Here is a 72,089-nt window from a genome sequence, read left to right on the forward strand (position 1 = left end):
GCTTATTAAGCCAGCAGGCTTAGGAGGGTGCAAGTGAAGAAAATACATTTTGGAGTCTGGTTTGTTGCTGCTGAAAGGTTGTGTGGTTACCACAACACTTTCTGCTGGAGGGAGCCGCATTAGGGCCGGAGGGCAGGCAGGTGTCCAGGGAGGCTGAGCTGGTGCGGAGCTCCGGGCTGCCGAGGAGGAGATCTGCTTACAGCGCGCTGGGATTGACAAGCCCCAGGCAGCGGGTTGCTGAGTGTTGACGTGCAGGGTCAGAAAAGTTTAATCTTTTGTGCTCTGACCCCGGCTTCACTGCAGACATAGGCTGAATCACAACAGTTTTTGGATTGAAATATTGGCTGCTATGGAACACGAGTCTTGACTGCTGCTGCTGCTGCTGCGGTGCTTGCTCCTTATGCTGGAAATGTCAGCATTTTAGTCTCCAGGACACTTCAGTGTAAATCTTTCTACCAGCATGAAAGTCTCACAGAGTTGTAAAAAAAAAAAAAAAAAAGAAAGCCACAAGCCCTTCACATTTAGTTTTGCTGGACAGTGAATCGCGCTAATTTGAAAATAGAACCGGCTCAACCTATGTTTATAAATTGAGAGTTTTGTTCTTTTTTATTTCTCCTGTATTTTAATGTCATCATGATTGCCATGCTTGTGACTTTCTTAACCAAAAAAAAAAAAAAAAAAAAAAAGAGAGAGACAGATATTTTGTATTTTGCACCAGGATATAAAATTTTGCAAGTCTTGATAATGTTGGCAATATGATACTCTTACAAAAGGCCAGTTTTGCTGACTTTGAATTATACTTCCTATCCACAAAACCACTGCGTTATCGACCTATCCTGGTCCAAATGACTGGATTAAAAAGTTCAAAAGAGATTAGTCATTTTGATGTTCCTGACTCTATAGTATGTAGCTTTATGACAGTTCTTCTCATTTGAAATGGTGGTGTTTAGTCAGGCTCTTACTGCAATGAAATGCATTTCCATGTGATGTTATTGGGTTTGCAGCTCCATTCCTTTCTTGCCTGCCGCCTTGATTTTGCTTTACTAACAGCTTCTCTTATTGGTTTTTGGCAAGTTGCTGAGGGCATATGTTTTGGACATCTCTTGTCTGATTTGTGAAATTCTGCTGACATCCTGGAAAGTGCTGCAAAAACCTGTTGCTCATATCCAAGCTTGTGTGTTTCATGGCAAATCCACTAGCACTTAGCTCAAGTTTCTTGACAAGTCTTATTTATGGAGAAACAAACGCAGGCACTATTTTATTGAACCATGCTGTTCTCTTCCTGGGAGGAACATTTAACATATCTACGCAAAAGGACAAATCGTTTTTAATCATCTCATATTTTATGGATGTGACAGAGGAAGTGACGCTGTTGCTGCTGGCAGTGACAGCCACTATTTACTGATAGTGCTATCTGCATCGACTTGTCACCAGAAAAGTGCAAGGGAAATACTATTGTACCCATTTTGCAGATGAAGAAACTTAGGTTAAGCAACTTTTCCTGAGTCTTATGGAGTATTAAAGCTAAATATAAACTTTGGTTTTTCTGTCTCTAATGTTCATGTTTATTCCCCCTAAAGAAATCTGAGAGAAAAATACTGCCCTTAAGTTTATGAAGAAAAAGAGTTTGTTATTTAATTTCCATTCTATTTTATAACAATTATTAAACTTATACTATTTAAAGTAGTTGGTGCCATGAGAGTGCAGTAATGACTAAGGCACTGTTCCCATTCTTTAAGGACCCATAGCTTGTTGACTGGGTGATTTTGCCCCTCTAGGCAACATTTCCCAAATTCTGGAGCCATTTTTTGACTGGCACAGTGGGTGAGTATGTGTGGAGTTATTGACATCTGGTAGGATACTGCTGAATATCCAACAATGCACAGACAAACCCTGCAACAAAGAATTACTTGACCTAATTAATGTGTCAATGGTGGTGAGGATGGGATACCATGGTTTACAAGAACCGAGACACTGAGAACATGGTTGGGTTTATGCTGTACCTTTAATGTTGGTGTGATAGATTGTATTATTTGTTCAAAATATTTGCAGACTTGCTTTATTAGGATCTTCAATGTGGAAGAATTATACTTCTTACCCCATTAATACCAGATATAGAATTTGACCTGCTTTAACTGACCTGTGTAGAAGCTTATGGAATCATTGCATAGTTTTGTGATCATTCTTTCCTTTGTGACTTCTTTCCAGTACTAGGTCTGTAATTTCTGTAGCCACCAGAGGTTGATAGTGGACTATCAGGTGAGCATTTCTCAGCCATGATGTCCCAGGATCCCAACATACTGAAGTGTGAAGCCCTAGAAAGAGAATCGGTGGTGTTCTGACTGACTTTTAGGAAAAGTAGCATATCACCAACTTATTTTATCTATTGAGCTGCATAAGCAAAACTTCCACACTGATGGGTGTCCCAGTGGTGAACCCTAGAGGGCTAGAAAAGGGCATGGACAAGAAATTCAGACTAAGCTATGCTTGTGAGCCTATGCTAGATTTCCCTGAGGTGTGGAAACTGAAAAGGCCAATTAATAGGTCATTATTTAATCATGAACATTTTTATTTCAATTATAATTAATCAATAAAAAAGTAGTAATTGCATTTCTGACTAGTAAGCATAGCAAAGACATAATAAATAAAGTTTAAAACTGTAAGATTTCAATTAAAAATTAAGAATTTTTTTAAATAAGTGCTACTCTTTTTCTGGTTTTCATTTTTACATTGAGAAAAATTTCAAACTTAGACTTTCATTTTGAGTATTTATACATTCCTGACCTTAGAGAGCTGTGTATGCTTTAAACAAATTTTTTTTTTACAGAGACAGAGAGAGAGTCAGAGAGAGGGATAGACAGGAACAGAGAGAGATGAGAAGCATCAATCATCAGTTTTTTGTTGTGACACCTTAGTTGTTCATTGATTGCTTTCTCATATGTGCCTTGACTGTGGGCCTTCAGCAGACAGAATAACCCCTTGCTTGAGCCAGGGACCTTGGGTCCAAGCTGGTGAGCTTTGCTCAAACCAGATGAGCCCGTGCTCAAGCTGGTAACCTTGGGGTCTTGAACCTGGGTCCTCTGCATCCCAGTCTGATGCTCTATCCACTGCGCCACCGCCTGGTAGATTGTACTACTTTTTTAAACCAAATCTTAACTGCTTCAGAATAATAACAAAGGCATTTAAGCAACTATTTGCAGTTAACCATGGAATGGGCATTAATTTGCCTCCTTATACTCTTAATTACCTCTGCAAGATCCAAACATAGCTCCTTACCAGAGGCAGATTTAACAGTGGGTGCAGTGGGCGCATGCCCTGGGCCCTGACTTCTGAAGGGACCTGATTTCTGAAGGGCCCCACAAAACCCCAACTTTACATTTTTTTCTAATGACACCAAGTTTGGTTTTATATGTGCAGTTTTAACATTAATAGTACATAATATTTTTTATTTATTTAAAAATATGGTTAACATGTATTTTTATTTTCCCTGTCTCTCTCTCTTTTTTTAAGGGACTAAATATTTTCTTTTGCGCCTGGTGCCTCAACTGACCTTAATCTGCCTCTGCTCCTTACCAGCCAGACATGGCAGTATTTTCCTTTTAAAAGACTATCATTTCTTCGATCAGGTTAATTTGTTATGTAAACTGCAACTTTTTTTCCTTAGGCTCACCTTCACTTCCAGCCACTATCACTGCAAAACATTGTTAAAATTTCACACTTATGCATTGTGTGCCGTAATATGTACATTAAGTGGGAAACAGTAGGATTCCCACTGTTTAGACCAGTGGCAGTCAACCTGGTCCCTACTGCCCACTAGTGGGCATTCCAGCTTTCATGGTGGATGGTAGTGGAGCAACCAAAGTATCAATATAAATAAAAAGATAGATTTAACTATAGTAAGTTGTTTTATGAAAATTTATTCTGCCAAACTTAGAGAAAATCCGACATAAAATACTTGGTAAGTAATTATTATTATATGCTTTAACTTGCTGTAACTCTGCTTTATAAATTTTATAAAGTTACTTCCCTACTTTATAAATCACCATTACTGTGGAACCGGTGGGCGGTTAGAAAATTTTACTATAAATACTAACAGAGATACAAAAGTGGGCAGTTGGTATAAAAAGGTTGACTACCCCTGGTTCAGACCCTCATACCCAACTACCTCTGAACATCTCTCACTGGACAGACCATCTTTATCCCAAGCTCAATGAACTTTGGAAGGAATTTATCATATCCATTCTAAAATATGTTCTATGTGACACTATTTTCCAAGATAATCACCCTCGAAATCTTGATATCTGTAAAGCCAGTAATCACGGCCACCATCACAGCTGCCTGGTCCAGGCAGGCTTGCATCGGATTCGAACAGTCGGTAAAGAAACAACAGAGCCAAGAACTGGTGGGCCATCATCTTTAATCCTAGCTTGCACCCAGTGGGCAAGTAAAAACATACACTGGGCTCAAAAACCCACTCATTCAGTGCTCACAAAGCTACTGACTTATCCAAGTTTCCTAGAATCACAGGTTTCTAGCTCACCAGACTTATTCACCTCTGTTCCCCATCTCCTTCCTTCTCCCTGCACAAACTCTGCACAAACTGGCTTCTCACTCAGCACTCCGCCATCTTGGCTGCTTCTCCTGGCTTCCTCCACGTGGCCTTTCTCTGCTCTCCTCTCTAATGTTAATCTCAGGAACCAAGAGAGCAAGCTCCCAGTCTGCCCCACTTTATAGTGCAGAAATCAAAACCTTTACTCCAATATATAAAATAGGGAAGTCTCTAATACAAAGTCACTTATCTGAGGCATAATGGGATTCCTCATGAGAGTGTACCACCCCACATCAAAAAGGGTGGGAAAAGCCCTGGCTGGTTGGCTCAGTGGTAGAGCATCAGCCTGGCATGCAGGAGTCCCAGGTTTGATTCCCAGCCAGGGCACACAGGAGAAGCGCCCATCTGCTTCTCCACCCCTCCCCCTCTCCTTCCTCTCCGTCTCTCTCTTCCCCTCCCACAGCCAAGGCTCCATTGGAGCAGGGTTGGCCCGGGCGCTGAGGATGGCTCCATAGCCTCTGCCTCAGACGCTAGAATGGCTCTGGATGCAACAGACCAATGCCCCAGTTGGGCAGAGCATTGCCCCCTGGTGGGCATGCTGGGTGGATCCTGGTCGGGCGCATGTGGGAGTCTGTCTGATTGCCTCCCCGTTTCCAACTTCAGAAAAAAAAATACAAAAAAAAAAAAAAGTTGGGAAAAGCTTAGTCCTAAAACCAAGCCCCAGGATACAAGAATCCTGCCTGCCCACAGCCCACCCCAACACACATTAGTACAATTACGCCCATCCCAAGCAATCATTTGGGTGACGGGCTTCCATGTGAGCAGCACCATCTTTAAAAAAATAAGCATAATATATTTTATCTAGCCAACAATATCATTTTTGAATCATCTTCTCATTGGTCCATATCAAGTAAATTTTTATGGTCAATGATTTTTTTCTTTTCTTTTCCAATCACTCTGGCATAAGCCTCCAACTTTTCACTGATAATGAACCCTGCCCATGTTCAGGCTCTTGATTCTCTCACTGGGACTATTATTATCATAGCCTAACTGATTTCCTGCCACCCCTTTCTGATCATCTTTCCCTGCTCTCAGAATTAATTATCTTTCTCACCCTTAGTAAACTTCTCACACATAAACTTAAAACCCACCCTTTGCCATCTGGCATACACCAGCCCCATCCAGCCTTTCTTCCAGGTTTTCCTCCTACCACAACCCCACTTCATCCTCATGAATAACCATATCGGTCTTAGCTGGCCTGGACTAAGTTACACTGTATTAACAATCTCAACATCTCATTGGCTTTAACAAAAGTTTATTTTTTGCTTATGATACCAATTCTTTGAGGGTAGACTGCACCTCTACTTCATGCGGTTTTCATTTGAAATCTCTGGTGAAACAGCCCATGCCTGAAACTAAGACTGCTCGATGAATAAAATAGGTTGGTGAAACACTACATTCCCTAAGAATAAGTCAGAATACCACATAGTTCTCTTTCTCAGGCTTCATACTTCAGTCTGTTGGAATCCTGGAATATCGTAACTGAGAAATGTTCATCTAATGGTCCACCACCAATCTGCTGGTGCCTTCAGGAATTACAGACAGACTGCTGGAAAGAAGTCACAAGGATTCATTAGTTTGCCTAGTGAGAGAAGGCATTACAGCATTTGGTGTTAACTATCATTCATCTCTGTGAATATAAAACGCTCTCCTCTTCTGAAAGCAACACTAACCTGAGTGATTTCATCTGGAATTATAATTTCCAGTCATTTCTCCACTTGACCAGTTTGTCAGTTTGCATTTACTGTAAATAAACAATTTACGGCCTTTCTAAAATGCTTTAGGACATGGTCCTCTTTCAGGCATCTATCAAATTTTTTTTTTATTAAATAAGGTCAGTTCTTTGGAGATCTTACAATTTATACCAGAAAAGACTGTCTAATCTTTTATTTTCTATACCTAAGCCATCCTGGAATTATCAGTAAAACATCCTCCCTGATTGCACAGTAATTGGAATCGAGGAGTTAAGTTACGGAGCCTTGTGTTCCTGGGCTTCAGGCCTGACCTCGCTTTCTTTACTGGGGGCTCAGCATCCTCCGGTGCCCTCTGCAGTAACCCATATTTGCTTCATGTTTCTGTCTTTTCCTTTCCGTCTCTTTGAAAGTTTTGTACACATCGTCACATACATGGAAGCTCATTGGCATTTGTGGTACAGTGCTAATTTGGTCAACTAATCACTGGAATATATTACTGGCAGTGGGCCACCTTAATGGGCTTCTCCTCCAGGTCCGCCATTTCCTTGCAGTGCAAGTCTTCTGAAAGCATAAAGCCTTAACCCAAATCACAGTCATTAACAGAGAAAGTTCAGGAAGATGGAGGAGATGTTTTTGAGACACCTTTACACTTCTTTTTAATTATATCATGTTGCTGCCTTTTCACTCTGTATGTGTGAAGAATAATAAACTGAATGCGGGCTAAGCAGAAAGTCATGGTTCAATATTAATATTGTTGCATTTTAATTAATGATTAAGAGTAAGCAGATGAGTTAGTTTTAAGCAGTTTTCTAGATTCAAAATCTTCCATTATAATTGACACTACAATAACTTTCTGAAAAAAATTTTGTATAATTTACCAGATTCACTTAAAACAGACGAGACATATCAAGGTATGTCCTGATGAAGAGGATGAAGTCTCTGAACTAGTGATTTTCTTAGTGAATGCCACTGTTTCTCTACACAGGAAACATAATAGGAATGAATCAGAAGTCCCTCTGGGAATGGTTGTGGAGTGATGTACCACTCATGCTCAGAACAAAACTGTGGAAAATGAAGGTGGGGAAATAAGGTAGAAAAAAATGAATGTGCAGACATCAGGGGGATTTACCCTACCTGAAACCATTCAGAAACTGATCTGGGGCTGGGAGAAAGATGAAGCCAGGGACTGGGGTAAGGGCTATGGTGACAGCATCCAACAATACAGGAGCAGGAGCTAGCCACAGGAGCCCTCGGGGCTCCCCAGGTCTGACAGCTCCTCTGTGGGATGGGAGCTGCGCTTTGCTTGTGCCTTGAGACCTCAAGACGTTCCTCCATGAGCATACCTTGCAGCACCCAGGCTATACGTATCTTTGGATAACTAATGGTCTAGATGAGGATCTCAAATTTCCACATTTTAGAGTCTAGAAATGACAGAAGGAAGTATTTCTATTATCTACAAAGGAAGAAATGGGATCACACAGGTTAACTTACCAAAATTCTCACATAAAAATAAAAAAAGAGTTTAACATTTGAGCAATGTATTTTTTAACTTCACAGGTTGGGCTTTCCATAGTCGCTCTATTTTGTTAAAATTGCACAAAATACCAATGCTGCAAACACGAAAATATACCTAGTAGTTTTCCGTATGCATTTTTACTTTTTTCGGCTGTACATATGTTCTGGGTCTCTCTTGTGGTGGCTGGGATAGATCAGGCAAGGGTGTTGCATCAAAGAATCTGCATAGAAGTATTGGGTCTTAGGCTAGCTGGACAAGTAAGGGATTTTCTGTGATGTTAACAACATTCAAGTCAAGAGAATTTGTGGTCTCGGGGTCAAGCTGCACTGTCTGAGGAAAACTGAAGTAATCAGAAGAAGACTTTCTTAGATTCCCACCACCCTGTCTATTAGTGAACAGGATGTGTACTGTCCTAGTTTGTCATTCTACTTTCTTCCATAGACAAACTCTGCACCCTCAATTTCAAGCAATCTCTCCATTTTTTTCACTATATCTCATCAGCTATCTACCAAAGGGCATAATTTTTGCAATTCTTTCTTCTCTCTCTGATCCAGTGTTGACTCTCTAAGGATCCCTAACAGCAACGACACCTTCTGTTAATGTACCTATCTAAAAATAGTCATTTGATTTCACTTTCTTTCTTTTTTTTGGTACTGTCTGTTTGGCGAAAACATTTAAAATTATTTTCTTTCTGTTCATTTCTCAACCCACTTGAGTTTGGCTTTGTCCCTGACCATAGTACTGAAACTGATCCTGCCAAAGTCACTAATCATGTCCCTCCATGCTACTAAAGCCAATGGTCAGTTCTCAGTTCTCATTTCACCTAACCTATCAGCTGAAGTTGATACAGTTGATTACATCCTTCTCTTTGCCTTTCTTCACTTGGATTCTAAGACACTGCACTCTCCTGGTGGTTTTTTGAGTAGACTCTCCTTTTCTGCTTTGCTGTTTCTTTCTCTTTTCCTTGACCTGCTACAGTCAGAAAGCCCCAGAGTTCAAACATAATTCTCTCTGTCACATTCACTTCCTTGATGCTATAATTCAGTTTCATGGCTTAAAATACTACCTACATTCCAAAGGCTTCCACATTTATTTCCATAGTCCAGATGTCTTATGTTAAATTTTCTACTTGTGTCCATTTGAAGATCTAATTGACATATCCAACTTTACATATCTAACACTCAACTTTTGATCTTCCTTCCAAAAGATAGTCTACCACCACCCTCAACCAAGTCACCTGATGGCAACTTCCTCCCTCAAGATGCTCACGCTGAAAATATTAATAGGTCTCAACTCTTCTCTTTGGTTCATAATCTCACATCTAAACATTCAGGAATTCTTGTTTGCTCTACTTTCTCACCGCCTATGATAGGTCGGCAAACGCATTAGTCAACAGAGCCAAATATCAACAGTACAACGATTGAAATTCCTTTTTAGAGCCAAATTTTTTAAACTTAAACTATATGGGTAGGTACATTACTTATAGAGGTAGCACCCGCACGTGGTATTTTGTGGAAGAGCCATACTCAAGGGGCCAAAGAGCTGCATGTGGCTCACGAGCCGCAGTTTGCCGACCAGGGGAGCCTATACCGTCAATATGCTGGTGTAAGCTTAATCTTTGTTCACCTCAATGTCTGCAATATCTCAGCTCCCATCTTGATCCTATAGTATCTATCCTTCACACAGTAACTAGAACAGTCCTTTAGAAGCATAAGTCAGATCATGTTGCTCCTCTGCTTGTAAACCTGTTTCAATAGAGTCCCACCTTAATTAGAATAAAAGCTGAAGTCTTTACCTGGCACTATTGCCTCTAGAGTTTATTTCTTGCTATCCTTCCTTTGTTACTCCTTTCCAAGCACACAGCCCTTTGGGCTCTTGCACTAGAATACCTTTCTTCCATATAACCATGTGGCTAATTCCTTCAAAATTTATTCAAATGCTATCTTCTCAGTGAAGCTTGCTCTAAAACACCACCTAAAATTATAGCTTTTTATCCTCTATCTCTGAATCCTTCTATACTATTCTATTACTTTCTATTTTTCCATAATATTTTTCAACTTTCAACATATCATATAATTTATTCATTTGTAATATTTATTGTTAATTGTCACTTTCTAGAATGTTAGCCCCACAGAGACATGGATTTTTGTCTGTTTTGTTCATTGATGCTTGAAATCCTTAGAAAGGTTGCCTGGTATATAGTAGATGGTCATTAAATGTTAAACAAATAAGTGATTTCCTTTACCAGGAGCACAGCTATTAAAAAGGCAGAAGCTAGGAAAAATAAAAAAATGGAGGAGAAAAATTGGAACAAATGGTCCAAGATGAGGACCATGTACTAGCACAGGTGATAGAGCTTTGCTTTAGGATGTGGAGGTAGGTTTCACAGATGTAAATTACTATGAAATACTGGAACCCTAGTTTCTGCACAATTTCGCGTACAGTGTGGTTTCCAGAATCTCTACTACTTTGGTAATCCCCTTTGCATACATTTTAGTTTGTTGAAATTCCTTTACAAATATATTCCTCAAAATTAAACACAATATTTCAGACACACTCAGACCAGCATCCCACTAATGCTGTGGGCCATCATCTTTCTTTGTCTGAACTTACATGTTTAGCAGTGTAGTTACAAAGGTCATTAACTTCCCAGTGTTTAATGACACATGACTCAGGTGAAACCTGCTGTCAACCCAAATCAGAAGGTAATTTTGTTTATTTTTTTTCACAAACCACACTTAAAATCTGCTCACTTCTATTCTTTTAACTTATGTGTATGACTTTTCTATTTTTTCCATTTTGTTTATCTTTTTAGTTCAGATCCATTATTCTAACCTGTCAAGATTTCAATCAAGCGTTTTAGCAAACCCTGATGACATTTTATTCTCTGTAAATCTGACAATTAAAAAAAATGATTGTGAATATTGATAAGATGTCCTGGACAATGTCCATGGCAAAACCTATGTCAAACTATTACAAACCTTTATTTCCATAATAACAAGATCCATTTAATAATCAGGTTATATGAGTATATTTATTCAAAATATATTGTTTTACTAAGAAATTTTTAAAGAGAGAGAGGGAGAGAAGCAGGAAGCATCAACTCATAGTAGTTGATTCTTGTATGTGCATTCACCAGGCAAGCCTGAGGTTTCAAACCGGCAACCTCAACATCCCAGGTCAACGCTTTATCCACTATGCCAGCACAGGTCAGGCTAAGGTATATGAGTTTAAACCCACTATTTTTAATCTTGCTCACAAAATTATTATTGAATAATTTCTCAAATGCTTTGCTAAAATCTAAATGTATTATGGCCCTAGGATTCTGCTAATTTTCTAGTATCGTATTTTACCCCAAAGTAAAAGAGGTTAATTTGGGATAGTTTTGTTAGAAAGCCTGTATTGTCTCTAGGTGAGTTTTTATTATGAGCTCACAAACCAGCTTTTATTAATTCTGTCTTGAGGTCAGAATTACTATGTGTATATGAAGATTTGGCTTTATTCATTGCAGTGACATCATATCTGTTTATTTTATGACTTATATTATACATATTTGGAAAGAACTATTCATATACAACTTTTGATGAGTGGTCCTTGTCATTTAAAAAATATGAACATTTTCAGCCCTGGCTGCTTGGCTCAGTGGTAGAGCGTCGGCCTGACATGTAGGAGTCCCGGGTTCGATTCCCGGCCAGGGCACACAGGAGAAGCACCCATCTGCTTCTCTACCCCTCCCCCTCTCCTTCCTCTCTGTCTCTCTCTTCCCCTCCCACAGCCGAGGCTTCATTGGAGCAAAGTTGGCCCGGGCACTGAGAATGGCTCTATGGCCTCTGCCTCAGGCGCTAGAATGGCTCTGGTCGCAACAGAACAACACTCCAAATGGGCAGAGCATCGCCCCCTGGTGGGCATGCTGGGTGGATCCCGGTCGGGTGCATGCAGGAGTCTGTTTGACTGCCACCTCATTTCCAACTTCAGAAAAATACAAAGGGAAAAAAAATATGAACATTTTTTATATATTATTTTATAGAAATGCATCTATAAAATCTTTTTTTTGACAGACACAAAGAGAGAGACAGAGAGAGGACAGATAAGGACAGACAGACAGGAAGAGAGAGAGATGAGAAGCATCAATTTGTCATTGTGGCACCTTAGTTGTTCATTAATTGCTTTCTCATATATACTTTGACAGGGGGGGGGGGGGAGGCTATAGCAGAGCGAGTGACCCCTTGTTCAAGCCAGCAACCTTGGTCTTCAAGCCAGCAACCTTTGGGCTCAAGTCTACAATCCCATGCTCAAGAGTCAGACAGTGACCCTGTGCTCAAGCTGATGAGCTCGTGCTCAAGTCCGCTACCTCGGGGGTTTTTTTTTTGTTTGTTTGTTTTTTTTGTATTTTTCTGAAGCTGGAAACGGGGAGAGACAGTCAGACAGACTCTCGCATGTGCCCGACCGGGATCCACCCGGCACGCCCACCAGGGGCGATGCTCTGCCCACCAGGGGGCGATGCTCTGCCCACCAGGGGGCGTCGCTCTGCCGTGACCAGAGCCACTCTAGCGCCTGGGGCAGAGGCCAAGGAGCCATCCTCAGCGCCCGGGGCCATCTTTGCTCCAATGGAGCCTTGGCTGCGGGAGGGGAAGAGAGAGACAGAGAGGAAGGAGGGGGGGGTGTGGAGAAGCAAATGGGCGCTTCTCCTATGTGCCCTGGCCGGAAATCAAACCCAGGTCCCCCGCACACCAGGCCGATGCTCTACCGCTGAGCCAACCGGCCAGGGCCGACCTCGGGGTTTTGAACCTGGATCCTCCATGTCCCAGTCCAATGCTCTATTGACTGCGCTACTGCCTGGTCAGGCACATCTATGAAATCTTATACAGATTTTTTCTTTCTTTGTATCCTTCTTTTCTTATTTTACTTGACTCTCATCTCTCTTTATGCCTCTTCCTCCACTCATATTGTTCACTTACTCTTGCCCCAGGTACTAGTGTGCATATTACATATTCCCATATATTTTGCACAGTCCTATAATTAAGATGACCTTTTTAATGAACTCTCATATAGCCTATTTTAAAGAGAATCAGTTTAATTATCCTTCCTTAAGAGATGATATTTCCCATAAAATGGATCTTGAAGCATGCATCTATGTTATACTTTAGACTTTAGAGCACAACCTAAAAACAATAGAATAATTCATGTGTCCTTTTATTTAATAAGATTCACCGAGCTTCTGCTGTGTGCTAGACACTGTGTTTAGCTATATAGTACTTCCAAACCTTGACAAAGTGTTGCATTTAATCTACCTCTATATTTTTTATTTTGTTTCTTAATTAAATAAAAGAAAATTTCTGTTGCTTTGAAGGCTTTTGTTGTGGACTGAATGTTTTCCTCCCAAAATTAATGTGCTGAAACCCTTACCCTCAATGTGGCTCCATTACAAGGCCTCTAAGAAAGTAGAGTCAAATGAGTCCATACGGGTAGGGCCCTGATATGATAGGATTAGTGTTTCCATAGAAGAGACACAGAGAGTTCTCCCCGGAGGTAGATAGAGCCTGCTGGCTGGCAGCCACAGTGTGGCACAGATTTTGAGCACAGATTTTTTTGTCTTTTGTAGGGGGAGGAGAGTAGGGTGGCGAACAAGAATATATCATGCATGAAATAAGGAAAAATATCTTGAGTTAATAACATCAATACAAATCATAATTATTCATTATCTGAATATTGTTATCTGTGTGGTTTACTTTCTCTCAAGACTCAGACATGAATATTTCTGCTATAATATTCAACAAGATTAAATATTAGTGTAAGTATTATAAGCTAAATTGTTTTTCCCTCTTCAATCTCCCTGCTCCCCCTAGTACCTCAGAATGTGACTGTAATGCTGGTAGAGGCCAGGCAGGTTTGCATTGGAATAGGCAGATGGTAGAAAAATTGTGGAGCTAGAAAGCATTGGGCTATTCCCATTTAATAGATTCCCCCAACGGCAGATGAGCAAACTAACGGGGAAACCACTTCTCAGGCAAAGAAACAACAAAATGGCCTCTCACAGTGGCGGGCAGGCAATCCACCATCTGCAATCCCCCTGAGCGCAAGCACCCGTAGCCTTCCATAGGCCATGCAGACTTGCCTCTGCCACGTGCTCACGCACTAATCAAGTAAAGTGCTTGCAGCTGCTATACCTACCAGTGAGCAAGCCTAACACTGCCGTTTTCCCAGTAGTGACTTTATTTAGAGATAGGGCATTAAAAAAGGTAATTAAGTTAAAGTTGTGTCCTTAGTGTGGGCCATGATCCGCCCTGATTGGTGTCTTTATAGGATGAGGAGATTGGGATACCAAAGGAGACACGAGGGATGTATGTGCAGAGGACAGACAAGTCTCTGATGTGCAGGGAGAAGCGGCCATCTGCACATCAGAGAGAGGCCTCAGGAGATACCCCTGCTGATACTTTGATCTTGGGTTTCTAGTCTCCACAACTGTAAGAAAATAAATATCTTTGCTTAAGCCTCTCAATCAGTGGTATTGTGTTATGGCAACCCTAGCAGACCAATCCAGACAGGACAAAAACTGCCATTTCTTTTTGTTTTTACTTCTCTAACCCTCCCTTTTTTCCTCACATCCTAAAATTATTGCAACAAGTCCCTTTGCTGTTTCAGAAAATTCTTCTGGTCTCCTCTCAGTTACCTCAAGCTCAGTATCATCTCTATAAATACTAAGTACTGGCATATCACACAAAGAACATGATTCTTCTCCATTAAGCAAAAAGCTGGTCATCACAGGGTTAACTAGCCATTTTGAAAAACATATAGAGTACAATATTACATCTATTAAAAATCTATTCTTCTAAAGCAATGCATAACCTTGCCGAGGACATACTCTGAAAGCACTTTTCACTTATGAAGTTTATTGTTCTATTTACTTGACTTTTCCTTCCAAGTTCTCCCTGTGACATTCTGCATTTCCTTTTTATAAGGACAAAACAGTGGTGTACTCATCCAGATGTTGGGAGGTTGGTAGAAACAGACCCCAGAATGAGCCGTAGCTATTTAGCCCACACTCAGTCTTCAACGCCAAGGCGACTCAATGTAGTATGCAGAAAGATGAAGCCAGGGTCCAGGATCAGGCCATGTGGTATTTAAAAAATAAATAAATAAAAGGATAGAGACGGGAAATAGCTGGACTGACTCAGATCTTATTCCCCGGAGCCCAAATCTCCTTGAGGTTCCTTAGCTAAATTCCCACACTCAGTGTATTTTATCGAGCCAGTTTCTAATCCATTCCCTGCTTTACCACGGAAGCCTTTGCCCTACAGCTGGGGCTCATTTGGTTTGGATTTTCATCTACAAATTGCTGTCAGCAGGAATCTTTAGGAGCTAATTGGCAAAAGTGATCTAAAAAGAGAACCCCAGAAGAGAACCAGAAACACTGAAGTTTCATCCTTTCTTTCTTCCCCCAAGAATCTGTGTAACACTTTGCCAAGGAACAGTTGGCTTTGAAGCTGGAGTAATCTCTTGTCTGTGAAAGCTAAAAACTACCTTAGATGAGACACCGTTGAATGCAAGTATGTTTCTCAGTCTTCTAGTGAGGAGTAAGGAGAGTCTAGTGTTTGTGATTCAAAGTCCCACTTGGGCACACATCAGAGGCAGACTCCAGGCAGGACTGCTCATAGCTCTGCTAGCACCAGCACATACAGATTTCTAGTCACGTGGTCTGGTGTTCAGTTCCTGGATCTGAGGAGGATTATACTTGTTTTCCTTTTAACTTTCTCTGCAGCCTATCAAAAGGAGGCCACTTCACAGCAGGACACAGAGGTTCACAATAAGAACAAGATTTATAATGACTGGATATCCTTTAAAATGTTTTCTGCAATGATACTGGAGCTTAATGCAAGTGTGAGAATTAAATTGGAATAAAGGAGTTCAGAAATAGTTCAGATGATAGGAAAGCATTTCTGGCATCACAGAATAGGTAATGTAGCAGGTAAAGTAAGTGTGAATGTCACCTTACAAACAAAGGTGCGCAAACATAATTATCTATTTTGATATAACAACTATTTTTTATCTCTAGATCCCATTTTTTGAAGGTGTTGTAACGTGATCTTCGTCTGTGTTCAAGATCTGCAGTGTCTTAATGGCTGCTCAAAGTCATCTCTATAAATTCTCCAGTAGGAAGTGTTGGCGTTACTATTATTCTTCTGGGACCGTCATTAGCCTACATGACTTGCCGTTTTGATTCCCTGTGTGTCTGTGCCTAATCCCATTGACTCCAGCAGCTGTTTACTATTGCCATGTAGAATTCGGGGCACAAGAGTTATGAGGTCACTTGACACAGTGCATGGGAGGCTCACCATGATCTGGACCAGCTATTTAGTCAGTACCTTCCCAAGGTCATGCCACTTCCTTGAGACTCTACGAGGAGAGAATTTGTTCTTCTGCTTTTGAAGTTTTCATACCTCTCTTGGGTTTAGCCACATTTCAGAGGCAGAGCCTCCCCCAGACTCACCAATGTTTATACCCTGAGGGTAATGTTTTCTACACCTGAGGGAGAGGCAAGGTTATGGTGAGGAACTACTTCCTCAACCTCCCTTGGTTAGGAAGCCCAACATTCCTCAAATCTATTGCTCTTAAACATCTGTCTGTGTCAAGAGTCATTTCTGCACCAAAGACTTTGTTTTTAGAAACAATATCTAGGAAGATATTTCTTTTTTTTTTTTTTTTTTTAATTTTTCTGAGGCTGTAAACGGGGAGAGACAGTCAGACAGACTCCCACATGCGCCCGACCGGGATCCACCCAGCACGCCCACCAGGGGCGACGCTCTGCCCACCAGGGGGCGTCGCTCTGCGTGACCAGAGCCACTCTAGCGCCTGGGGCAGAGGCCAAGGAGCCATCCCCAGCGCCCGGGCCATCTTTGCTCCAATGGAGCCTCGGCTGCGGGAGGGGAAGAGAGAGACAGAGAGGAAGGAGGGGGGAGGTGGAGAAGCAAATGGGCGCTTCTCCTGTGTGCCCTGGCCGGGAATCGAATCCAGGTGCCCCGCACACCAGGCCGACGCTCTACCGCTGAGCCAACCGGCCAGGGCCACGGGAAGGATATTTTATAACATTAATAACAACAACAAAAAAAGCAAAGATCAAGAAATATCTTCCTAAGGATGGGAAGGATATTTTATAACATTAATAACAACAACAAAAAAAGCAAAGATCAAGAAATATCTTCCTAAGGCCCTGGCTGGTTGGCTCAGCAGTAGAGCGTCGGCCTGGTGTGCGGGGCACCCGGATTCGATTCCCAGCCAGGGCACATAGGAGAAGCGCCCATTTGCTTCTCCACCCCCACCCCCTCCTTCCTCTCTGTCTCTCTTTTCCCCTCCCGCAGCCAAGGCTCCATTGGAGCAAAGATGGCCCGGGCGCTGGGGATGGCTCCTTGGCCTCTGCCCCAGGCGCTAGAGTGGCTCTGGTCACGCAGAGCGACGCCCCCTGGTGGGCAGAGCGCCGCCCCAGGTGGGGGTGCCGGGTGGATCCCGGTTGGGCGCATGCGGGAGTCTATCTGACTGTCTCTCCCCGTTTCCAGCCTCAGAAAAATACAAAAAAAAAAAAATATCCTTCCCGTAAGGCCAAGAGTGAAGACTTTGTAGGGATTGAGGTGAGATTTGAGGGAGGTTAGGAAACAGAGGAGGGGCAATGGGGACATTTTTAGGGAAAAATACTATTGATGAACATTTCAAAAATATAATTGAACCTTAGTAGCTTCCTGCTGTAATCTCAGAGCTAATAGGAGATGGCCCTGGGATCATGTCCAGCAACCATATTTCCTCTTCCAGTTGTAATTTAGAGAATTTCCTTATCTTTTCTCGTGCCCATGACTCTGAACATATGTGTGCCATACCAGCACTTTATTGATCTTAAGCAAGTCCTTGGCTGGACAACCAGTACCCAAAAAGGCATATGCTCTGACATGTTCTCTCCCCACCTGCATGCATTCCTGCCCCTCAAGCATTTTATAACCAATCCCCCAGAGACTAGGGAAGGCTCGTCCTGCTTTGTACTCTTTTGGTACTTTATAGTTCTTCTTTTATAGCATGTGTCACAGCAGTGGTTATTTAATTGTGCTATTATTTGCTATATATTTATATTGCCTACTGTGAAGATAGGAAAGAACTGTTCTTTCTTATTCACTGCTGTGCCCATAGTCTATAGTGCATATGTAATAAATATTTATTGAATAATGGGTTAAAGAATGATAAACCAGCTAGACACTGAGGGAGAAGTAAATAGATGCCCAGATTTGAGTTTCTACTACTCCAGGCACTTTCACAGATATCTCATCTGTATTCTCAAAAGCTTCATCATTCCTATTTTGTACAATCAGGACAATCAGGATCTAAGAGTTGAGGGAGATTCTTCCCAAAGTTATTCAGTTAATAAAGGACAGATGTTTCATCTATTCCCTACTTAAAAAGTATTCCTAACATACGGCTTACCTCTGAAAATAACTCCATAACTTTCATGAAAAACTGATATTTGCTTTTTTTTTGTGTGTGACAGAGACAGAGAGAGGGACAGATAGGAATAGATAGACAGGAAAGGAGAGAGATGAGAATCATCAATTCTTCATTGCGGCACCTTACTTGTTCATTGATTGCTTTCTCATATCTGCCTTGACCAGGGTGCTACAGCAAACTGAGTGATCCCTTGCTCAAGCCAGCAACCTTGGGCTCAAGCTGGTGAGCTGTGCTCAAACCAGATGAGCCCAAGCTCAAGCTAGCAACCTTGGGATTTTTAATCTGGGTCCTCTGCATCCCAGTCTGATGTTCTATCCACTGTGCCACTGCCTGGTCAGGCAACATTTGATTTTTTGAATACAATGAGTCTCTAGTCAGGTGAGTCCTCTGTTTAAATAATTTTAAGTATGACCCTGGCCAGGGAGCTCATTTGGTTGAAGTGTCGTTCCAATGTGCCAGGGTTGTGGGTTGGATCCCTAGTTAGGGCACATTAAAAAATCAAGCAGTGGATGCATGAATGGGTGGAGCAGCAGATTACTCTCTCTCTCTTCCCCTTTCTTACTTTCTCTAAAATCAAGAAATAAAAATATAAAATAAATAAAAAAATTTTAGGCAGATTATGGTGCCAGAGTCAATCAGATATCCTCCTGGGTTATTTAATCAAATTGTAGGGATGTACCTGCCTTCTGTCCACTTTTTTCCATTCTCTTAAATAGTACACCATTTTAGGGCCTTGCTATTAGAATATAAGTTGGATGTTGAGAACAGAGCATCTATTCTATTATAAACAAAGCAGAATAAAAATTCAAAAAAGACACATTTCTATTATAATGGCTTATATTGTCAAATATAAGAAATGTGACAACTTAATTAATACTAATTTGATGGGTTTTGTGTCTTAAAATATTGCATCAGGGGCATGGTGTGATTGACTGAGATACATTAACATAGAGAGGACTGAAAATATTCTTGGAGGAGAGGAGTCTTGGTCTGGGCCTTGAATGAAGTATAAAATTTCTGTAGGCAGATAAAAGGTGATTGCAGGGGTAATGGGCATTCCATGAAAACCTAATGGTTTGTTCTGGCTCTACTTCTTCAATTTAGAGTACTTCCAAGAAGCCTAGGTGGCCCTGGAGTCAGCTTACAAGTTGGAATAGAACACATGGGGTTTGAGTTTCTTTGAGGTTTGACTGTGTCAAGGCCAGCTTAGGTGTACCTCAAACAGAGCCAAAACTCAAGATCAGTTTCAGAGCTCTCCTGATCTCCTGGAAGTGGTCCTGACCACAAGAATGCCTCTGGGTCAGAGCAGATGAGATCAGGAAGCCCTCCCCAACAAACAATCTCACCCACTCCACACGGAGCTAATAGTTGCTGTCGTGCCAGCAACCTCTGCAACTCTTGCTTGCTTCCCTTGCTGCCATTATCACATCGCCCACTTTGTTTACTTGGTCATCTTTCCTCCATGCTCTGGCCTCCTTGCGATCAAGACTCTGTTTTATTTTCAATGTTCCCAGGTGTCTTCAGCCCTAGTACTTTCCTTGCACAAAGCCTGAGAGGGACTCAATTAGTTAAGTAGAAATGAAGATGCCTCTACCAACTCCAATTCCCTGCTGGTATTTATGGAGATAATGTATTTTTATGTAGTTGTTATGAATCTCATCTAGCCCTCTGAGTAATAGTCTTATATTACTTTTGACAGACCAAAGAATGGAAGCTGAGTTTAATCACCATGGTTGCATAGTTAATAAATGCATACTTCCATACTTGAATTCTACTTCTTTTTGCCAGAAAATATTATGCTCTCCCTTGTAAAGTTAACTTTGGACCTATATTTAGAAAGAAGATCAAGCTCTGAAAAAGAATTTGATGGGACCCACAAGACTTCCTAATTGCATTAATCTCAACCATCATTATCCATGAATTCAGAAATGTCTTTCTTTTAAATTTCATGATAGTTATTATTTGATAATAAAATTTACATGCTGTGGGTCGGTTAATTTTCTAATAATAATAAACAGTTTATTTGTACTTTTCTAATTGCTTTATATATATATATTTTTTTAATTAGTCCTTACAACAACCTAATGAGACAGGCACTTTTATTGTCTTTATTTTATAAATGAGGAAACTGAGACCAATGTAGATTAACTTTCCAAAGATGACACAAAGTGACAGCACCAGTATCTCAATCTAATAGTCACCCAATGTCATCAAGTATTTATTAAGGGTCTGCTCTATGTCTTGTACTGCCATGTGCTTGGAGATAGAGTGATAAACCAACCAAATAGACTGCTGTCTTCCTGAAGCTTTTATTCTTGAAGTGGATTGTAAGCTATAAACCAATAAGTAAATATTGTAAATCAGACAAAGATGAAAACAATAAAGCAAATAACTAATGTGATGTAATACAGTCTGACCCAGTTAAGGGAGAAGTGTGGCTACTTGAGACAATATGGCAGGAAAGAATTGAGACCTGAAGAACGAGAAATCTCCACCTATCAAAAGCTGCATGGGAAAGGAACAAGGAAGAGCTTGTCTCTTGTGACTGGAGCTTGGGGAAGAGCTGAGCAAGGGGAAGAGAAAGGGGCAAGGCTGTGCTTTATATGTAATGGTGAGAGTTCCAATTTATTCTAAGTACGGTAGATTTTTCTGCAAGGGAGTCAAGTGATCTGAGTTATATTTTATAAACATCACTCTGTTGTAATGATTCTGATCTGTAGTTGGTGTTGACACAAGAGTAAGGATAGCAGTCGAGAGGCTAAAGCACAGTGCTGGCCAGAGGTGTTGGCTATGAAACAAGGATGGTGGCTATGCATATGGAGAGAAGGGAGTAGGGGGGCAAATATTTTGAAGGCTGTGCCTACAACTCTTATTAATGGATGTGGAAAATGGGAAAGAAAAGAAAGTTGGATAACTCCAAACATTTTTCGCTTTAGTCATTGTTTGAATGTTTGTGCTATCTTACTGAGAAAGGGAAGGACTGAGGGAGGAACCAATCTTGGGAAATGAGGTGAAAATCAAGAATATTTGTTTAAATTGTAATTTTGAGTTTCTTTTAAATATCCATCTGGAGTATTAAGTAGGTAAGTGTATATAGAGTCAGGAGCACAGAGGTTGTCCATGTTAAACAGAAGCTTCTAGATAGTGAGATTTGATAACAACACAATAGAACATCTGTGGTTTCAACATATCTGCTCCAGAGAAGAATCTACTTCTTAAAAAAGTATGCCTTGCCTGACCAAGTGGTGGTGCAATTGATAGATCATTGGACTGGGATGCAGAGGACCCAGGTTCAAAACTCCAAGGTCACCAGCTTGGGCATGGGCTCATCTGGCTTGAGTGTGGGGTCACTGACTTGAGTCCAAAGGTCACTGGCTTGAGCCCAAGGTCTCTGGCTTGAGCAAGGGATCACTTGCTCTGCTGTAGCACCCTGGTCAAGGCACATATGAGAAAGCAATCAATGAACAACTAAGGTGCTGCAACGAAGAATCGATGCTTCTCATCTCTCTCTGTCTTCCTGCCTGTCTGTTTCTATCTGTCCTTCTCTCTGTCAATAAATAAGTAAATAATTAAAAGTATGCCTTGACATTGAAAGCTTCTATTATTATCAAAACAAGTAGGCTGTAATTCCCAATATTACCTCCAGGGGACAGTAATGTTAATCAAGAAGAATCCAGAGGAAGCAAGCTGAGCAGAGCTGGGAGATTTAAACTATGTGATATGAGTATGCCATAAACAAACCTACTCACACCAAACCTGGGATAAGTAGTTACAGCAAGACTTTTATACTGGAAGTGAGCAAATACAGAGATTATGCTTAGGACAAATGCCATATTCCATAGCAGGCTATTGTAGAACAGAATAGATGGTGTTGTACAGATTTGTAGGACGTAACAATGCAAGGTGAGGACAAATTCAGACCAAATTAGGACCAAAACCATTCTCTCAGCTATAGCTAAAAAAGAATCTTCACCAATTTGTGGTGATGAGGACCTAAATTTACATCAGAACCCCCACCGTGCATTCTTTATAATTTTTTGAATGCAATTATGCCTATGTTTATTGTATAATAAAATAAATATATATTTAATTTTATTTTTGGTTTACTCTTTTTTATACTAATCTATTTTGATTTTCTTAGTTATTAAGTCCAAGATGAAGAGAAACCCCAGGCTTTATTAGCATCCTGCTGGCTATCACAGTTAAAATTTTGGTGTCTCCAGGCTGGGCAGAATCAGCTGGAGGAAACTCTCACGTGATGCTCTCTTAGCCAGGTTAATCCCTTCCTGCCTCTGCTACACTACATTTCAGCTAAAACCTTCACACATAAACACAACTGGGCATTTTTCCTGTCTGAACGCTAGCAGAGAACAATCCTAATCAAGTGAGACCTACCCTTGTTGGATTTGGCACTGTGAAGAGGGAATGTGCACAGGTTTGGAGCATTTTTTCCTAAAGAAAAACGGGCCTGACCTGTGGTGGCGCAGTGGATAAAGCGTCGACCTGGAAATACTGAGGTCGCCAGTTCAAAACCCTGGGCTTGCCTGGTCAATGCACATATGGGAGTTGATGCTTCCAGCTCCTCCCCCCTGTCTCTCTCTCTCTTTCCCTCTCTCGCTCCTCTCTAAAATGAATAAATAAAAATTAAAAAAAAAAAAGAAAAGAAAAACGGGCTCAGGTGGGCTGTGTTTGCTTCTGGGAGAGGAGATATTCACCCCTACTCCTCTACTCATCAATTTTTCTATCCTTTATAATTAGAGAACCCAACTCCTTCCCCTTTAGACCTTGCCCGTGTCACTAAACTGCTCAGGAAGTCTAGCAGAATTATTCACCCTTGTCAGTTAATGTTTATGGTTCACTCACTGCATGCTGGCCATTTTACTGACTAGGCATCTTGCTATGGACCGTGCTCCCTGAGACGTTGAGGATTAACGGAGCAAGACAGAGGATTTGGCAAATTTGGCACCCAGTGGCCTGGATATCCGTCTGCATTTTCCAGGTTACTGAGAACTGCTGAAACAATAACTAAGCCAGAAGCTCAGCTTTCATAGGGTTCTACTTGGCTCGTTATTTTATATGACTAATTGTGCTCTACATTTATAGAGTGTTTATTTGTCTACCTATATACCCATAAACAAATATGAGAAAATGTATCACAAAGCCCACTGGACAAAAAAGCAAAACCAGAACTCATGTCAGGCCTTATCAAATGCATTCACGAAAGCATGTAGACATAAATATGGGGCATGTTTGGATGTTAATCAGAAATGCACCCTTATATTATACAGACAAAGAGATACCAAGGATGAGAACATGTAAAAGCTAAGGAACCTTAGTGGTGATGCAGTCAGATATTTCTCAAAACAGTTTTTAAACTTCAACTGAAAATCTATGCAGAAGACCAATATGTAGAGTAAAGCTTTCCTGTGTAGGGAGGTTGGGTGAGGGCTCTGCCTTTCTTAACCTCCCTTGAGGATCTTTGATAGAACTGGAGAGATTCAGCAGGATCATTCTGCAAATCTAGCTGCCTGGTGTACTGCTAAGGAAACTGTGGCCCAGAGAAGCCGGGGTGCGTTGGCCCAAGTTCATGTTGTAAAAAATTTAAGTAATTATACCTAGAACTTGGTTCTACTACCTCTGGGTTCATTGTATCATGTACTAGGAATCAGTTTTTCTCACTCAATAAAGAAAAAAAGTGGAATCAGTGAAGAAAGAACTCTATGGTTATTGTTCCTGCTTTTGTTTAGATCATTCTCATTTTCAAAAAGGAGTATGATGCTTTTATAATGTGGTCTCTTCTATCTGGTTTTTGGGAAAAGTCCAGCTTTCTTAGTTAAAGACATAAGTTCCTCCAGTCTGTTTCTGGGTTTTCTCTTCAGTCCTATTTACAGTTCAATGATACACCCACCTGGTTCACCAGCTTCTCAGCATCCCAGGCTAGCCTCCTGCCTCTGCCTGGATCCCGCACACCTTGGGTGGTTCTGACTTTCCTAATCTGATGCCTTCCTCCACTGTCTCTTCCACTAATATACTAACATCTTGCATCTCAACTCTTCCTCAAAGCTTTCTAGATGCCCTCTCAACTCTCATGTTCCTTTCACTATTTTTTTAAACTAGCACCTACGAGAAATTGCCTGTTACTAGTAATACTTAGTGTGTGTCTATCTTCTTCCTTGATTATAAACCACTAAGAGAGAGCTGGTGAGATGTCATATTTACAGCATTAGGTAAAATGTCCACACCAGAGTCTCCAAAACTGTTAGTTGAATGTGCTGCTAGGAATTCCAGGTCCTAAGTGGGAACGACATGGAATTAAGAAAATAAGACTTAAGAGAAAAAAGAACGGGCTCAGGAGGACTTCCTGCAACGCAGAAGATAGCTTGCAAAAGGCGAGTCTCCACCGCCTACCTGCTTTACTTATAGGGCAAAGTGAAGTCATTAGCAAATCAAAGAGATCATTAAAACCAAGTCTATTTCCAAGGCAACCCAAGAATTCTCCCAAGTGCAGAAAACCCCCACCATACATTACATCTTAATTTCACTAAACAAAGGATAAAAAGGAAACTGCCTCCAGTCTTTCTGAGGGACATGGAGGACAGATGGAGTACAAACAATCTAGCATCACAGCTAACAGGGAGGTGTGGAAAAAACAGCCTTTAGCAACTTCACTAAACAAGTGAGGTGGGGGTTTGGGCAGACTGTCAGCTTACTGCCAGTTCCCTACACCTCTGTCCCCCCCAAAATCTAAACCGCAAAGACCCTGTTGAGTTGCAGTCTCCAACATGAATAGAATTGCATAAACATATAATAGAAATAGTCATTGCCTAGTTTTGATTACATGTGGCAATAAAATGACAACATGAGGGAAGAATAAAAAACCTGACTATTCAGGCAAAACATAGTTAAGTGGTTCTTGTGCAAATGAGATCAGTTTACCTGCTTCTTGGAAGAAATACCCTAGGTTCGTCCACAGTGTCGTAGATGGGGCCGACGGCCCTGGGCACCTTCAGCCTTCAGTGGCAAACCCCAGCTTTCTGGGCAAGGTTAGGTCATAGGTGGCTGGAGCAGGGCTGGAAGAGACTGAACCCTCCCTTAGAGGAGCGAGGGGGAAGCCCACCTTCCAGTGTCCCTGTTTCCTCACAGCAGAGGCATGTAAGCCTGGCAGGCTTTAGCTCAATGACCTTCCTTTCCACTATTGAAGCAGGACCCAGATGGTATCCTATGAGACCCCTTTGGGGCGTTGGAGCCTTTAAGGGTGTATCCTAAAAGCTGGTAGTTCCCCTGATCTCTATTGGGCTTTTTCTGCCTCTAGGTATCTTAAAAGCCATTCTCAGAAGATCTCGCTGAGGGGTTTGAGGATCCCCATCCGCCTATATAAATCTTTTCCATATATCTGGAGCTATTTGGAAAAAGACAAAACAGTGTTATTAGCTAGATCTAATAAAGAAGGTAGTAGTTTGCAGGCGAAAAAGATTTGGTGTCTCCTGTTCATCAGCATTCAAAAGAAATGTAAATTTTTTTTTTTTTTTTAAGTAAAAAGCATGATATGGTAGACCCGTCGGAGTCATTGGCCTGGTGTGCAGGATTCCCGGGTTCGATTCCTGGCCAGAGTATATAGGAGAAGTGCCCATCTACCTCTCCACCCCTCCCCCTCTCCTTCCTCTTCGTCTCTCTCCTCCCGCCCGCAGCCAAGGCTCCACAGGAGCAAAGCCACCCCAGGCACTAAGGATGGCCCCATGGCCTCCGCCCCAGTCGCTAGAATGGCTCCGGTTGTAACAGAGCAACACCCCAGATGGGCAGAGCATTCCCCCCTGGTAGGCATGCCAGGTGGATCCCAGTCAGGCGCATAGTCAGGTTTTTTATTCTTCCCTCAAAGATCTCTGTTGTGGGTGTTGATAGTCTGCTTTGCTTAATATATAGTGTTTCCTTTATCCCTCCTACCTCAATGCCCAACTCATATTTCAGGCTGGGACCTACTCCTAATTTAGAGCTCTCTTTCCTCCTTTTGCCAACTTGTATTATGAATTTACCTTTGCCACCCAGCTTAGTGTATCCCAAGGTTCTCTTTACCATGCCACAGTCACAGAGCTCCAGGGAAAAGCAACCTGGTCTCAACTCTCCAGGCAGAGGAGAACAGAAGCTCCATATCCATGCATGCTGCAAATGGCTTTTTCCAGTCTACCTGAATCATTACCAGCTAGAAGCAGCGGTCATTGGGACTTGGACATGAGCTGCAAAGTATAGAATGGTGACAACAATTCCAGTGCCATGCGGACTTTTCCTGTGCGGAACTTTCCTGGACTCCTGCTCCCTGTGACAGCTCCTAACAGACTGAACTGTGGTTGGGTTGCATTTTTCAGGGATTTGGCATGGTGATGGGGCCAACTTGGACTTGGTGAACATGTTAAGGACACTACTCTTTTATGGACTCTTGCTGTATTGGCCAAGAGTTTGCTTAAAGGCTTTTAATCACTGTAAAAAAAATAGAGGACTGGATGAAGAAGATGGGGCACATATACACCATGGTATACTATTCAGCTAGGAGAAATGATGACATCGGATCACTTACAGTGGAATGGTGGAGTCTTGGTAGCATTGTGCGGGTGAAATAAGCGAATCAGAAAAAAACAGAAACTGCAGGATTCCATACATTGGTGGGACATAAAAGCGAGACTAAGAGGCATGGACAGGAGTGTGGTGGTTACAGGGGGTGGGGGGAGGGAAGGAGGGAGAGGGGTACAGAGAGAACTGGATGGAGGGTGGCGGAGGATGATCTCTCTTCGGGTGATGGGTATGCAACAGAACTAAATGACAAGATAACCTGGAAATGTTTTCTTTGAATGTATGTACCCTGATTTATTGATGTCACCCCATTAAAATAAAAATTTATTTATAAAAAAAAATAACATGGATAATAGAGGTAACCCCAATGAGGCAAGTATTACTTTAAAAATGAGGCTTTAGAATTTTATATTTACAGGTGAATATAGAGATATTCAATATTCAAGGAATTAAAGTCTATACAAATTAAAACATATGTAGAATTTGAGGTGTTCGGTCTGCTTCTGTAGTCCTCTGTCAAGTTCCCCTGATGATTTTATCCTTTTTGGAATATTATATCTCAGTTGATATATAATGTTATGATTAGAAAAAAATTATTATTATTATTATTATTTTTTTTTTTTTGTATTTTTCTGAAGCTGGAAACGGGGAGAGACAGTCAGACAGACTCCCGCATGCGCCCAACCGGGATCCACCCGGCACGCCCACCAGGGGCGATGCTCTGCCCACCAGGGGGCGATGCTCTGCCCCTCTGGGGCATCGCTTTGCCATGACCAGAGCCACTCTAGCGCCTGGGGTAGAGGCCAAGGAGCCATCCCCAGCGCCCAGGCCATCTTTGCTCCAATGGAGCCTTGGCTGTGGGAGGGGAAGAGAGAGACAGAGAGGAAGGAGGGGCTGGGGGTGGAGAAGCAAATGGGTGCTTCTCCTATGTGCCCTGGCTGGGAATCGAACCCGGGTCCCCCGCACGCCAGGCTGACACTCTACCGCTGAGCCAACCGGCCAGGGCCAAAAATTATTATTTTTTATTTAAAAAATTTCTCTAAATGTATTATTTTTCCTAAAAATTAAGGTTTATTTTATGTATTAAATATATACATTATATGTGCTATCTAGTTATCTTTTATCATCTATCTATTATCTATCTATCTACGTATATAATCTCTCTATCATAAAATAGGAACAGGTTTTAAAATCCTGTCATTTGGTTCCTGCTTTATTATAGATTTTAGTAGAGGGATAATCACTTACGTTGTTGGGCCTTCTGCACTCATATTTCAAATCATTCTTATTTGCAACAAAAATCCATATGTTATTATCCTTAAGAGTGAGAACTTTGAAGGCAGGTGACCTGGGTTTGAACCAGTTCCTCTACTTCTCAATCATGTGAATGAGGGCAAGTTAGTTTAATTCTCTACTTGTTTCCTTGGCTGTAAAATGGGATAATAACAATACTTACCTCCCAGGTATGCTAAAAAGACTAGCTTAGGTAATATTTAAAGTGCTTAGAGAAGTATCTTGTACTAGTTCTATGTACTAATTATTATTATATTATTTTAGAAACCTCTTCTAATTTCCTCCCTCCTACTCCCGTCTCCCTTATATGCTCTTTGGTACCTTCTTAAGCATTAATTATGTGGCTGAGATAAGTACCAGTAAACACAGGCACACACATCTGAAAGAATTATTTCTGCAGGGTACATGTTAATGACAACTAGAAGGTTCTTGCACCATGGGTATTATTAAAGAGTCAGCAGCTCTGCCTATAACAGAGTTGAATGTTTGGAGGAGTGGTTAGAAATGCAGTTACTGCATTAAAGAAATTTGCAGATAATACAACATGAGCTTTATCATAGGCAATTTCAGTGTGTGATTAGAGTATGAGCAGAGCTGCATATCTTGAAAAGCCATTCTTGACCGAGATGTTTGCTGATATTAAAGAAGTGCAAATATATATAATTCATGGGTGAAGGATGGGGAGAAATGTTTGCTGACTCAGATAATATTGAATTCCATCTGATCGATATTATTTACAGCTCTCTGGGAAACAACAGCCCTCTGGCCAGCTCTGCCACGGTTTCAATGATGCCTCTGCTTGCCATCAGTCTGCATAAATCAGCTGACCTGTGTGACAATTTTTTTCTGAGTTTTGAAACCGCAGATGTTTTTCTTACCTTCTTTATATTTCAAAGTGTATGTATTTAGTACAGAAAGGCTCCAACTTGTGCTTGATTGAACACGTAATTTTTCCACTTTGGGTTTTAAATAGATTTTGAGACTTAGGAATCTGCAGAAATAAAGTTGCCCGATGCCTTTTTGAATGGACTACTTACGGCCTGCTTTAGCCAGATGATTCTGCACCCACCAAAGCTTTCCAGTTATGTTTTCATGCTTATTCATAGATGAAAATTCTAAACCATAAGTTTACCTTTATTTTTAATATTATTACCTACAGAAACAAAATTCTAGATCCTTCATTTATTCATAGGAACTGTAGCAGGCAAAATGGGGGGGGCAAGAGGAAAAGGGGTTTATATGTAAATTGAGTTATTATTGTTTGAAACATGAAAGCCATGGAATGACTAAGGGGCCTGGCAAGTAGTTGTATGGAAAAGTATAGGCTAATGCCAAAGACCTAACCGAAAAGAAAAAACTCACACAAATATTCAGGCATCCTGTCTACACAATGTCAGATGGCCAGATGCCATGAAAATATCTGCATCATGGGCTGAGTTTTCTAGATTTAATCTGGAGTGTGCTGTTATTTAGAGGTAGACATGCTTCTAAACTATTATATTCGTTTTTGAAGATCTCTAGTGCTACCTTCTGTATGTGTGACCCAAGAAGTTTTGGAGGGTTAGAGGGTTAGAGTTAGAGGGTTAACAGCATTATGTACTAAGTGGACTCTATACCTACTGTATTTTTCACTCCATAAGACGCACTTTTTCCCACAAAAAAAGAGGAGGGGAAAATGCCCATGCATCTTATGGAGCAAATGTTCATCTTTTTTAGCTGCTGCGAGGCACTGCACCAGTAAACATATGTAGAATGAGCGCCAGTGGGAGCGTAATCATACCCACCACAGGTGGTGTGCGGAACCCTGGCATCTGCTGAGTTGATCTCCTGATTCCAGTTTCCGCAGTTGCATGCAGAGCAGGAGGGAAGGTGAGCAACGTTGTGTGGACGCATTCATCTGACATCATGGAGGGCAGACTGAGAGGCATGCTGCAGTAGTGGAGGGCTGCTCTGCAGCTGCTGGAGCTCTGTGTGAAGTGCTGACATCACTTGTTGCCAGCCTAATAGCATTTCATTGGCTGACTGGGTGGCAGATAGGGGAGGGGCCAAGGGTGTAAGGCACGTGCAGTGAGCTGGGAAGTCAGTGCAAGCAGAGGCAAAACGGCAGCAGACGGAGCAGGCTGTGCAGCTCATCTCCATCAGTTTATTCCAGCTGTAATCCAGGTAGTTTACCTATGTAGTGACAGAGTAAAAAATAACTGGACTTTCCCTAGTGCAGCAGCAGAGGGGTTCATGAAAATGGATGGATGGACGAAAATGGAATGAGAGTGTGGATTGAAAAAGTTTGGTCCAAATGTGCTAGAGGGCTTCTGAAAAAATCTGCCCTATTAGTGCTTGACCAGTTTAGAGCACATATTAGCGAAACCACAAAACAAACTTTAAAGAAGTAAAGACTCTTCTAACTGTATTTCCTCAGGGTCTTATCAGCCAGTTGCAACCTCTCAATGTTTCCATCAGCAAACCGTTTAAAGTCTTTATGCGAGAAGAGTGGAACAAATGGATGGCTGCTGGTAATCATGATCTGACACCAACTGTATGAATGAAGAGACCCACCATCACTCAAGTGTATGAATGGGTGAAAACATCATGGCAGTCAGTGAGGAATGAAACTATGGTACTGTCATTCAAAAAATGTGGCATTAGCAATGCCCTAGATGGCACTGAAGATGGTATCATATATGAAAATAGCGAAGAAAGTGATACTAGTGATTGTGAGCAACTGAGCTTCTTAAATTCTGACACTAGCGATGATGAGTTCCTGAGGTTCCTGGACAACTAGAAGAGTATTTGAATATTAAAGTCTCTTCTCATTTGTTAATAACAGTGCTAATGGTTGTTAATTCTGCTGTGAGTTTACATTGTTGATATATTATTGTGGTATATTTTATTAAATATTTTAACACACCATTTGGTTCAGAATATTTTTTTCTTATTTTCCTCCTTAAAACCCTAAGTACGTGTTATGGTCAGGTTCATCTTATGGAGAGAAAAATATAGTACTTATCTTTGCATGATACCACCTTAAAGAATGGAGCTTAGTGATTAACTAAGTTAATTCATTTCAAAAGATAAACAATTGCTCCCAGAGAATAATTTTGTAGCAATGGCTTTGGAAATGACACAAAAATGTCTGGGGATATTTGGTTTTGTTCCTAGAAAAAATCAAGGAAAATCTTTTGTCGTGTTACCTAAGGTTACAATTAAATGTAACCAATCAGCCTTTCTTCCTTCCTAAGTAACATTGGTATAATTGTTCCAATTTTGAAGTTATTATGAGGTCCAGTAAGAAAATCTGTTTTAAAATGTCCAGTCTAGCCTGACCAGGTGGTGGCGCAGTGGATAGAGCATCGGACTGGGATGCAGAAGGACCCAGGTTCGAGACCCCGAGGTCGCCAGCTTGAGCTCGGGCTCATCTGACTTGAGCAAAAAGCTCACCAGCTTGGACCCAAGGTCGCTGGCTCCAGCAAGGGGTTACTCAGTCTGCTGAAGGTCCGCGGTCAAGGCACATATGAAAAAGCAATCAATGAACAACTAAGAAGTTGCAATGCGCAATGAAAAACTAATGATTGATGCTTCTCATCTCTCTCCGTCCCTGTCTATCTCTGCCTCTGTAAAAAAAAAAAAAATGTCCAATCTAGGACCCGATACATAATTAGTATTCAATAAATAGTAGTTGTAGGATGGTATCAAATACTTAGGCTAATTGATAAGAGCTTTGGGATAGTGTCATGCAACTGCACTCAATCATACAATAGCTGTAGCATGAGTGTTTGATGCTTTTTTCTCCCATTACTGAGTAAAATAAGTTATATTTTTAATAACTAGGACTTGATGATGCTCCATTCTGCTGTCTTCAGTTGAGAATGCTTGACTAAAGGACTCTGTCCTTGAGGGAGCTCAAGTTAATAGTTGACAGCCCTTCTGTTAGTCTCTGCTGCCCAAAGGAATTTCTCTCTCTGCTTCCAAAAGAGGTAAGAGAGGCAGATGCAATGGTTTATCATATTTGGAAATGATTATCGAAAGTAGTGCTTACTACTGCAGGATTTGATTTTCAACTTGCCAAGAACTTTGAGGGATTAAAATTTTAAATGTTTCCCGTCTATTGAAGGTTTTTTTTTCCTACTTAAATTAATTCTTGCTAGAATAAATACCATGAATAGACTGGTTACTTGTGCCTGTATGAACTCAGGACTATGTACTACCATAGCACAGAGACTGTTCAGAACATTGGTGAATACACTGCTAGGAAACAGACATGAACGTAATGTGTCGGTATGGTTTGGACTATGGACTTCTAAGCATTGATCCTGACAACCCCAAGATGAAGGGGGTTAGAAGTTGAGTTGTGAGTTCTCTTTCCTGTTAAGAAAGAGTACAGAAAGAGAGGTCTACTATCACTCTGGTGACACAATCTCATCACTCCTTCATCATGAGGCACAGAAGGACAGGATCTTAGCTAGGAGCCAGTCTCAAGACAGATACTGCACTAGTTATTTTAACAGAGAGGATTTAATGTGAAAAATTGTTAACTAGCTATGAATAGACTAAAAATGCCAAAAATGAACATTAATGTACCAGAGAGATAGTCCCTGTTAGTGAGACAGCTTTCATGGGTGTGTGACTCCTGCATTCGCACAGGGTCCCACATTTGGAAAAGCCCATGCTTGCTTTAATATTCTGCTGCCACCATCTTAAAACTCTTAGTAATTTTTGAACATGGGTCCACGTTTGCATTTTTTATTAGTCCCTGCAAATCATGTTGTTGGTCCTACCTATAGGCAGCAGCTACTCCTGTTAGGGATGGGGGAACAATGAAAAGAAGTTGAGGCTATTAAACAAAAAATCTTGGCGATGGGATGTCTGAAGTGTGGATGCCACCTGCTGCTGGTGTCTCTGAGTTCAGAGAAGGGACCCTGGGTGACAGGCCTCTGAGAATGGGTGCTGATTCGCTGCTATTGGAGTCTTAGAGAGGGCATGCCATGGTACTGGAGTCTCTGAGGTGGCACCATGAGGCTCTGGTTCTGAGTGTTAGAACTTCAAAATTCTACTGGAAAGGGTCCCCATTGCTGGGCTGCAGAAGTATTTTCTCAGTATGCTAATAAAGGCAAGTCCAAGAGGAGCAGGAAACACAAGAGTCACAAAGTACAGAAAGGCATGCACGGAGGGAGAGCGCAGTAATGTCCCGAGCAGTAGGAGCCTAGGAGAGATGTACAAAATGTCTCCCAGTCTGTCCTCTCAGCTGCCTTTGCAGTAGTTTCATCCATTTAGGCAGATCCTCTAAGGGTCACTTGAGCCCTCGGAAGACTCAGCCAACATAACCTTTCCAAACAGACCTCACAATATTTGTAACTCCCACTTTGCTCCAAAACTTTTTTTTATAATTTATGCCATTCATAATTCTGGTTCAGACAGGTAAAGTGTTCAGATGCACACCTGTTAGAATAGGGGAGGGAATGCTTCACCATGCAGATGGCCGACTTTCCCTCTGAGTGCTGCCTGGAGGAAAATATTTTATTTTCAGGAGGCATCAGACTTCAGACTTCTTCCTTTGTCTTTGCCCAAATTTGGAGTTGTGCTTATACCAGTGTTTCGGTAAAAACATGAAGTTCACATCTAGTACAATCCTTTTTTTTTTTTAACTTCTTTTTATTTCATTTGGTTAAATTAAGGACTATTATTTCATGGTAAATAAAAATAATTTGTATTTAAGGATTCAAAATTGCTATAAAGAGGGCCCCTTCCAGATGAGTGGGTGCAGATTTTTCACCTGCCCCCCTTCATTGACCTGCTCCACGCCGCTCATCCTGTGCTGGCAGCTACAGCTGTACAGGTTTGGTCGTTGAAGAAAAGTCAGTTCTGAGATAGCGCTTTATAAGAGTGGCAGCCTCTGCACACATTCCTCCCCTGCACCTTTCTTTTTATGCACTTCTTTGATGATGATCGAGGACCACATTTCCCAACATATGTATGTGTTAAGGGAAAAGCATTTCATCAGATGGTGATGTCAACTATGACTTTAAACTTAAGCTTACCTTTATAAGGTTATTCTCTACCTCTAGGACTGCCTTCCTAACAACATTTTTTAAAATTGTATAGGTCTGTGGTTGCGAAAGGGCCAGAAGTATGGGATTTGTATAAGGGGGAGAAAAGAAAACCTGGGATCAGAGTATTTTGTCAGCGTTGTTGGTAAATGAAGAATAAGCTCAGTAATAGTTTATAGATTTGTCATCCACTGTCCACTCCGATTTTCCTCAAAGAGGAGTATAAGGCACCTTCTAACAGAACGTGAAACCTCTGCCTTGAGCAATCCAGCCAGGCCCAGCTGACGTGCCCAGCTTAGAGTTGTCAGTTAGGGGGCATGAGGCAGGCCAACAGGTTAACTTGATACACTTGATGTCAACATCGTTGTTGGATCAAGGACAGGCACAGCCAGGGTGCTGAATTCAGACAATTTATTGCTTACAAAATGCCAAAGGTAGGTTCTTTATAAAAATATCTAAGAGAAATCCATCTGTGAAATGCATCTTCTTCATAAAGTGCATAATTTACCACAAAGCATGCAAGAATAAAGCTACCCTTCCCGCTGCTTTGCTCATCTTTCTTTTTCATTTAGCAGCAAGGATCCCCAAATTATATAAACATGTAGAGGCTTTGGTGCACTTTTGGAGAAGGGAAGAAAGAGACCCAGCTGAATCAGCTTCCTATACTACTGCATTATTTTACCCTGATGCTTTTAATTAGAGAAAAAATAACTGCATAGAGACCATCTGCATATTCATAATGTAGAACATATGGCTGGCTTTTAGGATTCTGAAAAAGAAAACGCATTAGTAACCATGCTTCTTTCCATTCAATCCTCACATTGCAGGTTATTTCTTTGAAAAATGATATATTTGAAAATCTGTTTACTTTTTACATGAGCCAAATGTTCTTATTCCTTTAGGCTTTTGTGTGTTGTGTCTACTCCTATTGTACATTTCAGCAAAAAATACTCAAACAGAATATGGTTATTTATGATAGAGAATGTCACATAGATGAGCTCATCACACGTTGTATAGTTGTATATATTTACATCAACATATTGTCTTTGTTAGGTTTGTTACTAGAATTGCATTAATGGGACTGGCTTGATAGTAGTTCCTGAGAGCATGAGAAAGACTCAAACCAAGACGGGTGTGCAGTATATGTGCACATGGTCATGAGTTTGTGTGCTTGCACGTGTGAGGGGGTGTGTATCTCAGACAAAGCATAACAATGTAAATTCCTTTTGACCAAGTGAAATAATCATCAATTGTGATAACTAAAATAAATCAATATGTAGAAAGTATTCTAAACTTAATGATATTCTGGTAAGACAATAAATAAGATGGAATGATTTTTGAATTTTAAATTCTCAAGAGAAGAAAAAGCCATCTATAGTTATATGAGACAAAAATAATAAAAAAAACAATAGAACTTTTGCTTTTTAAAACAATTTTTGTCTGGCTCTTTGGGTAGTTACTAGATCAATAAATCCAATTTCCAGTGCAAGGTAACAAACAAGAAAACAACTCAAAAAACTAGAACTGGTATAGCCACCTTAATAACAAAGCAGAAAAAATGTAAACAGGGAGGAAACAGATTAGAAAAGAAATGAAATTTTGCTCCTCTGGGACCAAGCTCCCATGTTTGAAGAGCAAAAGTAAAGGGAAACATATTTAAATGGCAGAGAGATGTGTACATTGTGAAGAGTTGGAGGAAATTGACCTGTTTCCCAGGAGAATGCCCTGTAGCCCTCAAGTCTTGTGAGTCTTGGTACATCAGAGTTTTATTACTCCACGGTGCTTTAAGGCCTATGAGGACTCAAAGATACATTTTTTTTTTCTGTGTTGCCACACTTTTTTCAGAATTTTGCAAAGGGTCTTAAAGGCTTGGCTGAAATAATTTACAACCTGTTGCCTGGTTTGGAGACAAAAAATTCGAGTTATTTGGAGCAGGTATTGTTTATTAAAAAGAACATATTTCAAGGCCATAATCAACCTTGGAATAAACAACCTACTTATATTAAAATTATGTTTTTATAAAATCAGAGTCTTTGTTTTGGAAAAGGAAACAATCTGACACTTCCATTTATTTTAGGGAGGGCATTGGAAATTTCCCATATTTCACATAATCTACTGTGATGACTTTCAGGTTGGGAATGAGTTTGCTTTCATGAACATAGTGTGTGAATGGAAATTACCATGATAGAGTCAGTTATGTCAAGAAAACTAAAATGGAGCTGGGAGGCCAGGAAGAGGTTTGCTTTATGCTTGTCTCACCCATGTCTTTTGAGCTTCTGAATCAACCTTGAAACCACATCCTGGACATTACTCCCTTCCCACCATGGCGACCAGACTATCTGCACAATTAACCTTGAAAAGAGACAACCCTTTTTACCAGCCACTATCCTTTATGTGCACAGAGGCCGGAGTGAGGTTTGACGTCTTGGACTTTTATGCTTGTTGTGGAGGCGCTTCCTGGAGTTTGTTTACCTTAAAGTCTCACCAACAGGGACCTGACCAATCCTTTTTGAACTAGTTATCACAGCAAGTTAGACAGCCAATAAGAAAGTTTCTTTTGTAACAACTTGTGGCTTTTGTCTTTATAAGCTCTGCATCTCGTCTTTTCTAGAGCAAGTTTCAGATCTTCCCCCGAATTTGTATTTCCGGGATTCAAATCCTTTAAGACCCCAAATAAATTTTCAGTTTGCTTTACAACCTCATATCTTTATTGGTCGACAATGAGGGATGTCTTTTTAAGGAATTGACTTAATCTTAATGAATTTTGTCTTTTCCCCTCTTCCAGCCCAATGGCACGCCTATGATTTCACTAAATCCTGTTTTGAAATAGACTGCCTTAACTCTGTTGCACAGGAGAAAGGATATCTTCTATGTTTTATATCTCTTCTAATTTCTAGTGATGGTAGTATAAAGTTAATCATTTTCTGTATATGGTTTTGAAATTTGCTTCTTATTTACTTCTTTGTATCTATCTAAAAGTTTCCCTTCATTACTGTAAATATCAAACTTTTCCACAATGGATTCAGTATGCTGTTACCTATGCATATATTTATCTTGACTCTAACAGTATAATACAGGATTTTTCCCCTCTCTGGGTACAATCTTGTTTTATTTATCTTATTTATAATTTTTTTTCTCTGTGGGTTTTATAGTATTTGAAACTCCATTATACAGACTGTACTGATAGAGTGTACTTAGTGTAGTGATGTCATACTTTAGTAAAATATCGACAATTTGATATTGTGAATCAATCTCTTTTTAATTTGCTTTGGCTCTAGGCCAATCCAGAAGTAAATACAGAATGAAAAATAACTGTTTTTCTTTCCTTAGTGACTTGTGATAGAATTTAATATATGTCTTTTAGTTCTGTGCATTTGACAATTCTGCAAAAGCCTCAACCAAATCAATCATTCAATGTAAAATGACTCAAATATTTGAAGTAATTTTTTTCTTTCATCGTGGTAAAACATATGTAATATAATATATATATTATATACATTATAAACATATATATGTTAGGTAAGAGGAGGGGAGATAGTAAGGCAGATTCCCATATGCGCTTCAACCAGGATCCACCTGGCAACCCCATCTGGGGATGATGTTTGAGTACCAAGCTATTTTTAGTGCCTGATTCTCTTCAATGAAGTTATCTTCAGTGCCCAGGCCACACTTGAATAATAAAACCACTGGCTGTGGGAGGGGAAGAGGGAGAGAAGTGGGAGAAGGCAGGAGAGAGAAGCAGATGGGTGCTTACACGGTGTGCTCTGACTGAGAATCAAATCTGGGACGTTAATATGCTGAACCAATGCTTTCTCCACTGAGCCACCAGCCACAGCCAAAATTTACATTTTAACCATTGTAAGTATTCAGTTCAGTGGCATTACATATGGTCACATTGTTGTGCAACTGTCACTACCACCTATCACCAGAACAATTTCGTCATCCCAACTGAAACTCTGTACCCATTAAATTGTATTTCTTCATCTCCCCTGTCCAGCCTCTGGTAACTAATAATTTACTCTCTATATCTATTAATTTAATTATTCTATGGACTTCGTATAAATAGAATCATATAATATTTGTCATTTTATGTAAATTTCCCTTTTAAAATGGACATGGCCCATTAAATAATTGTCTCGGACACCCAAAATTGCTCTTCCACTTACCTTTGATTTCCAATTCTGTTACTAATCAATGGAAAATGCTGGCGGAGCCATGAGGGCTTCCCTATGAAGCCCCAGTGAGAATATGCCTCAATGAACTTCGTCAAAGACAAAGTCATTTCACATCTTATCAGATTGATAATTATATCACAGTCATATAAAAGTACTTTTAAGCCCTGGCCAGTTGGCTCAGCGGTAGAGCGTCGGCCTGGCGTGTGGGGGACCGGGGTTCAATTCCTGGCCAGGGCACATGGGAGAAGCGTCCATTTGCTTCTCCACCCCCCCTCCTTCCTCTCTGTCTCTCTCTTCCCCTCCCACAGCCAAGGCTCCATTGGAGCAAAAGATGGCCCAGGCTCTGGGGATGGCTCCTTGGCCTCTGCCCCAGGCGCTGGAGTGGCTCTGGTCGCGGCAGAACGACGCCCCGGAGGGGCAGAGCATCGCCCTCTGGTGGGCAGAGCATTGCCCCTGGTGGGCGTGCCGGGTGGATCCCGGTCCGGCGCATGCGGGAGTCTGTCTGACTGTCTCTCCCGTTTCCAGCTTCAGAAAAATACAAAAAAAAAAAAAAAAGTACTTTTAAGTTATATCAGCTAAACAAATAAAAACATATAGAAGTAATCAGTTAATTGAAATTATTCCCTTGGTAGCATGTATGTGTCTGTGTGTGTCCATACATATGCATGGTATGTCTCTCTGTGTGTATATTCTCCTAAAGAATATGATTTTGCTTGATAACATCAAAAACTAATCTCTACAAGTCATATTATAATTTATAAAGGACTTGTTCATAGACACTTTCCCATCAAACAGCAACCTTGAAAATGTTAATGTCTATTTCCTTGTTTAGATGCTACAAATCAGGTTTTGTGAGATTAAATCCCTCACATTCACAGGCATGTGAGTGTAGTTGCTGGACCCCAAGTGCAATTACATTGTGTTTGCACTATATCCCTCCCTCTCGCTGAATACCCCCCAGTGGGGCAGTGTGCTGTATGGTCTGATGCACTAATCAGCAGATGCAGTGTTCTCCTTTTCATCTGACCTTCCAAGAGAACTTTCCCTGTGTCCAACATTCTGCTACTCACTCTGAGGTCCAGACACTGACCTACATGTTGTGAGTTCAGTGAGGGTCATAAAGTTCCCATGTCTGGAAGAGAGCTTTCTCCAAGCTGCCGTAATTAAGGATCAGGAACTCTTTTCTCTCACCAAAACCAGGTCACGTTACAGACAGTAAGAAGAGATAGTGTGGAACTGGTTCAGGGTGGCAGCTGACCAAGTTCTGTTGCTGGCAACAAAAATGGAAAATGGCCTGTGTTAAAGTCCAACATGAAATTTCAAATGATAAAAATAATAATAGAATAGTACTGCCAATAGTATTAAAAAATCTTTCAAAATTTAAGGAACATAATGTAAAGCATATTGGTTTACTCATGAGATCTCTTGGCTGCATCTCCGTGTCTGGTCTGTGCAGGAAGCACAGTAAAAAGAACAGGTTAAAGCAGAAACCTCTTCTTTCTTGACTCTTGGAGACTTGCATCCCCCAGGAGTATTGTCAGAGTGGTTTTCAAAAAAAAAAAAAATTATTTAAATGTAGCTTGGCAGACCTGTACAAGTGTTTTATTTCTTGGACCCTTGCGGGACACGTCCATTGACAGAAAGAACCCTGTTCAGCTGGTCCTGCAAAGCGGCCAAGGCAGGGAAATGTGTTATGTTGCATGGATTCGTCGCTGCTTCTTTCTCCTGGCCCCTATTTTCCATGGCACTTTGATCCCTTCTCATTTTCCACGCCAAATTTGTCCCTGTATATCCTGTGCCAATTGGCACATTCCTATTAAAGAAATATTTTGCTTATAATATCCTAGCCATTCCGAATTTTCCTCCACAGTTTCTTTCATCCTATCTGGGCATAATGTTGATTGCACTAAAGCCCATTGTTGAATCTTAGGAAGATAAGGTTAACTGCTCAGTTTTAGGTTCAATTTGTTTATCTGTAGATTAACTAAAAAAATCTGTTTTATTCAAAAAGTTATTTGTACTAGATAATGTTTCATTTTAAAAATTTGTTAAAAAAAGGTGATTGTTAAAGGATTTATAATGATTTGCTAATTTGTTCATGTCACCTACTGTGCTTAGGGTAGTTGAAACACCTAGCCTTTTTAATTTGAAAAAGTAAATCTTATCAAGAAATACCCTAATGAAATGTCTCAAAACTTCTCTTTCTAATGGCTGTGTTACGCGGGGTGAGTTACTAGACCTTTCCAGACCTCTATTCTGCAGCAAAAAACAAGGGGTGGAAGCTTCCACTTGCCTCTGGGCAATAAAATATTATGATTCTATGATTTTATAAAATGAAGAACATAGTTGGCAGGCTGCCTGAGGACTCCTAGGGGTTAAATTTCAAATGCTCTTGGCTGTATGTTTCTAGAAATCAATTTCTCCATTAGTACTCTTTCAACTTATTTTGAAATTCAGCCTCGGGATTTTTTTTTTTTTGTCTCTTTCCCACTGCAGCTCAGTTCAACTTGTTTATTTCTAGAAGCCCATAGCTTCTTTCTGTGCTTTGAAATAAAGCTGTGTCAGCCACCAAGAGCTGCCTGTGGAATTTCAGTACAGGGATGCGCTAGAAGAGGAAATGCTAAGGCAGCGTGCTCTGTCTCTTGTTTTCCTTTTTAGACCACTGAACCATGATGAAACAAATGTAATTTCTGTGTTTTGCTTGAACTGGATGACTCAGTTTACACATGATATTTTGGAAGAGTTCTGTTTGAGTAAAGATGTTTCTATTATGCCTTAGGCTTCGTTTTTCATTGGAAATATGCATTCAATGTTACAGTAGAAGTCTACTGGGAAACAGATTACAATAACAACATTTCATTTTAAAAGCATCTTTTCAATAATATTATGTAAAAGGCCTTGATAAAGTTTTTAGATTTTTAATGTTTCATAAGGCAGTGTAGATATGTGAGAGAAATCAGAGGGAGTATACTTCTATATTTCATGAAGGAAGATGTCAAGCCTTTAAATTAGGCAGTTTTGGAGTTTAGTCTCATGCTTCCCTTAGCTGAGTAACCTTAGACAAGATATTTTGAGCCTCAGCTTTTAATCTGTAAGTTGAAGGCACTTATAATTACCTCCTAAGATTAGAGCTAAATACCACCTAGCCCACAAGAGGCACTGAACAAATGCTATAGGAATGATTTTCTATTAAGAGGTAAGGGAGATTTCAGTTCTCCTAGCCTCTGGGTAATATATGTTTTTGTTCTTTTTTCAGTTGGACTTGTGGTCAGAATTCACTGAGTACAATTATATAATTTAATTATCATTTTAGTCAATTTGTCTTGAAATGATATTTAGCAATGGTTTCCTTCATACTTAAAACCAGCCTTTTATCACATTCTCAGCCTTCTTAAAAAATTAACTGTCAGCAAAGCAAGTAAGTCAATGATGTATCAGATGCTTTCTTAAAGACCAAATATAGTTCAAATCTGAATTATATACCTCATTTGCTTCTCTGCTGGGTTCCTGACCTCAATCAAGAATATTTATCTCTTCCTTCCTCTAAACCTTTTTTTCTTCCTCTCATTCAACATGTATTTGTTGACTATCAGTTACTGGCCAGACATTGTTCTAGATCTTGGGGATGAGCACTGAAGAATCTAGGAAGTCTCCTTTAAATAAGGTGGTCAGAGAAAGCTTCTGTGGAAGGGTAATGTTTAGGTTAAGAAGTCTTTATAATATTACATTCAATGAAGCAGAAATTTCTACTGAAAGTAATCACTTTTTGAAACAGAAACTTTGCAATACGAAGCAAAGAAGATACGTAAATACATATATAAATCATCTTTCTGTCTGTTTCTCGCTCTCTGTGCCTAGGTACCTAAACAAATTCTGATTAATAGGGGTATTTCAAGAGGCCATAAAAAGAAAGGGAAATTAGAGACTGTATTTTGATCTGATGAGGTAAAATGAGGTCCAGCAGGTTTAAACTTGTGCCTATGTTCATGTTATTAGGCTTTAAATTTAAACCAAGGGTCGTAATTCTAATTTGAATGTTATTTCTAACAAATGACACTGTCTCTGAGTCTTTCAGAGGCCCACCAATTTGATCGTTGATAGAAAAGATGGATAGCATTTACCATATCCCAAGACCCATACTGGGTGTTGCAAGCCAGAGATGATCTCTGATTTTATCGAGTTTATAGTCAAGTAGAGAAGACAAACCATTGAGCTTGTATTGGTGTCTGCAATGTTTCAGGTATTACCAGGGTCCAGAATGGTATCTGAAGCTTAAAACGTGATTTTAATACATAAGTTCTAAATCAATTATTCTGTTCATTTATTCATTCTTGAATGAGGATGTAATGATATTGTGGGTCACTAGGATGCCATTGAACCAACATGCATTGACAGCATGTTATGTGTCAGATATTATACTGAAAGGTAAAATATAATGCTGAGAATAATGAACTTCAGTCCTGCTCTCATGTAGATTACATTCTTGCAGAAAGATTGAGCTTCAAAACACATAATACTTTACATAAGTAAAGGAATAATAATATTTATGTTAGAACAATTCTGTGAGCTAGTTACTGGCTACAGTCCAGGTTTCAACACTAAAAATGCCCCCCTCACCCCCTGGCAATAAGACCTTTGCCGCAGCATCTTGTTTTAGGTCAGCATTTGTGGAGGAGTGAGTTCAACACCACTTGCATGGCTGCTGCCTTCTGTTGTTACATTGGTATCTCCATTACCAGTGACAGGTCGGTATTCTTACCCTCTAAACAAGAATTCCTGCAATCTTCAGTCAGATGGTCATGCTGCTGCTCAAGTGACCCAAACTTGAGTCTAAATCAATCTTTTTTCCTTCTGTACCAGTTATTAGGCTGCAGAAAAAGAGACACTCATAAAATTTATGGACTTCACACTCATGTAGTATGTTTGTATTAAAGAATTCAAGGCACTTTGGATATTTACTGCCTTTAATTTAAAATAACCCTGAGGTTTAAGGATGTGGTGGTTTATTTGCCTACTAACTGGAGCAGCCTGAGCACGGGGTACCTGACTTCATGCCACGGCTCTATTCTTAAATTCAAGCCTCACAAATCAAGCAGGTGACAGTGGTAATATAGCTTTCAAGGTAAAGAAATTCTATAGTGAAAGTGCTTGTAAAACATACTTTTCCTCCATTTATATTTTATTAAAAATTCAGCTTCATGGATGCTTGGCCTAATGAAGTACGGTATGCCTAAATTACATTTATTGGACTGGAATTGTTAATAGAAGCTTCAATCCATGGCTTGGTCCTGGATTTTGTTGACATGTCAGAGACAAATAAACTTCCATTTGCCTGTAGGAAAGAAATAGAAGATCCCATGGTCAACCGCTGCATTTCCAATCTTATTTTTCAACCATCGGCTGTTTTTCTTTAGCCAATGAAGTACATTTAGTATGAGTTCTGCAGGCCCCAGTTCAGCAGGTTGGCAGGTAGTACTGAAGTGCTGTGGGCCCAGCATTAGTGTAGCCCAGCACCAACAAGCATGAGGTTTGGCAGGTATATAAGGAACGCTGTTCTTCTGGCACAGCTCTGCTCCCTGGTCTTTGGACCTTGCTTCTTCTTAGCATGCAAAGCTGTTTGGCACTCTTCTGATGATCTTTCTCAATTTCCTGCCTCAAAATTCATCCTTTGGCAACATACAGCTTCTTATTTATATATTTTTCTTGTCTCTAGAACTTTGCTCATATTGTGCTTCTGCCTGGAAGGTCTTAGCTGATAAAGCTTTCACATTTTTGAAGACTGAGGTCAGATGTCAGTTTCTCCAGAAACACTTCTCTAGTTCACGGGCTAGGCAAATTTTCTTCCTTTAGTCTTCCATAGTAAACTGGATTGTAATTTCCTCATGTGTGTGTGTGTGTGTGTGTGTGTGTGTGTGTGTGTATAATAAGATTCTACATCTGTCCCATCTCATTCACACTCTACTAGTCTACGAAGTTCCTGAGGATGAGGGCCAAAGACTTCATCTCTGCAGACCTAACAATCTCAGATGGTGTTAGATTCTCATTGAATGTCCCTTGAATGGCTGACTCTTCCATGGCCCCCTGGTCACTGGCCCGGGTCTTTATCTTTAACCTGGAAAACCTTTTCTGGAACCATAACTCTTGCTCATTGGCTGTAAGTCCTCACTATGGAATGTGAAAATCAGACTATGAAGAATGGTGCCAGATGAGGAAAGATCCAGCTTCAACATTTCCTCAGGGATATTATGGTATGCCAAGCCCTTTGGGGGTGGGGGTGGTAACTGAGAGACTCCCCTTTGGCTTGTCTCTGTCATCCAGATGCATGTATGCCTGGATGACTCCTTGCTTCACAGGCCCAGTATTGAGTGCCCAGCAGCCCTTGAAGTCACAGACATATACTATAATAAATGATAAGATAAACCATTCCCTCCAAATGTCACAGGCTTTCCCATCTTTGTGCTCATTTTTATGTTGTATCTTCCTGGAATGCTCTCCACTGACTTCTCCACTTAATTAAGCCCTCTCCACTCAAATTTTATTTCAAGTTTTATTTTCTTTGTGAAACTTCTCTAACACCTAAGCCCACATTAATCCCTTCTCATTTTCATTCTTCTTAGTATCTAGACTCCCAAGTTGACCCTTGTCTTTTCCTTGTTTTAATAGTTTTTTTTCTACATTTTTATGCTGTTTTCTCAGTTGGGGTATAAGTTTCTCAAGGTTGGGTGTTTTATTTTGAGGCTGCCTAAGTTTAGAACATGTGGGGACCTCAGTGATACATCTCCTGCAGGAGGTGAGGGGGGGCAGGAATAGTAGACCAGATCAGAGATGGACAGAGGACAGTTGAGCTGTCCACAGAGGTTAGGCTCTCAGGGAGTCTGAGCCTGACCAGTGCTCAGTGTCCTGGAAATGAGGTTGTCAGACGTGATTCATTCTGCTACTGGGGTGGAGGAGTGTGGTCTGTTATGTGGGGTGGAGCACTACAGTAGGAATTCAAGTAGCATATTTTACTGTGGCTCCAGTTAAACAACATTCTCCTGATAGGAAGCCAGTCAGGATGTGGGAGCAGGGAAGGCTCTAGAAAAATCTGGGTAGTGTGGGAAAAAAGGCTTGGTAGAGACAGATGAAGGTTGGGCTAGGAGACGGAGGAGAAGAAAGTGTGGGGAAAAGGGGAGAAAGAGAGAGAAAAGGAGGAGGGGAGACAGAAAGGGAAAAGAGAAGGTGGAGAAGTCAGCAGTCAGCAGTGAGAAAGAAGAGAGAATGAGTTAAAAAGAGAAATGAAAGTGAGAGAGAGGAAAAATGATAGAAAAGGTATTAGAAAGGAGAAAGTAAAGAGAAGAAAAGCAGATCGGAAGTCTCAACTGTACATACCACCTGCCTGAACAAAAACAAAATTCAAAACAGTAGTCACACTAAGGGGACAGTCAGGTTGTACTATTTTCCTCTAAAATCACTATTAGTTTTTAACCTACTTTGACCTGGACAATTGCCATTAGTCTACCAAAGGTAGACTGTAAACAAAAGCATTTTAAGAAAATCTGGCTATATTTAATTTCTATTATATATATAGTATACATTGTATATACATTGCATATATTATGTATATATTATATATATTATGTATGAATTCTGTATTGGACACAAATACAGTGTGATTATTACTCAAACACAGCTTCAAAATAAATTTCCTAACCAACTTAACCTAACCATCTGCTTCTACCTTAATCAGCATTGCTATCATGAAGCCCAAGTTTCTGTGTGCTGCTCTTGGTTTGCCATAGTTTGTCACAACCAGTTTGTAGTTTTGAGGTTGCTGAGGCATTTCTTGTCCTCTTTAGAATTGGATCTTTGCTGAACAAGGTCAAGGTGGTAGGTGGTTGAGAAGGTGCTCATGATACAGTTTTAACATCCAATTAAGCCACCATCAAGTCATTCATTCCCAACACTCCAATATATTGGATATGAAATAGATGAACTCAAAAAAAAATAATACCTGTGTGTATTGCAAAGCTGCTGTGAGGACTGAGAGACAAACACTGAGAGCAATAACTTTGCAGAAAGTGTTATTTAAAAATCTTTTTTTTATTTTAATATTTTACTTTGAAATTAAATTTAATGGGGTGACATTGATCAATAAGAGTATACGAGTTTCAGAAACATCTCTATACCATTTCAACTATTGATTGCATTGTGCCAATCACCCAAAGTCAAATCATTTTCCATCACTGTGTATTTGTTTCTCTTTACTTCCCTCTTTCTCCATTATCTTTCCACTGTGCCACTGCCCGGTCAGATTCTCCATAATCTTTCAAAATTGAGAAAGTAATACTCAATATTTTAAGAGTAAAGGGCCACTGGGAACATGATTTTAAAATAAAACAGGCTTCTTCTAAAGTGCGCCCAAGTTTACTAGCATGTATAAACCTAACATTTGATGGTGACTGTGTGTGAGTTTAAGTTTTCCTTTGTTAGAGTGAAGAGACAAGGTGATACAACCAGGGCTGGAATCAGGACAGCCCATTTCTGACTTGCTCTATCACTCTTGACAAATCACTTAGTATCCATAGTTTGTTATCTTCCACATGCAAATGAAAGCAAACACTAGGACAGGAATGGCATGGGGCATTGTGATTATCAATCAAAACATTTGTTGAAACAATTCGTGCAGGAGCAATATTTCCATATGTGCGAATGTTGGATGGATTTAGGGCTCACAGTTCAGATCTCTTAAGGTAGACACCATCACAGGCACTGATGTTGGTTTTTACAGAGATATTCTTTTTTGTGTATGTGTGTGAGAGAGAGAGAGAGACAGGAAGGGAGATGAGAAGCATCAACTTGCAGTTGCATCACTTTTAGTTGTTTATTGATTGCTTCGTATATATGTCTTGACCAGGGGGCTCTAGCTGAGCCAGTGATCCTTTGCTCATGCCAATGATGTTGGACTTCAAGCTGATGCTATTTGGGCTCAAGCCAGCGACCATAGGATCATTTTGATGATCCCATGTTCAAGCTCAAGAGAGATGAACCCATGCTTAAGCCGGTGACATTGGGGTTTCCAACCTGGGTCCTCAGCATCCTAGGTCAATGATCCATTCACTGTGCCACCACCTGCCAGTCAACAGAGATCTTATTTATAGCTACATTTGGACATTGTTAATTTTCTAGAGAATGTGCTATGAGCACAGTGACTACCTCTGGTGGGTGCATATTAATTCTCCTCCTGTGATTTCCAAAGGACTGCTGAGGGCAATTTTGAGAAATTACTTTGATTTTATCTAAGACGAAGGTCTTTCTACAAAAGGCCTGCTGCTAAGCAGTGGCTGTGCCTCATTCTAGAAGCCCTAAGGAGGCCTTTACGAAAGCATTTCTGGCATATTTTTAAGGTGTCAAAGATGAGGGAATAAAAAAAATGTAAGTCTTAAAAGACTTTATTTCCTTTATATCTATGATTCTTCATCAACTTGGCCATCATGCTTAACTCCCTTAAATAAGAATTTTATATAATTTTACTGAGAAACAGAATTATTTCTTTTTTTATATAAATAAATTTTTATTTTAATGGGGTGACATCAATAAATCAGGGTACATACATTCAAAGAACACATTTCCAGGTTATCTTGTCATTTAGTTCTGTTGCATACCCATCACCCGAAGAGAGATCGTCCTCCACCACCCTCCATCCAGTTCTCTCTGTACCCCTCCCACTCCCCCTCTCCCTCCTTCCCTCCCCCCACCCCCCCGTAACCACCACACTCCTGTCCATGCCTCTTAGTCTCGCTTTTATGTCCCACCAATGTATGGAATCCTGCAGTTCCTGTTTTTTTCTGATTCGCTTATTTCACCCGCACAATGCTACCAAGACTCCACCATTCCACTGTAAGTGATCCGATGTCATCATTTCTCCTAGCTGAATAGTATACCATGGTGTATATGTGCCCCATCTTCTTCATCCAGTCCTCTATTTTTTTTTACAGTGATTAAAAGCCTTTAAGCAAACTCTTGGCCAATACAGCAAGAATCCATAAAAGAGTAGTGTTCTTAACATATTCACCAAGTCCAAGTTGGCCCCATCACCATGCTAAATCCCTGAAAAATGCAACCCAACCACAGTTCAGTCTGTTAGGAGCTGTCACAGGGAGCAGGAGTCCAGGAAAGTTCCCCACAGGAAAAGTCCGCATGGCACTGGAATTGTTGTCACCATTCTATACTTTGCAGCTCATGTCCAAGTCCCAATGACCGCTGCTTCTAGCTAGTAATGATTCAGGTAGACTGGAAAAAGCCATTTGCAGCATGCGTGGATATGGAGCTTCTGTTCTCCTCTGCCTGGAGAGTTGAGACCAGGTTGCTTTTCCCTGGAGCTCTGTGACTGTGGCATGGTAAAGAGAACCTTGGGATACACTAAGCTGGGTGGCAAAGGTAAATTCATAATACAAGTTGGCAAAAGGAAGAAAGAGAGCTCTAAATTAGGAGTAGGTCCCAGCCTGAAATATGAGTGAAGCATGAGGTAGGAGGGATAAAGGAAACACTATATATTAAGCAAAGCATAGGACTATCAACACCCACAACAGAGATCTTTGAGGGAAGAATAAAAAACCTGACTATTCAGGCAAAACATAGTTAAGTGGCCCTTGTGCAAATGAGATCAGTTTACCTGCTTCTTGGAAGAAATACCCTAGGCTTGTCCACAGTATCGTAGATGGGGCCGACGGCCCTGGGCACCTTCAGCCTTCAGTGGCAAACCCCAGCTTTCTGGGCAAGGTTAGGTCATAGGTGGCTGGAGCAGGGCTGGAAGAGACTGAACCCTCCCTTAGAGGAGCGAGGGGGAAGCCCACCTTCCAGTGTCCCTGTTTCCTCACAGCAGAGGCGTGTAAGCCTGGCAGGCTTTAGCTCAATGACCTTCCTTTCCACTACTGAAGCAGGACCCAGATGGCATCCTATGAGACCCCTTTGGGGTGTTGGAGCCTTTAAGGATGTATCCTAAAAGCTGGTAGTTCCCCTGATCTCTATTGGGCTTTTTCTGCCTCTAGGTATCTTAAAAGCCATTCTCAGAAGATCTCGCTGAGGGGTTTGAGGACCCCCATCCGCCTATATAAATCTTTTCCATATATCTGGAGCTATTTGGAAAAAGACAAAACAGTGTTATTAGCTAGATCTAATAAAGAAGGTAGTAGTTTGCAGGCGAAAAAGATTTGGTGTCTCCTGTTCATCAGCATTCAAAAGAAATGTAGATTTTTTTTTTTAAGTAAAAAGTATGATATGGTAGACCCGTCGGAGTCATTGGCCTGGTGTGCAGGATTCCCAGGTTCGATTCCTGGCCAGAGCATACAGGAGAAGCGCCCATCTACCTCTCCACCCCTCCCCCTCTCCTTCCTCTTCGTCTCTCTAGAATTATTTCTTGACTTTCCACAAATTTAATAATCCTCAGAATAATTGTTTTAGGATAAAATTTGCTCAGGGACTAATTTGTATTTCAAATTTATGTTGCTTTTCCTTCTCTTTTTTACTGATGTCACTTTCTGGGTGAATTTATCTAGTATCATGGCTTTAAATGCAGTTTATGTGCTAACACTCCTGTATTTATATCTCTGGCTGAGCCTTTCCTCTGAACTCCAGATTATATAACCAATTGTCGAGTTTACACCTCCACTTAGTGTCTAAAAGTATCTCAAGCCTAACGTATCCAAAACAAAATGATTAGTTTTCCCCACCAAACCTGTTATTTTCAAAAGTATTCTCCAACTCTGTGAATACCAACATCATTCCTTAGTCCAAAAACTTGAGGTTATTATTTATTCCTTCTTATCTCACAACTCAGTTCCTCAGAAATTTCTATCAGATTTGCTTCTCAAAATATATCCAAAATCTGGCCATTTTGTGCCACCCATCTACTACCAGGCTACTCCATGCCACCATCGTCTTTCATCTGAATTATTTTAATAATGTTTGAATTGGTCTCCATATCTGTTATCACAGTTTCCTGTGTGATCCTTTAAAAATGTTAATCAAATTTTGTCACCCCTGTGCTCAAATCATCTGGAATTTCCCGAACATGTGGACAGGAAAATAAAAGTCTTTAACATGATGTAAAGCCAGAAGCCAGGGCCGCCACTACAGCCACCCGGCCCATGCAGGTTCGCATTGGATTCGGACAGTCGGTAAAGAAACAATGGAGCCAAAAACTGATGGGCTGTCATCTTTAATTCTAGCTTGCACCAAGGAGGGCAAGTAAAAATACACACTGGGCTCCAAAACCCACTCACATTCAGTGTTCACAAAGCTACTGACTTATCCGAGTTTTCTAGAATCAAAGGTTTCTAGCTCACCAGACTTATTCACCTCTGTTCCCCATCTCCTTCCTTCTCCCTGCATAAACTCTGCACTAACTGACTTCTCACTCAACACTCGCCATTTTGGCTGCCTCTCCGGGCCACATGGCCTCTTTCTGCTCTCTGCTCTGCTCTCTCTGCTCTCTCATGCTAATTTCAGGAACCAAGAGAGCAAGATCCTGTTCTCCCCCTATTTTATAGTGTAGAAATACAGACCTTTAATCCAATATACAAAATAGGGAAGTCTCTAATATGGTCACTTTCTGAGGCATGATGGGATTGTACCACCCCACATCAAAAAGGGTGGGAAAGGTTTAATCCCAAAACCAAGCCCCAGGCTACAAGGATTCTGCCTGCCTTTAGCCCACCCCCAACACACATTAATAACCCCTGGACGACAGGCCTCCACATGGGCAGCGCCATCTTTAACAAAGTGAGCATAATATACTTTATCCGCCCAACACATGACCTATACATCTTCCAATATCTGTAATCTCCCTCACCCCCTCTGTCCTTGTTTCCTAACAAGTGTTTCTCTTACTCTCTTCCAGTCTCTGGGACACTTCATTTTTTGCTTTGTTTTCCTAGGATGTTTTGTTGGGAAGGAAAAATTTCTCCTCTGCCTTTATAGTTTATCTGGTTAGTCCAAGAATTAAATTGATGTAAGACAGATTAACAAAAAAAATTAATTCTGTACATTTGTGGGGTTCACAAGAATATAGGGTAAATCAGGCATTGGAGGTTTATCTCGCATTCTGAACTAAGGAGAAAGGGTAGCAGTCGGGGACTTCAAAGGGAGGAAGCCAATTCACATGGAAATGGGCAAACAAACATTTGATAAGCAAATGTTTGCTGGGCATGCAGGGGCAGGGGGACATAAGGAGGACTTTTTGTCTCTAAACTCTGAGTTCCCCTTACCACACCTAGGCCATACTCTCTGTAGATATCTTTGGTGATAATTATTCTTCCTGAAACAGGCCCTTTATCTGATTTCTTTTAGGCAATTTTAGGGGAGGTAAAAAAACATCTTCCTGAGCCTTTTGAACCTTTGTTTTCAGCTCAAAATAATCTGCATGCGATGGTGGCATACTCCGCAGACTACAGCTCTTCCACAAGCTCCTCCCAAGATGGCCTTCTGCTCTTGTCTGTTGACTTCGAGATTCTGATAGCTGCTTTCTCACCTCATTGTCACCTTTGGGCTACAAATGATCGCAAAGAATCTAGAATAACGCACTATCACTTGTGATTCTCTCTACATCTCATCTTGATAAATTGTCCTTTTTTTACTGCACATTCTTTGAATTATCCTAATTTGAATATGCTATCTCTTTCTTGCTATAACCCTGAGTAATAAAGTAATTAATAAATTAGTATTACATTTAGTACTTATTGGTACTGGAAGTGGCCATAAGAAATAAGCCTTCCAAATGGGATTCTGATATTGAATTTTTCCTAAAGTCATGGAGCACAGGGATAATTATCTTGCCAGGGGAAGGTGGCACTTGAGTACTGTTGGGCAGATAAAATGTATTATGCTCACTTTGTTAAAGTGGTGCTGCCCACGTGGAGGTCGTTGCCCAGGTGATATTAATGTGTGTCTCTGTGGGCAGGCAGAATCCCTGTAGCCTGGGGCTTGGTTTTGGGATTAAGCCTTTCCCACCCGTTTTGATGTGGGGTGGTACAATCCAATCATGCCTCAGAGAAGTGACTTTGTATTAGAGACTTCCCTATTTTGTATATTGGATTAGAGGTTGTGAAGCTACAATATAAAATGGGGACGGAGTGGGAGTTTGCGCTCTTGGTTCCTGGAATCATTAGCATGAGAGAGCAGAGGGAGCAGAGCAGAGAGCAGAAAGAGGCCATGTGGCCAGGAGAAGCAGCCAAGATGGCGGAGTGCTGAGTGAGATGCCAGTTTGTACAGAGCTTGTATCTGGGATAAGGAAGGAGATGGGGAACTGAGGAGAATAAGGCTGGTGAGCTAGAAACCTTTGATTCTAGGAAACTCGGATAAGTCAGTGGCTTTGTGAGCACTGAATGTGAATGGGTTTTGGAGCCCAGTGTGTGTTTTTTACTTGCCCGCTGGGTGCAAGCTAGAATGAAAGAAAATGGCCTATCAGTTTTTGGCTCCGTTGTTTCTTTACCGACTGTCCAAATCCGAATCCAAGGTGAACCTGCATGAGCCAGGTGGCGGCTATGATGGTGGCCCTGGCTTCTGGCTTTACAAGTACTCCATGGATTGGCAAGGCATGACTATTATGCAAATTTTCATTGACGGTGGTATAGAATAAAGTGCAGATCACTAAGCCAACAATAGAAACTATAAAGATTGTAGAGTAAGTTTGTTTCTTCTTTCATCAAGAGCTTCCTGAAGGAAAAAAAAATTAACAGATACAAACATATATCACACATGGAGAACAAAGCCTCTGTGGAAACTTTGAAGAAATTTCTTATCTCCTACTGTGAGAGGACATATTTGGCTACAGGCACAAGCTCAGGATGTGTTTATAGGCGGTGTGGGATTGTAGTGTCAATCAAATACTTGTCTGTCTGGTTTTTTATCTAAAAATAACTGGTGGAAAAGGAGTTTACCCAGGTGATTAGGAATTTTGAGTAGTCATTGGGCTGAAAGCTTTGACCTTCCACATTCTCCTGAAATACTCTTGCCTGAGGAGGTAGTTGCTGGTCCATGTTCTCCCTCCAAATAGTCTCCTTTTGCAGAAAAGCTTTTCAATGATTGAGCCTAAGGCTATTGCCTCATAATTAGGTGCTGATTTTCTTCTGAGCCAACTTAACCAATGCTCTTTTTTTTTTTCTGGACTTAAAATGAGAATTATATTTTTTTTTTTTTTTTTTTTTTCTTTTTCATTTTTCTGAAGCTGGAAACAGGGAGTGACAGTCAAACAGACTCCCGCATACGCCCGACCGGGATCCACCCGGCACGCCCACCAGGGGCGGTGCTCTGCCCACCAGGGGGCGATGCTCTGCCCATCCTGGGCGTCGCCATATTGCGACCAGAGCCACTCTAGCGCCTGAGGCAGAGGCCACAGAGCCATGCCCAGCGCCCGGGCCATCTTTGCTCCAATGGAGCCTTGGCTGCGGGAGGGGAAGAGAGAGACAGAGAGGAAAGCGCGGCGGAGGGGTGGAGAAGCAAATGGGCGCTTCTCCTATGTGCCCTGGCCGGGAATCGAACCCGGGTCCTCCGCACGCTAGGCCGATGCTCTACCGCTGAGCCAACCGGCCAGGGCCGAGAATTATATTTTAACACAGGACAATTTGAGAAATTCAAGACCTGTTTCCATGAAGAAAGAGCATATAGAAAAAGACAGAAAAATTGGCCAATCGGTAGCATCAGATGACTGTAAGAGGATGCAGGGGAATTGTTGGGCAGATAAAATGTATTATGCTCACTTTGTTAAAAATGGTGCTGCCCACATGGAGGCCATTGCCCAGGTGATATTAATGTGTGTCTCTGTGGGCTGTGGGCAGGCAGAATCCTTGTAGCCTGGGGCTTGGTTTTGGGATAAGCCTTTCCCACCCTTTTTGATGTGGGGTGGTACAATCCCATCATGCCCCAAATAAGTGACTTTGTATTAGAGACTTCCCTATTTTGTATATTGGATTAAAGGTTTGGATTTCTACACTATAAAATAGGGGGAGAACGGGAGCTTGCTCTCATGGTTCCTGAGATTATCATTAGAGGAGAGAGCAGAGAGCAGAGAAAGGCCACGTGGAGGAGGCCAGGAGAAGCAGCCAAGATGGCGGAGTGTCGAGTGAGAAGCCAGTTAGTGCAGAGTTTATGCAGGGAGAAGGAAGGAGATAGGGAACAGAGGTGAATAAGTCTGGTGAGCTAGAAACCTTTGATTCTAGGAAACTCAGATAAGTCAGTAGCTTTGTGAACACTGAATGTGAGTGGGTTTTGGAGCCCAGTGTGTGTTTTTTCCTTGCCCGCCGGGTGCAAGCTAAGATTAAAGATGATTGCCCATCAGTTTTTGGCTCCGTTGTTTCTTTACCGACTGTCCAAATCCAATGCGAACCTGCATGGGCCAGGTGGCTGTGATGGTCGCCCTGGCTTCTGGCTTTACAGGAATGAATTCTAAAAGTTTTAAAGCATAGATGAGAACTATGAGGATAGATCAAGGCAAAGTTATTTACACGAGTTTATTTATCTGGCAGTCTAGATTTACAGTGTGTCCGTAAAGTCATGTTGCACTTTTGACCAGTCACAGGAAAGCAACAAAAGACAATAGAAATGTGAAATCTGCACCAAATAAAAGGAAAACCCTCCCAGTTTCTGTAGGATGATGTGGCAGCAAAAGCAGATGATTACGTAACACCGTGAATACAGTGGAGCAGCCCACGGCCATGCCAGTAGAGATGTGGACAGTACAGAGGAAAGTTCAGTGTGTTCTTTGGCTTGCTAAATTTGAATCCGTGACCAAAGTGCAATGTGAATATCAGCATGTTTATAACGAAGCGCCACCACATAGGAATAACATTACTTGGTGGGATAAACAGTTGAAGGAAACCAGCAGTTTGGTGGAGAAACTCTGTTCTGGTAGGCCATCAGTCAGTGACAAGCCTGTAGAGGCCATACAGGATAGCTACCAAAGGAGCCCTAAAAAATCTGTGCATGAGCCCACATCGAACTGCACTGAATAGGTATGAAACTGGGAGAGTTTTCCTTTTATTTGGTGCAGATTTCACATTTCTATTGTCTTTTGTTGCTTTCCTGTGACCGGTCAAAAGTGCAGCATGACTTTACGGACACACTGTAAAATGTTATCTCTAGGACCTTAGAGTGGTACTGACAGTCTGCTAGGATTGTTAATTAAATTTTAGACTCATATGTGGAACTTACCTGGCATATTGCAGAGGAAAGATTATGAAAGCTTATGGAAAATGAAAAATATACGCTGCTCACAAAAATTAAAAAATATTTTATTGCTTCATATTCATTTTGAAATATCCCCTAATTTTTGTGAACAGTATATTATAAACAAAACTGCTTAGTTACTCCTTAGTGAGAGGACCTAAAGGACCCACCATTCACCAAAGCATTAAGAAATGCCTTGGTGTGAGGAACAGCAGTAGGCTTGATATGTTCTATGATTGCTCCTTTTAGGTCAGAGATGATGGAGAGGATGACACAATGAATTGTGGGAATTTCAGATTTTTAGAGGACATTTAGTAGCAATTAAATATCAGAGAATAGGTAGGTGCTACTGCTATAATAAGCTATAGGATTGAAATGGTAATCATAGAATTTGGATTTGAGGGATCCGTGACATTGCTTAATTGATGAGGAAGTCTTAGTATTAAACTAGATGGCAGACTGCTAATGTCCTATTTCACACATTAAGTGGAAAAATTTTTGGTTCACAGAGCAAAAACCTAACTCAAACTTTTGAAGTGGATTTTACACTTTCTATCCAATTTCTAAACCTAAATTGGTTTAAAAAAACCCTGAAGTATCTTAACCAAGGGCTGGTGCAGTTCTCTTTGAGAAAAGGCCATATAATATGGACCTACCAATTCTGTAAGTCTTTCTCCAAGAAAGATTAAAGAGCTGAAATGATTGTGGCTGTGCACTGAGTAAAAGGCTAGCTAGACTTTCTGGGGGTTATTAGGTATTGTCTATGAACTGAAGCTAATCCCTCAAGACCCAAAAATAACTCTGTCTTAATGAGCAGGGGCTTATATTGTAGAAACCAGTAATAGATAAAATCTTGCTTTAAATCTAATAGTAGTTCTAGGAGAACTGGGGGTAAATACTACCATTATTTCCTTAAGCAAATGGTTTACAGGAATTAATATATTTAGGAAGAGATATAATTCCCACGTTTGCACCCTAGCCTATGCAGTGGGGGAGTTATGATAGGAAAGATAGAATAAAAAGCCCTTAAACTGCCTCCAATCTCTCTTTCTCCCCTCTCCAATAAGATAATGAACCAAAAACAATGTCTCATTCCTGGGGGTATTGTAGAGATTAGTGTCACTTTCAAAATTTTGAAAAATAAAATAGTTATGCTTACCACATATTATTTAACATGCTTATTTGCTTGGTACAAAAACCAGATGTATCATGGGGAATAATAGTAGACTATGGCAAACTTAATGATGTGGTGATTACATTTGCAGCAGTGCTATCATTCCATTTCAATCAGTGAGGAAAAATCAGAAGCAGTTTCCATTTACATGGCAGGGACTACAATATATTTTTATTATTTTTCCCAAAGGCTATGTCAACTTTCCAACTCAATGTTATCATATACATAGGCCTTAATTATCTTGTTATTTAACAATTAGTTCACTCATCTTCTGCATAATGATGATACTGTTAAATGTGTCTGGTAAGTAGGAAGTAGCAAGCACTCTAGGTATCTTAATAAGACATATATTCTAGAGGGTAGATATAAACACTGTAAAATTCAGAGTTTGAAATGTGAGTAGTCCAGTAGGAATAATGTGCCTTCTTTTCTGAAGTGAGGGACAAGTCACTTTACTTTACCCAACACTCTCTACTTAGACTAAGGCATATACCTGAGACCAGTTAGGATTTTGCAGGCAAATGCATATTTTGGCATATGATCCTCTCACATTTTTATTGGTAATTCATAAAGTTATGAGCGTGACATATAGGAAGAACAGACTCTTTAGCAGGTCTCGGTTGCAATATAGACTGCCCTGCTATCTGGGTCTCACAGTATGAAATAATAGAAATAAAAAAATATTTGTAATAGAGATCCCCTTTAACCATCCAGCAAATTCAATAGAATAAGCAACAGCTTGGATACCCAGGGATCTGGAATAAGGCCATGTCCTTATTTACTGACTACTATTTTTCAGGCTCTTTCCAGATACTGAACACTTGACAATGGAATGTGCAATGACTATGCAATCTGAAATTCTCATTGTATAAGAAATATTAGTTAACCCTTAGAGTAGTACGAATATTAATGCACGTCCTTGTGCCTCTTGACCATCCAGAGTATTATCGTATATATACGTATTTAAACTTTGAACTGGAGCAGTAAATGTATGTTCTTCTTGTTTCTATAAATGTTATCAAACAGACATGATTTTAAGTTAATAAACAGTAACTGGAACTAATTTTATTTTTTGAAAAAAACCCAAAAAACCCTCACTCCCAGGGGTCAGTAAGCATGAAAAAACTCATTACTCAAAGGGTTAATCAGCAGAATTGAAAGTTAAACATAAACAATAATCTTATACTATAAAGTAGTGTCTAGCCCTCAGCATTATCATCAACTGCAGGAGCAGGTGACAAGATTCATATTGTATCTACTTCTCCTGCTTTGCCATCTTTTCCTCATCCACACCTATGACTTCATGGAGTGTCCAAAATGACTAGTTAATTATGGAAGTGCAAGCATCGGTCTAATTTGTGTATAGATCTCCATGATTTGCTGGTACCAGCTGAAAGACAGATACTGCATAACAATCACACTCAGTGGTGACCTTAAAAGACAGGTGACAGTATGATGAAAGTATTATCACTCCATGATAACACAGCAGCTGATGGGACTTCATGTCTCCTCAGATGAGAACATGTAGTGGTTTTGAACTGGATAAAGGACAAGAATGAGTGGTAAAAGACAAAGTATATAGGTTGTGCTGAATACTTCTTACTGGAAACTACAGATCAACTTTCCCCCTTCTAAATTTTGGTCTCTGCCCTGTGAGATGGATGACTACATCACAGGCTTCTTTGTCTTTCAGCTGAGTATGGCCAGTAAGGATCCCTGACCAAAGGTCACAACACAGTGAGATTGATATGTTTATTCCCATGGCTCTTTTTTCGTGAGTTCACTTTAAACTCGCTGTGTTCCTTGACTTAATATCACTGTTTATTTCAAGGTAACTTTTTCTGCATGCCTCTTCTATTATGTTTTGATAACTGGTCCCTCCCCTTGTCATTTCAGGTTTATGGGATGATAGCATTGCTCTAACCAACTCTGGGTTAATGCACAACATTTGTGCTTCTGATCTACTCTATGTGCACCTTTGTAAATATAACCTTAATTTTAAAAAATCTTCTAGGATTTTTCCAAATTGAGAGTGCCATCTGTTTCTTATTGGGAAATACACTTCATTCAGTCATATTTTTCCTCAACTCTGCACTGTTTATTATTTAGAGATCATGCATTTTCACATGACAAAAATATTCCAACTAACTTTACTTAAGCTAAAAAGAGAGGAAGCAGAAGGACTTATTAGTGCACATCACTAGCAAGTTGAAGGGATACTTCTGTCTTCTAGCATGGCTGAACCCAAGAGCTTGCATGATTTTGGCGGGGCTCTCTTCTTCTCTTGTTTTTACTTTGTGTTACCTTTTTTTTTTTAGACAAGTACTTTTTACAAAATGAAAAATATGGACACTGGAAGTTCTGGTTATAATGGCTTTACAGATTACAATTTCAGAAAAAAGAGCATATGCAACATTGCAAGTGTCCTAATGCACATCATGATGTGATTTCAATGGTGAACCACTGGGTATAGTTGAAGTTGCTTCTGTGGTTGTCACATTGGCAGACATGCAGAATAAATTACAAACTCACTGCAGTTTGGCCCAGGAGTAGCTTTGAGTAAAAAACAACATTGCCTGGCTCAGAGGAGTACTATCTTCCAATCCTCAATTGGAGCTCATTCTCTTTGAAGTTTAAGTTTAAATAAAAGGAAAGAATGCTGATAAAAGAGGGAGTAGAGCAAACCAAAGGCCAATTTCTGTTTTATGTGGAATGCTTTTCTTCCCAGAAGACATTGTCACTTGTCAGCCTCAGAATAAAAACTGATATAGCAAATCCATTTGGAATGGCGTCTCAGCCTCAATCTAATTGTCAAATTCAATAATAGGTGAAGAGGGATTCGATTGGGTAAACAGGGAAGTAGATCTTTTCAAAGGACTTCTTAAAATGCAAGGAAGTCCTTTGCCAACTTGCATTTCTTCTTTGGCAATCCAATATTGCAAATATGACTTGGAACAGTGTGTGTGAAACTTTGGGATGAAAGAGAATGTAAGGGAGCCAGCTTGTCTAGGATGGAGGGTGTAGTCCACCTTCTGTAATCTGTAATCCATAATCCATTATCTATAATGCAAGTGGGTTATAGCAGCAGAGGGAACAGACAGGTATGGTGGCGTGAGCTCCTGAAGAGAAAAGCCCCCATTTATGTAATTAGTAGAACCATGGAAAACCTGCAGGATTTCTTATTAAAGGACAGCCTGAGAGTAGTAGGCCTGGAAAATAGCTTTAGCCATGGTGTTAGTGAACTGGCAGGAAGGTGGTTATAGCTGTCTAGAAAAGGAGTGCCTCGGGTCTAGACAAGGGAATTAACAATTCGCTGTAAGACAAAGAGGTAAAGAAATTGCTCTATGCTGAAAACAGAATAAATGGTGCTAAGAAATAGACAGAATTTATTGGCCTTATAAATTCTTGTTTGCACACATCAAGCCAGGAATCGAGGTACTATAGAAATACACATTGCATCTTTCACAGAACATATAACATTTGGTGACTGGAAACATTTGGCATGTTTTACTCAACAGATGTTTGTTAAATTCTTTATTTTTACTATGTATTAGTAGCTACTATGAAATGTAGTATAATATAATGGTAAAATATGGGTTTTGGTGTCTGGTAAGGATGTGTTTTAAATACTTATCCTGTCACTTCCTAGCTTTATGCTTCTGGTCAAATATCTGAACTTCAGGTGTAAAATGCAGAACACAATTTCTACCTCGTGAGATTGCTGTAGATATTACATTAGATAATATGTCCAAAGTGGCTACCACAATAATCATTCAACAAACAGTTGCTGATGTTTCTACCAATTCCTTAAGGAGGAAGACTCTGATTGAAGCAGGATGGCATCATACTTGTGGTTAGTTGGCATGTATATCAATTTTTACTCCTACTCACCTCGCCAGCTTCACTTTAAATTATTTGAACAAACTGAGCTACCTTTTACTTTTCAGCCTGTGGTCTGGTTTAATTCCCATTGAGATCAAAGGTGTTATATACTTTGTCAGCCTGGCTTAAAGACAGTGCCAGAGGGAAAGCAGATGGCCTCTGCTGAGACGAAGAAATCTAGTTGAAGTTTGAAATTTCTGGTCTCCACCATGGACTCATTCTCATACATTTCAACATCTCAATATTTTCAGTGTGCATTTGAATATTAGTGTGGCTTGACCTCTGGATTTCCCCTCATTTTGCCACCAGTTAAAAACTACTGGTGCAGAACTAGTTGCTATTTTTACATGAGCAGATGAGAAAGGCCCACTTAACTGGCATATTTGTTCCTCTGGTTTGAATGGAATGAGTTAACCAGGAGGGTGATGCCACAGCAACCAGTTCCAAGTGTGTGCCAGCAGGGGGACATATGTGAATTAGGGAAAGTGCCTTTTATTTTTATGCATGCTATTTTAAGAAATGGTTACTAGCATTATATTTTCCCCTTTGCTATTGAATATGTCTGTGTGGCTCCTCAGTTTATAATTTGACTTACTGAAATAATATTTTGAAAGTTGGAACTTGCCTTACCTTTGGTGGTGCAGTGGATAAATGTTGAACTGGAATGCTGAGGTCACTGGTTCAAAACTCTGGCTTGCCTGGTGAAGACACATATGAGAAGCAACTAAAAGTTTATGCTTTTTGCTCCTCCCTCACCTTTCTCTCTCTCTTTTACAAAAAAATCTAAAAAGGTCTGACCTGTGGGTGCAGTAAATAAAGCCTTGACCTGGAATGCTGAGGTTGTTGGTTCAAGACCCTGGGCTTGCCTGGTTAAGGTAAATATGGGAGTTGATGTTCCTGCTTCTCCCTCCCTTCTCTCTCTCTTCTCTCTAAAGTAAATAAAATCTTTAAAAAAAGAAAGTTGGAACTTAAAACTGAATGAAAGAAAATATTTTTTCTTATTTATTATAATTATTTTCTTGACAGAGATAGAGAGAGAGTTAGAGAAGGGACAGAGAGGGACGGACAGACAGGAAGGAAGAGAGGTGAGAAGCATCAATTCTTCGTTGCAGCTCCTTAGTTGTTCAGTGATTGCTTTCTCATATGTGTCTTGACCAGGGGGCTACAACAGAGCAAGTGATCCCTTGCTCAAGCCAGCAACCTTGGGCTCAAGCCAGTGGCTATGGGGTCATGTCTATGATCCTATGCTCAAGCCAGCAACCCAATGCTCAAGCTGATGAGCCCATGCTCAAGCTGGAGACCTCAGGGTTTTGAACCTGGGTCCTCAGCGAACCGGTTCAAAGCTCTATCCACTGCACCACTGCTTGGTCAGGCTCTTGATTATTTTTTAATCAGAGAAAGTGGCTGGTGTTTGTGGATATATTCATTTTGGAAATTTTCATCTTGCTTTCTGCTACTTCTAATTTAGAGCTCAGTGTCTTGTTTTCATCTTCCTCTCAGTTACCTTGTCTGTCCCTCTTTCTGATTTTCCTAGTTACATAAAAGAGAACTCTTGAGAAGTACATCAAAACAACAACAGGAACATAGTCATGCAAAGCATTTACCTTAACCCGGCAAGCCCAGGGTCATGAAAGTTACATTTTTTAAAAAGATACTTAAAAATTCTGAATGACCTTACAAAACTCAAAAGGATTTTTTGGTTTTAATTATTTGTAAATGTATTTCTTTGTTTAAAACCTCCCTGCTAGACATTTTCAGGTTGCAAAGAATAACAGCATGTTCAGGGTACTGAAACCTAAGTTTAATATTGAAAGGATTAAACTTGAACTTTGTGAACTTAATCCTCTACAGAGTGACAACCACAGAGACAAACTGTGGGACAGAGCTAGAGAAGAGATACAGTTTGATGCCCCTTGTGAATACCTCATCTTCATTAGTACACCTGATCAACCTGTGGGTCAGTTGTCATTTTTTCCTCGAATCAGTTGAGGCCAGAAGACCAGCATCTCATATTAAAGCATGAGATCACATGCTTGATCTGGTACAAATTATGGAGTCTTATGCTTATTACATTTTTTTCTTAGCAGGATGTAATCATGGCAAATGTTCAAAGTAAGATGAAGTCCTCTACAGTATATAGCTCATAGCTCAAAATAGAAAATCTAGAAAATCTCAAGAATTTAAAACAGATAGCCTACTTTATATCCATTAAGATGATTACAATTAAACAACAACAGCAACAAGTGTTGGCAAGGATAAGGAGAAATTAAAACCCTTGTGTATCATTGTTAAAAATATAAAATGAAAGCTGCTATGGAAAACAATATAGTGCTTCCTCAAAAAATTAAAAATAGAATTACTGTATAATGCAGCAATTCTACTCTGGGTGTAGAGCCAAAAGAATTGAAAACAGGGTTTCAAAGATATTTGTACAGCCATGTTCATAGCAGCATTATTCATGGATGCAACCCAAGAGTTCATTGTTGGATGAGTAAATAAAATGTGGTCTATACATACAATGCAATATTAATCAGCTTTAAAAAGAAAGGAAATGTTGACACATGCTACAATATGAATGAAATGGAGGATATTATGCTAAGTGAAATAAACCAGTCACAAAAAGACAGATACTTGTATGATTCTACTAATTTGAGGTACCTGCAGTAGTCAAATTCAAAGACAGAAGAAACAGAATGGTAGTTTTCAGGCCTGAAAAAAAAGGGGGGGGGTGAGGAATGGCCCCTTATTGTTTAATGAATGCAGAGTTTTGGTTTTGCAAGATTAAACGATCTCTGGAGTTGGATGGTGGTGATGGTTACACAATGGTGTGAATGTAGCTAATGCCATTGAAATGTATACTTAAAAATTGTTATGGGGAGGTGGCAAAGTAGCAATGGAGTAGGAGGACATACCAACTTCCACCTCCCAGAACCAAAGTGGATTACAACTTAAGAACCATCATCTGGAAAAACCAACTTTAGTCTAAACTAAAAGGACTCTTTAAACAAGGAACACCAAAGAAGCCACACAGAGACTGGTAGGAAAAGCAGAAACGTGGAGAGGGCTGCCCAGTTCCTGGGAGTGAACAGAAGCTGGGAGAGACTTGCGTGGCGGGAAGTGAGTTTAGCAGAGAGGGGAGGGCCCTCGACCCTAGGAACAAAGCCCCAGCCTGCAGCCCCAGAGCCTAGAAGAAGCATATGGACAGTGTTTAGCTGCTAAACAAGTCAGGATACTGTTTGAGAGAAAGAGACAGATTTCTCAGACCAAGCATTCTTCCTAAAGAGACTGCGCAGAAAACCTCTTTCATAACCACTCAACCGGGGATCTGGGGGACAAGGAGAGGAATGGAGTAGCAGGAAGAGAGTGTAATCTAGGAGACACAGACAGAAACACTTTGAGGGACAGCCACCCCAACCCCTGGTCTGAGTCACTTCCAAAATCTGAAGTAAATATTTCTCTTGGAACCAGCAATACTGCAAAGGGAAGCAGGACACCAGCCAAACAAGCTCTTCCACAGCACTCAGAGCAGAGTTGCTTAGAAGGAGGGAGCCTTAAGGAATACAGTATTCAGTGCTAGGGTCTGAGGTGCAGTGCCCCCAAAGATACTGCTGAGGGCTAGCCAGAGGGCAGGCAGCGGTGGGAAGAGGAAGCATGGTCTTGTCGGTGGGGGAGGAAGTCAGGCTGGCAACAGATGAAGCCCAGCATGAGCTCAGTTTCACCCAGTGGGGGTAAAAGGGGCACACAAAAGCAGTCGGCCAGCTGCGGCCCGCCCACAGGGGAAAAGCAAAAGCCTGGGATCTGCAGAGACCCATGGCTGAGCGTGAGCATGCAGTCCCGCCCGGCCTGAAGCCGGGGCTTGCTGCTCCACTGGCGAGTGTGGCTCTGCCTGTGGGGGTGGGGCGAAAGCCCAGGAATAGGCTGAGACCCCCGGCTGACCTAAGGTGCTCACCCCTGCACCCATCATGTGAACACAGCCCCTCCCATGGAGGAGAGGTGAAAACCACAGTGACAGCTGCTGCGGGCCAACCGGCAACGATCATACCCTAGCGCTGAAACACCGGAGGCAGTGGCAGAGGGGGTGGTGGGTCTGCAGACAGACCACACCAAGGGTACACAGAGGCGCACCCATTAGACTCCAGTGGCCACACTCTTATTATACATAGACAGAATGAGAAGGCAAAGAAATGCAATCCAAATGAATCAAGAGAAATCCCCAGAAAAGGACTTGAACGAGTCAGATATAATCAAATTACCAGATGCAGAGTTTAAAATAATGATTGTTAGAATGCTCAAAGATCTTAGAACAACAATAGATGATCATAACGAACAACTAAATAAAGCGATAGCAAGTATAAAAAAGGATATTAAAATAATAAAAAGAAATCAGTCAGAAATTACAAATACAATATTAGATATGAAGACCAAAATGGAAGAAATTAAAAGCAGGATGCATGAAGCTGAGGATCGAATCAACGAGTTAGAGGACATGATAAATGAAGGCATGGAAGCAGAGTAGCAAAAATAAAAGAGACTCAAAATGTCTGAGGAAACTCTAAGAGAGCTCTGTGACAACATGAAGAGAAATAACATCTGCATCATAGGGGTTCCTGAAGAAGAAGAGAAAGAACAAGCGATAGAGACTTTGTTCAATCAAATCATAGCTGAAAACTTTCCTAAATTGATTCAGGAAAAAGTCACACAAGTTCAGGAAGCACAGAGAATTTCATTAAAGAGAAACCCAAAGAAATCTACACCAAGACACATCATAATTAAAATACCAAAGCTAAGTGATAAAGAGAAATATTAAAAACTGCTAGAGAAAAAAAGGCTATCACCTACAAAGGAGCCCCCATAAGGATGACATCCAACTTCTCAACAGAAACACTTGAGGCCAGAAGGGAATGGCAAGAAATATTCAAAGTAATGCAGAACAAGAGCCTATAACCAAGACTACTTTATCCAGCAAGGCTATCATTTAAAATTGAAAGAGAAATAAAAAGCTTCCAGATGAAAAAAAACTCAAGGAATTCATTACAACCAAACCAATGCTACAAGAAATGTTAAGGGGTCTGTTGTAAACAGATCAAAGGGAGAAAAGAATATAGCAAAAGAGGAATACAGTTTTAAAGAATAAAATGGCAATAAACAATTAAATATCAATAATAACCTTAAATGTAAATGGATTAAATGATCCTATCAAAAGACATAGGGTAGCTGCGTGGATAAGAAAACAGGACCCATACATATGCTGTCTACAAGAGACACACCTTAAAACAAAAGATGCACATAGACTGAAGGTAAAAGAATGAAAAAAAAAATTTCATGCAAATAGAAATAAAAAAAAAAGATGAGAAAGCAATACTTATATCAGACAAAATAGACTTTAAAACAAAGGCTATAGTAAGCGATAAAGAAGGTCATTACATAATGATAAAGGGAGCAATTCAACAAGAAGATATAACCATTATAAATATTTATACACCTAACATAGGAGAACCTAAATATATAAAGTAGACTTTGATGGATATAGAGAGCAAGATCAAGAGCAATACTATAATAGTAGGGGATTTCAATACCCCACTAACATCACTAGATAGATCCTCAAGAAAGAAAATTATCAAAGAAACAGCAGACTTAAAGGACACACTAGATCAACTGGATTTAGTAGATATCTTCAGAACCTTTCACCCTAAAGCAGCAGAATATACATTCTTTTCAAGTGCTCATGGTACATTCTCTAGGACAGATCACATGTTAGGTCACAAAAGCAGTCTCAACAAATTTAAGAAGATTGATAACATATCAAGTATTTTCTCTGATCACAATGGCATCAAACTAGAAATCAACCACAACAGAAAAACTGAAAAATACTCAAACACTTGGAAACAAAATAGAATGTTATTAAATAATGAATGGGTTAACAATAAGATCAAAGAAAAAATAAAAAATTCCTAGAAACAAATGATAATGAGCATGCAACAACTCAAAATTTATGGGACACAGCAAAAGCAGTACTGAGAGGGAAGTTCATAGCATTATAGGCATACCTTAAAAAGCTAGAAAAAGCTCAAATAAACAACTTAACCCTGCACCTAAAAGAACTAGAAAAAGAACAGCAAGTAAAGTCCAGAGTAGTATAAGGAAGGAAATAATAAAGATCAGAGCAGAAATAAATGACATAGAGGCTATAGAAAAATACAGAGGATCAATGAAACAAAGAGCTGGTACTTTGAAAAAGGAAACAAGATCGATGAACCTTTAACCAGGCTCACCAAGAAAAAAAGAGAGAGGACTCAAATAAATAAAATTAGAAATGAGAGTGGAGAAATAGCAACTGACACAACAGAAATACAAAGAATTGTAAGAAAATACTATGAAGAACAGTATGCCAAAAAACTAGACAACCTAGATGAAATGGAAAAATTCCTTGAAACATATAATATTTTAAAAATCAATCAGGAAGAATCAGAAAACCTAAACAGACCAATTACAACAAATGAGATAGAAAGAGTTATCAAAAAACTCCCAACAAACAAAAGCCTGGGACCTGATGGCTTCACAGGTGAATTCTACCAAATATTCAAAGAAAGAACTCCTATCCTTCTCAAGCTATTTCAAAAAATTTAAGAGGAAGGAAGACTTCCAAGCTTCTTTTATCAGGCGAGCATAATTCTGATTCCAAAATAAGGCAGACAACACACACAAAAAAGAAAATTATAGGCCAATATCCCTGATGAATCTAGATGCTAAAATCCTCAACAAAATATTAACCAACCAGATCCAGCAATATATGAAAAAAATTATACACCATGATCAAGTGGGATTTATTCTGGGAAGGCAAGGCTGGTACAATATTTGCAAATCAATCAATGTAATTCATCACATAAACAAAAGGAAGGAGAAAAACCATATGATAATTTCAATAGATGCAGAAAAAGCATTTGATAAAATCCAGCACCCATTCATGATCAAAACTCTCAGCAAAGTGGGAATACAGGGAACATACTTCAACATGATAAAAGTCATCTATGACAAACCTACAGCCAGCATTATAATCAATGGGAAAAAATTAAAAACGATCCCTTTAAGATCAGGAACAAGGCAGGGGTGCCCCCTTTCACCACTCTTATTCAACATAGTCCTGGAAGTCCTAGCCACAGCAATCAGACAAGAAGAAGAAATAAAAGGCATCCAAATTGGAAAAGAAGAAGTAAAACTATCATTATTTGCAGATGATATGATACTGTATATAGAAAACCCTAAAGTCTCAGTCAAAAAACTACTGGACCTGATAAATGAATTCAACAAGGTGGCAGGATATAAAATTAATACTCAGAAATCAGAGGCATTTTTATATACCAACAATGAACTGTCTGAAAGAGAAATTTAGGAAACAGTCCCTTCACTATTGCAACCAAAAAAATAAAGTACCTAGGAGTAAATTTAACCAAGGAGGTTAAAGACTTGTACTTGGAAATTTTTAAAACATTGATAAAAGAAATCAAGGAAGATACAAACAAGTGGAAGCATATACCGTGCTCATGATTAGGAAGAATAAACATCATTAAAATGTCCATATTACTCAAAGCAATTATTAAATTCAATGCAATACCAATTAAAATACCAATGACATACTTCAAAGATATAGAACACATATTCCAAAAATTTATATGACACCAAAAAAGAACATGAATAGCCTCAGCAATCTTCAAAAGGAAGAATAAAGCGGGAGGTATCACACTTCCTGATATCAAGTTATACTGCAAGGCCATTGTACTCAAAACAGCTTGGTACTGGCATAAGAACAGGCATATAGATCAATGGAAGAAACAGAAAACCCAGAAATAAACCCACACCTTTATGGACAACTGATATTTGACAAAGGAGGTAAGAGGATACAATGGAGTAAAGACAGCCTCTTCAACAAATGGTTTTGGGAAAATTGGACAGCTACCTGCAAAAAAATGAAACTAGACCACCAACTTACACCATTCACAAAAATAAACTCAAAATGGATAAAAGACTTAAATGTAAGCCGTGAAACCATAAGCATCTTAGAATAAAACATAGGCAATAAGCTCTCTGACATCTCTTGCAGCAATATATTTGCTGATTTATCTCTACAGGCAAGTGAAATAAAAGACAGGATAAACAAATGGGACTATATCAAATTAAAGAGCTTTTGCACAGCCAAAGACAATAAGAACAGAATAAAAAGACAAACTACACAATGGGAGAACATATTTGACAATACTTCTGATTAGGGGTTAATAACCAAAATTCATAAAGAACTTGTAAAACTCAACACCAGGAAGACAAACAATCCAATCAAAAATGGGCAAAAGAAATGAATAGACACTTCTCCAAAGAGGACATACAGATGGCCAATAGGCATATGAAAAAATGCTCAATATCACTAATCATCAGAGAAATGCAAATTAAAACCACAATGAGATATCACCTCACACCAGTCAGAATGGCATCGTTACCAAAACAACACAGAGTAAGTGCTGGCGAAGATGTGGAGAAAAGGGAACCCTCCTGCACTGCTGGTGGGAATGCAGACTCTGTAGCCACTGTGAAAAACAGTATGGAGATTCCTCAAAAAGTTAAAAATTGAACTGCCTTTTGACACAGCTATTCCATTTTTAGGAATATACCCTAAGAACACCATAGCACTATTTCAAAAGGAGAAATGTACCCCCATGTTTATGGCAGCATTGTTCACAATAGCGAAGATCTGGAAACAGCACAAGTGTCCATCAGTGGACGAGTGGATTAAAAAGCAGTGCTATATATATACACATATATACACACACATACACACACACACACACAATGAAATAATATATATATATACACACACACACACAATGAAATATTATGGGGCCATGAAAATAAAGGAAATCTTACCTTTTGCGACAACATGGATGGACCTGGAAACTATTATGTTAAGTGAAATAAGCCAGGCAGAAAAAGAAAAACATCATATGACCTTACTCATTTGAGGAATGCAGTGAACAATGTGAACTGAGGAACGGAATTGAGACAGAGGAGAGATCAAGGGGACCAGAGGAAAAGAGAACAGAGGGAAAGGGGATGACAGGATGGGAAAAACCCTGAAGGGAAGGGTGGCGGGCGCTATGGGGAGGGGGCCAAGGGAGATATTGAGGGGAATACGGGGTGGGGGATGCATTCAGGGCAACACTAGAATCTATGTAAACACAATAAATTTAAATCAATAAAAAATGAGGGGAAAAAAGGCAGTAAATAAAATACCACATATGATGGTTTCATAGAGATGAAATGTCCAGAAAAGGAAACTCTATGAGATGGGAAGTAAATTACTGGTTGCTTGGGGTAGGAACTGGGGAAAGGATGACAGCTAGAAAGTATGGGGTTTGTTTTTTTTTTGAGGTAATGAAAACGAAATGAACCATGGTGACAATTAAATGTGTGAGTATACTAGAAGCCACTGAATTATATAATTTAAATGGGTCAAATGCATGATATATAAATAATATCTCAATAAACTGTTTTTTTTTTAAATTGTTATGATGGTAAATTTTATGTGAACATTTTTTAAAATAAAAAAATACTCCCTAAAGACCATAATACACCACACACACACACACACACACACACACCACACACACACACACACAATCTCACACTTATGAAAGTGTTAGCATGACATAGTGATACAGTGTGCAGTCTTTGAAACCAGACTGCCTAAGCTCAAATCCTGCTTACAGCATCTGACAGCTGTGTGACCCTAGACAATTTAGCTCTTCTGGGCTTCAGTTTTCTCATCTGTAACATGAAAGTAATAATGCTATTTACCTTGTAAGGTTGTTCTAAAGTTTAGATGAGAGTTACTACAGCATTTAGAATAATGTTTGGAAAATAGTGAATATTCAAAAAATGGTAGCTGTTTTTACTATTGGAATATGCATAAAATATGATACTTTATTCTAAATGAATTGAGTAGATCAAAGATTAGTGAATTTCTCATAGACAAACTACACAATGGGAGAACATATTTGACAATACTTCTGATTAGGGGTTAATAACCAAAATTCATAAAGAACTTGTAAAACTCAAGTTCTTTATGAATTTTGACTTGTGTAGAAGGTCCTACTAACCTAAATATGGAAGAAGAAACAACTCTTTGCTTTGGGAACATAATGGTTTGGTTCCTTTAGGTCAGAGATGTCCACATAAAAAACTATGTATTTATTCTATTAAGGTAGCAGTGTTTTTCTGTAGTAATTATTTTTAATTTTGCTATTTACTTAGAGAAAATACACATCCACACTGGATATTTTGCTTTCTCAGCCTCAGCCATTTGATTTTTTGCCAACTTTCCTCTCTCAGTTGTTGTGGCTTGCATTTATAATAGGATGAGATAGTGAGCTTCTGAAACATGGCTGGAAATATCTAATGTTGCAAACCAGACTAAGATAGACACAGAGGATCGTATTTACATAATGGCCACAGTACACCTAAACTTAAAGCATTTTCCTTTGCATAACAATGCCATTCAAATTATTATGCTGCTCAGACTATAGCAGTAAAGTAACCCAGTCAGGTGTCCCAGTTTAATATAACATACTGTTCTTCTTTTCTCCCTGAACAGACCTAATGAGGCTTCCGTTTTTTCAGTTTTTTCATGTCACAATCCACATAGGGCAATTCAAGTGATTATGAGTGTGTGAGCTTATGTAAATGAGATTCATGCTTAAACAAAAGAATTTATTTTCTTGATCTGTTTTTACTCCTATTGCAATTCTTTTCCCAATCTGAATTGTTATTGATGCAATTGAAATAATTTTAAAAGCTTAGTGAATATGTACATATGAATAGTAAGAACAGCAATTTGTAAAAATGTATATTATGATTTTAAAATAAATGTCATGTGATTTCAAATTTTCTTTTTAATTAACTATGTTGTGAATATAGGAATTGTCCTGGCTGCCACAAAGTCATGTTTTTCAATAGTATATGGAGAAATTTAAAATTATAGATTTTTGTTGTATTTCGTTTTCAGTTACATAACAGTTATGAGCATGAACTTTGGCATCAGATAAACCCGGGTTGCTGCTTTTCTCTCCTTTTTATTTTAAGTGAGAGGAGGGGAGATAGACAGACTCTTGCATGCACCCTGATGGGGATCCACTTGACAACCCCCATCTTGGGCTGATGCTTGAGTATGGAGTTATTTGTAGTGCCTGAGGCTGACACACTCACAACCAAACTATCCTCAGAGCCCAGGGCCACACTTGAACCAATCGAGCCATTGGCTGTGGGAGGGGAAAAGGGAGAAAGAGGGAGAGGGAGGGGAAGAGAAGCAGATGGTTGCTTCTCCTATGTGCCCTGATTGGGAGTTGAACCTGAGATGTCCATACACTGGCCAATGTTTTATCCATTGAGCCACTGGCCAGGGTCACTGCTTCTTTTCT

This window comes from Saccopteryx leptura, chromosome 5 (genome assembly GCF_036850995.1).
Source record: "Saccopteryx leptura isolate mSacLep1 chromosome 5, mSacLep1_pri_phased_curated, whole genome shotgun sequence".
Lineage (NCBI taxonomy): Eukaryota > Metazoa > Chordata > Mammalia > Chiroptera > Emballonuridae > Saccopteryx > Saccopteryx leptura.